Source organism: Fukomys damarensis, unplaced genomic scaffold (assembly GCF_012274545.1).
Source record: "Fukomys damarensis isolate Sample0158 unplaced genomic scaffold, DMR_v1.0_HiC HiC_scaffold_5, whole genome shotgun sequence".
In the NCBI taxonomy this organism is placed as follows: Eukaryota; Metazoa; Chordata; class Mammalia; order Rodentia; family Bathyergidae; genus Fukomys; species Fukomys damarensis.
In genome coordinates this window covers 44248836-44303510 of record NW_022900917.1, presented here as the reverse complement: position 1 = coordinate 44303510, position 54675 = coordinate 44248836, and the positions used below count along the sequence as shown (strand labels likewise).

The following is a 54675-nucleotide window of genomic DNA, read 5'->3' as shown; positions in this document are numbered from 1 at the left end:
CTGCAACAATGCATAAGATTCTAATAAGATTACTGACATTTAGAAATGGGAGGAAAGGAGCTAAAGGTGTAGGGAAGGTGTGATACGTAGGGGAAGAACAAAAAGGGAAAAGAAAAAAATGTGAGAGAATGAAAAGATGAAAATAAAGTGTTTGTAGATGGGGAGGGGAGGAGGGGGTGAAGGGAGGGCAGAGGTAAGGGGAAAAAAATGAGAATCAAGACTTGCCATGTAAAGGTACATGATCCCAACAATGAATGTAACTGTACTGTATCCCTAAATGTACCAATAAACTCAATAAAAAAAATTAAAAAATAAAAAATAAATAAATATTCACAAGGAGAACCACTGGGTCTTTGCCCTGTTCCTCTTCTATGCCCCCTTTGCCCAGATAATCTGCCACATCAATGTAATGACCACTGGCTGTGCTACATCAGCAGCTACTGAACAGTCACAGAAATTGCAGCCAACATTGGCCTGAGCTGCTGCCCCCACAGGAACTTGCTTCTCTAGGAAACTGATTCAGTTAAAGGTCTTCAATGTGGCTTCTCTCAAGCAGCCACAAGACAAAATGCCCTGGAAAGTGACAGATGCAAAGAAATGACTGACTGATTTGAAAGAAGCCTGTAAGAGAGAGTAAATTGGTACAATGTGGGTTCCCTTTTTGACCTAGTGGTTTCATTTCTAAAATACTATAGCATGCATGCAAATATATATGCAAGGATGTTTTCAGATACATTTTGTAATTTGAAATTTGGAAATGGAAAAAGTAAACATGTATTGTTAAAGGCATAGTTAAATGAATTATGACTCATCTATAAAGTGATGCATATTATTCCATGAATAAAAAGGATATGATCCATGTGACTCAGCTGGAAAAAAGTCGAAGTCATTACTGTGCCAAAAAGTAGGATGTGATGCAATATATACAGCATAATCATATTTATATAAACTATGGAGATACTGTACATGGTTGTATTTGCAACTTAAAGATCAGATGATATACATCAAATTGGTAACACTAATTCTGCGAAGTGGGATGGGGCTGGGACTCAGTAAGAATAGCCTTTCACTCTTTACTGTATGCAGTTCTCCTTTAATGGAATTTTAACAAGCAATATTTTACAATTTTAAGACTAGTGAATCTTGTATTTTTGAGGTTAGCCACTAGAGAAAAATAAGCAAACTACATATAGACACATAGTAAATGAAGCTTTAGGCATGGAGTTGTTTCATTTCAGCCTTTTCGGCAGAATAAGATATAATTTAATAAGTAATAGAATCATGAATATTGTATTTTACTTTGAGATTTGTATTACCCATTTGATCTTAAAATGTTTAACTTAGTAAATACACACTTGATTTTCAACATTATTGGCACAATCTTAGTTTTATTTTCTCTTCATTTTTTTCTTTTCCTTTCATACAGCATCTCACTATATACCACAGGCTGGCCTTGAACTCACTATGTAGCTCTGGCCTCAAACTAACAGTAATCCTGCCTCAGTCCCCCAAATGCTAGGATTACAGGTGTGTGTCATCTTGTCCAGCATTTTCCCTTCTGATTCATGAATTCTCTCACAGTCCTGCATACCTGCCTGATAGGTACTTCTACCTGGAAGCTCCAGTGAAATAAAAATAAAGCCAAATCTTTCATCTTCCAAAATATCATCAGTCTCCCAAGGATATTCCCATTAACCCAACCGGCTGGGCTTGAAACTGTCTCATGGAGCAGCCTGTCTGGCTTCCTCGATGAATTAATGGGAAAGTACTTCCTATTCTTCATCAGCAGTATCTTATATTACTTCCTTCCTTGCCTTTCCAAGGTGAAGAAGGCCTCACCTCAACATCACCCTCTATCCTTAGTATGTTATTTATAGTATTGTTCTGATATACACTTGTGTCCTACTACTCTCCATCCTCATGACCCATTATGACTCTCAATTGACTGTAAGTTCTTCAAATGAAGGATTCATGTTCTACTTATCTCAGCACCTAGCACTCTGCCTCAGGCACAGTGGGTGCCAAATTAAGATCTTTTCAGTGAACAAATAGGAAGAATTTGTCTTATTTCTAGCAGGTTCTCCTTTTTTTCCATCCCCACCTATTTTCTTCAATATTTCTCCCTTCTTGATAATTCAATAGCAACAGCAGCAGCACTGGTAATTTGTCACTTCTCAGATGAGAGCATAATCCTTTCAAATTCAGTCATGAATGGAATTTAAAGGGCCTTATTTTCATATATTCTCTGGTTTTCAAATAAAGCTTGAAAATTTCAAAGCTATGGAAACTGAAAAACTCCCAAGGACCCTAACTTCCATTGATATTCATTCAAGAGATGAGCATTTATGAATCACTGGAGGGCTAAAGACCAAGTCCCCTAATTATCAATCTTTAAATATTATTTCATGAGGGGAATGTGCAAGCATTAAGAATGGAATCATATAATTTACAAATCACTTTGAAATTGCTATGAATCCAGCTTATTAGAGGTTGTTATTATTCTATTACTCAGAGATCATTAGCACATCCTGCTAGCAGTATAGATCACATTATATCAAGTGACAAGAGGAGAACATGAAGTATCCCAGTTATAATTTCTTTCTTTTAAAAAGGGGGCTGTAATGACCTTTTCCTCAGAGTACGAAATATAGTTTATGAAGGCTGAAAATGTTACATTTCTCTACTAAATGACCTACTGTAGCAACCGGGAATGGGATTCTCTGAGGGACAGCTATTATGTGTTATATGTGCTTTAGGGTTCTGTGTGGAGTAGGCCAATGCTTTGCTGGACTTAACTGCCATTCTATCCTCTCCCCGCGCCCCACCCAGCCAGCTTCTTCTGATAGACTCTTTGCATGCCAAAAGACCTCAGCCCATGACATCAGGATTGGAAGCAAGTTGTCTGATTCCATAGCCGCCCCCCTTAACTCGCTACTGTTTTCCCAGGTAGAAGAGACAAAAGAAATCCATACATAATTCTAAAGCCTCATCTTAATCATTTCTGCCTCTGCTTATATTAAATATTTGTTAGAACTGTTAAGCATAAGCCACATTGTGCCATGCATCAGCTAAAAAAATCTGTCAAAAGAAAAAATTTTAAAAACTCTGAGATCTTTGCTACTCTTTGACAAAATTAGCCTCCAAGATATAGTGTTCTTCACTTTTAGAATCCTCAGATACACTTATTTATTATTCTTAATTCAATAATTAAGTCTTCATTCAACCCCCAATCTATAGTGTTTTCTTCCCTTCTGTTCACTGTATACTACCTATTGCTTTGTGCGGACTAAATGTAGGCATGCCAACGAATTATAATGTTTCCTCCCACTCTAAATGGCTGATTGAAAAGTCTATGTTTTTATTCAAATAATTTTAGACCTTTTGTGGAAAAATGCTAGCATGAAAAAGAAACAATAGGTAATTCATCTCATTTGGCCTTCCTTCAATATACTAATGGGGCATTTTAGAAACAAAACCTAAAAGGACAAGCAGAGCCTAGAAGTTTCCACAGTTTTCCCAAAATCACAAGCTCCTAGGACCTAGGTAAAGCACCAACACAGCCTCTCAAAATCTAATAGATGTCAATGAGAAAAAAACTTGTGTTTAAGATGAAATATATTGGCAAAACCCTCCAAATTACTTATCCCTTAATATATGTGTACTTCTTAGATTCTATATTTCTAATACTTCTACTAATAATGCAAGTAGGAAAATAATTACTAGAAATGCTAGTATCTTCTTGATATGTAACCAGGAAAATTCATACAAGTCACTTTGGATTTCAGTCTCCTCAATAACCAGGAGGAGCCCATAGCAGGCTCTATTCAGTATTGAGAAAGAATGAGTTCAGACCCACAGAGGTTCTTTGATGAGAAGCAGGTGAATGCTTCATGTCTCAGCATCAAATATTCACACTAGCAATAATGCAACAAGGTACAGAATATGGGTAACATTTTTTTTTCATTGAGTTTATTGGTACTTTTTAGAGATACAGTACAGTTACATTCATCATTGGGATCTTGAACCTTTATATGACAGGTCTTGGTTCTCATTTTTTCCCCATACCCCTTCTCTCTTCACCCCTCCTCCCTTCCCTATTTACAAATACTTTATTTCCATTTTTTTTTATTTTCCCTTATTTCCTTTCCCCTACCCTTCCTATTTCCCCTACACCTTTAGCCCTTTTCTTCCTATTATACATTGTCAATTATAACTTTAGGATCTTATTTACGATTATAGTTTTTCACACCAGAGAAACTATTTGGTATTTACACGTATGTGACTTATTTATTTCACTTAAGACTATAGCCTCAATATGCATCCATTTTCCTATGAATGACTCTAATTTCTCACTCTTTATGGCTGAGTAGTATTCCATTTTATAGAAAAACCACATCTTCTTCATCCAGTCTCCAACTGATGGGCAAATGGGCTGTTTTCAGGTTTTAGCTATTACAAACTGTGCTACTATAAACATAGATGTGCATATATCACCGTGGTATGATTCTTTTAATTCTTTTGGAAAGATACCCAACAGAGGAAGTTAACTCTCTTAAAAGAGTGGACCGTGTTTCAAGCTCTCATCTGCAGAAAGAGAATTCAGGCTAGATACAAGCTCTGTGCCTTGCACAGTTACTGAGAAGTTCAGCACTTAAAAGTAAGGGTTAGGAGTTGAGGGAGAGAATTTGAAAACAGAAAGATACGTTAAAAACCTGAGTGGATGGGCTGCTCTCCAGCTTCCTTCATCCACTGTGAAGCAAGAAAGGCCTTGAATGGGGGTAGAAATTATATATTGTCTGATAAATTGAAGATCTTGGGAAAAATTATTGCTAAGCATTTTTCTTATGGAGAATGATGTATTGTGATGCACTGCTTGGTGACACTGATACTACTTGAGAAATTCATCTTTAGGCAATTTCATTTGTATGTGAACACCACAGAGTGCACTTATACAAACCTACATAGTACAGATCAGTCACTTGACCTGGCCACTTTTTTTGTTTGTTTGTTTGTCCTTTGGCAGTACTGGAGATCGAAGTCGCCAGACAGGTGCAGTGCTACTGAGCTACATCCCTCAGCATCTTGGCCTTTTGATGTAATCAAGAAAGGTGGTAAATAAGATATATGAGGCTTTTTCCAGCATAACATAGTAGTACTTCAATAGTAAACTTCTTTTTTATAAGTAGAAGGGATATAGTCTAAAGTTATGATAATTATACAGCACAGTAAGTACATAAACTACTAACAGTCATTTTTTTACCATTATCAATTATTAAACACTATGAATAATTATAAATGCATTACCCAGCTAGCAGCACAGTAGGTATGCTTACACCAGCACAAACAAAGGGAATGCACTGTGCTAGAATATTATGATGGCTACAACATCAGTGGGCAATAGATTTTCAACTCTATTATATTCTTACAGGACCACTATCACAAACATGACGATGTGTGCCAATGTCACCCCACTGCCTCAAGCAGCTTATAGTATATGAATAAACCCCAGCCACAGACATATCTTTTCCCCCCATATATGACAGCAGTTTCTATCCCTCACCCAAGTTACACATTGATCTCTGCTTATCAGATATTTTTATAAAATATACTTGACAAAGTTTATCAAATGTATGTAATGATCTCTTTTTTAAAAAATTACTTTAATGCCTAAAGCTAACATAAATTTTTATCAGACATTACTTAAACAAATACAAAACAAGTATATGTGTCTTCTCTTCTAGCTATTTATTTTTTGCAATAAATTCACAACATAAGTAAAACAGAATAGCTAAGGAATCAAGCACTAAAATCAGAATATTTGGCTGGGTGTGGTGGTATGCACTTGTAATTCCAGTACTCAGAAGGTAAAGCAGGAGGATCACCATGAGTTCAAGGGCAGATACGTGTATTAAGAATGAGGAATTGTTTCTTCAGCAATATTACTGTACTTGCCAGAGAACTAATAAAAATTCAGATACAATATCAAAGGTAAAATCTCCAACACTACAGTTCTGCTTTTGCTTCATGCAGATGGGAACATATATAAAGTCATGTATTTGCTTCCAGATAAGGCCCTCTCATAGGCTTCTAGATAATTTAAAACAATTATATTGTGGTGATTAAAATCATGGATCTAGAGTCCAAAAGATAAAAACTGGAATATCAGTTCCAACAACCCAGTCATATTGGCCCACCACTCTGAGCTTTAGCTTTTCTACCAAATAAAGACATTAATAGCACATATCTTATGAGATTGTTCTGAAAATTAAATTTAAAATACCTGGTACTTTACTGAACTCTAAAGGCAAAATGTCAAATACAATGCCTAACAAAGATAAGATTCCCAAAGAAAAAATACTTTAAGCAACTACAGTGAAGAACAGAAGGCAATGAATTTTCTGTGGATTCATTTCATATAAAATTATTAACAACTGGGAAGAAGAATTAGGTGTGAAAAGAGTTACCTTGAAAAGAACTTGGAGTTACTGTGCTCAAATATGTAAAAGTTGTTACACAGATTAAAGAAGTAAGACTAACAAGCCAAAATTATAGGGAGATAGTTTTATTTATTGTTTAACTAAACCTAGGAAGAACTGTTCAGAGTTCAAAATCTAAGTTGTTGCCATAGGAACTGGTGCGTTTCCCAGCCGTAGGAAGTTCTCTAACAACCGTAAGAGCCTCCACGGCTCTTACACTATAAAGTCTCTCTGTAAATGTATTGATCGATTCAGCAGTTACTTCAATGTTGCAAAAGACTAAACACCAAAATTCTGCATCTCCAAGTCCCAAACCCTTCCTATGTTCCCTGACCGATTGTTGTTTGCTCTTACAAACTGATCTAGCCAAACACGAAACTCACTTGGGGAAAAACTGGGAGGATGTACCCAAAACAAGACCATCGCCTTCTTCAATGTGTGGTCCAAACAAAGCCCAGTTCCCTTTAACTAATCTCTGGGCCCAGTGGCACTTAAATATCAACTGGAAATTTATAATTTTTGCAGTTGTTAGCATAATGTACTTTCATTGACCCATAAAATAAAATAAAAATCTGTAAATAGAAGTTTGATGATAGCAGTTTTTAATTCAATAAAACTTTTTTTCCAGTGCTGGGAATTTAACCCAGGACCTCTCATATTTTTTAAACGTGAACTAAGCTACACCCCTAACCCCAAAGAAAATATTTTCTAATCCTTATTACCATTCAATCAAATGAGCTGCCTCTTGGGATAGTAATGGCCTTGTCAGTGAAAGTACTAGAATTGAGGATGGGTGGATATGGAAAGATCAAACTTGATTGCTGTGAAAGTCTCTTCCAACTACAAGAATCTATCCAAGTATTCCGAAGAATAGTAACTTCTCATCATATCAAGGCATAAAAATACCTGGATATAGAGCTAAATGGATCCAGGTTGAGATGATGTGCACCTTTCATGCTATAATCACTTTAACTTAGAAAATAAAACACAATTTAAATTTAATGTAATGTTGTTGCTATTTAGTGATCAAGTTATGGAATGTTTCACTGCTGTGAAGCAATATATTTACTTTCAATATATTACAAGAAAACATGTTTTCTAAGAATACACAAATAAATGGCAAATAAACAGAGAAAATTTTCTCATTTAAAAAAAAAAAACTTCAACGGGCTGGGGATTTAGCTCAGTGGCACCACACCTTCCTTGCAAGCGCAAGGAACTGAGTTCAATCCCTAGCACCGGGGTGGGGGGGGGACTTCAAGCAAAATCTCAGTGTACCAATTACATAAACATCCTCCAAAAATGTGTAACAAGGCTTATCATTAATACTTGTTTCCATTTCCAGATAGTGAAAAAAAATAATAAATCACTCAGTAGGGCATGAAATTTAATGCACAGAACATAGGTAGAAACAAAAATATATATAATAAAGAAGCTACCACCAAAGCATCCCAAAATGTACTCACAGTAAAACTACCTTTCTGATTGTCTTGCACAAAGAACAATGGTGTCCTTTTGAACAGTTTCGTTCTGTCAGTGTCACCAGGTGCTTACAGGAAGATGCATGTGCAGGCTTTTGACACACTTCCTTTACATTGTTAAGCATATACACCCCTTCTAGAGAGCATTCATTCCCTTCCTTTACAAAAAGCTTCATGATCTTAACCTCTGGCATTTTCTCTTAATAAACAGTAACTTGCACATAAGCTGAAAAGCATCATTCAATGCACTTGCTTTAGTCATGCAGTAATTTAGTTGCCATGGTAATCTTTGGTAAACTTAAAAAATACTTTGAATGGGTCATTTCAAAGGCTTGTTTTTAAAATTCTAGAACTTTTAAAAGTCCTGGAGGACAAAGAGAATAAAACTGCTTTCCTCTTCAATGTCTAACCACAGACATAGTGAATATAGCGCCGCTCTTCACAATGTGACATCCATTACATTTCTGACAATGATCACTTTATCATCTCCCACCACTAGATCCTTCTTAGAGATGATCCAAGTCTTCCCAACCGAGTGAAAGCACTAACTTGGGTCTCCATGGCAGTGAAGGAAATTAATTCATGAAATAAGCACTTTCCCATAATAGACCCCAAAGCTGTTCACAGTGAACACTGTCACTTTGACCTACCATCAGTAATAGAATGACAAAGTAAGCTCTGAAGCAATTTAACAAAGGAATAACCTACAGCTCAGGATTTGAACACATCTGGGCTACTATTCAAGGAAGCACTGTCCAACAGAGTACTCTCATAATTCGCAGGTCTACTTCACTCTGTCCCTCAACCACATCAAGGCTCAAAAAGTTTCAGAAAACACTGCCAGGCAGACTTTTAGGCTAAAAGTCACATTTGACAACTGACCTTTATTTCACATTATTATCTTATCATTAACCAAGGATAATACACACACATTTTTCAAGTATGACTTCATGTACCAAAGATGTTCTAAACACTTTTCATCTGAAGAAAAAGGAACTAAAATTATCCTTACTCAACTGTGAATATATGCTGGATTTTTAAAAAGAACTTAATTAATTAAAATCAATGGTTTTATTGGAGTTGAATAAGAAGTCACACACTATTTGTTTTCTTTTTTTCTAAAGGAGACTCTTGGCTACATCAGAATAGGATAATATGAACCAAAGCAATGTGTGGAGTGGTAGAAAGAGCACTTACCTGGAACATAAGAGGGTGCTTTGACCTTCAGCAGACCGTTTCATATCCCTTAGTCTGTTACCTCATTGCAATATAAGAGAACGAAATCTGAGGCTAGCTAATTTATAAATAGTATAAATTAATTTCTTACAGTTCTAGAGGCTGAGATTTGAAGATCAAGGCAGACTCAGTGTCTGGTAATGGCCTGGTCTCCAATTCCATAATAGTACCTTGTATCCTCCAGAAGAGAGGGTTGGTTGTTGTGGGGTCCTCACATGGTTGAAGGAGTAAAAGAACAAGAGAGGAGCTAACTCCCTCTGTAAAACTCTTTTACAAGAGCATCGAATTCTATTCATGAGGACAGAGGCTTTCATGATTCAATAACTTCCTAGTGCCACACCTCCTAATGTTGTTGCACTGAAGATTAAGTTTCAGCATGAATTTTGGAGAGAATACCATCATTTAAACCATAGCAGGTGGTAAAAACAGTAGGATTTAGTGATGGAGCATAGGAAAAACAAATTATCAAGAATAGTTACAAAGGTGATGGTCCATATAGAAAATACTGCAAGAGTCAGTTTAGGAGAAAGCTTACGGCTTAGTTTTGAACGGAGGGAGTAAGAGATGCTCCCATAATACCAAATGGCGATATCACGGCAATAAATGGATCTAGAGTTTAACAAAAGATCTGAGCTGGAGTTATAGTTAAAAATCCAGTGGTGTGTAGAATGCAACTGAAGTCCTTAGCATGAATCGAGTACAGAATTGGGAAAGAAAAATTAAACTCTTTGGATTCCAATATTTAAGCGCTGAGTAAAGAAGTACGCACTGCAAAGGAACTGAGAAGGGAGAAGCTACATAGTAAGAGGAAAACCAGGAAGTAGTGGTACAGAAGTTAAAGGAACAGCATTTTCTTAAATGGAGAGTTCAACACCTTATTAACTGACTGGAGGTCATTGGTGATCTTAAATTTTTCAGTGGGTTGATGACCTCAGAAGCAATATTAGAATGTTTCTTTTTTTCTTCCAGTTTTGAAAATTGCACAAATTTGCATGTACCAGTTTGCCCTACAATAATATTAGAAAAAGGAAAGTTGCAAAAAGAACATTTGAAAGGACATCTAATAATTTTAAAAAGGATTCTAAGAAAGGTTCTGTTTAAAGATCCAAACTAAAAAGCCCCAGTGGCAGTACCCGCTTTGTAGAGAATTTGTACTCCACAAGAGCATAGAATAAATCTTCATGATTTGCACTCTCAACAAATCTTAGGGCTTTATTATATCTTGTTTTCAAAGTCTGTACAGAAAACCACCCAATATACAAAAGTGCTTCACCTCAAAGAATTTTGGTTCTTAGTAATCATCACAGACATTTGTAGAGCAGAATCTATGACCAAGGGATTGTGCTAAGTGCTAAACCACAAGGTAAATGTCTGTAGGCCAGTCTGCACAATGGAGGGACTTGCGGGTAGAGAGTGCCTAGGTATAATATCTTATTTATTTTCTCTCAGTTCTTAACATTGGCCAAATAGGGAATGGTTGTTTGTTTGTTTGTTTGCCTTTAAGATTTAAGAGGCATCTTAAATAGGATAAAATTATCCTGGAAATAAACTTTCTTTTCCCAAGTCTTAGGCAACTATCCTTATTACTCTTTTATTCATTCATTGATTCATCAGCCTCCAGTCATTTATTTAACTATGTACTCAGGCTCTGGAAATGGTGCTAGGAATGCAGCAGGGAGCAACAAGGGCAATCTTTGCTCTTGTGAAATTTAACAGACAGGATGCTTCCCTATCCAGCACATATTGGACTGCACAAAGATCACAGGGCTTGACTGCTGGAGTAGGGCTATCAGTCTTCACAATTTGCGAAAGACTGACAGCCACCGTGGGAAATGTTTGGGAGAAGAGTGGGAAAGCCTCTGATGAGCCATGAGAGGGTCCAGGTAAGGAGTATTGAGGAATGTGATGAGACACTTTTTAGTTAAACAACTGATAAAATCATACCAGCAGCACTTCACTTCTAAAATAACAGATGCTGTGATTTGAAAGGGACCTCTAATGGCACTTGACCTCCTTTTCTTCTCAAATGCAGAGTTTCCCTCTACTGTAGCTGCTGCATTTATCCTGTTTTACAGGGCAGCTGGTTTCATTGTTAAACAGTCATGTTGTGTTTGGTCCCCACCTAACCCCTCTCCTTAGTTCTGGAATATTTATGTTCCTGATCCATTAACACAGCAGAGGCTATGTTACGACCACACACAATACACCCATTCCTGCCCCAATATTTTAAATAATGATTGTAATTCTTCAATGGTTTGTTTAAAAGGGCTTTATCAAACTGATATCTTGTTTTCCATTCTCCCTCCTTTGGCCTCAGGTCTTCTGGTTATGTGGTTCTAAAATACTACACTAGGGATACTTCTAGAGACTGAAGACCTACCCACATCCATATATCTGAGCTCTTTATCTGGGATTCTCCTTCCTGTTCCTGGAGCTTCTCCTTCCCCACAAAGGGCAATGCTTTACACACCTGTTAGAACACCCACCTGCTTGGCTTTAAGAATCGGGAGTCTTTAGTTCTAGTCTCCAGAGTGACACTTCCTAGCTATATTGGGCTTCAGCAGGTTTGTTGCTGCAGCATTGGAGTCCTCATCCATGAAAAGTGGATTACACCCATCTCACATTGAGGTCAAGATGATCACTGAGCACTATGCATGTCCTAAACTGATATCCCCAGGCTTCAGTCAGACTGTAGGCCCTGTATGTTCCAGCATGTTGTTCCACCAAATGAGCCTGGATTGCAGGGTCTGCCTCAAAAGCAGCTCTGACTATACAGCCCCCTTTGAGTACATGAAACCACCGTGACATCAGATGATGGCCCTTCAAAGCCATGAGTTACTTATTTTTTAGTAATACCACCTCTTAAATACTTTGTTTTTCAGTAATGGTACTTTCTCTTACAGCTAGGTTCAGGTTTGTTTGTTTGTTTGTTTGTTTGTTTTATTTTTGTGGTACCGGCGATCAAACTCAGGACCTTGCGCTTGCGAGGCAGGTGCAGTGCCACTGAGCTAAGTCCACGACCCTAGGTTCACTTTTCATCAGATTGCTCCTTCACTCTCCTTTACGAGTTTCCAGTTTAAAAGACCAAACTACAGGCTTCCTCCATGGGAAGTGAGAGGAGGAATGCTGGCAGAGACGGTAGCGCCCTGCGAAAGTTTCTGAGACACATGTGCTATGAGGAGGTACTGCTGCCTGAACAAACCTCATTAGCTTTCCAGCTGCCTCTGTGTATGTGTCTTTCTATTGACAGTGATTATGCAAATGTGATATTTGTTTTAATGAGCATGTCAGGTGTGTTTTGCTGTAATGCTACCTATGATTGACTATGGTATTAAAGCGACAACTTGATGACAATTGCATAGGAAAATCTCTGGAGCTGTAGAAATAAAGCTCTGGCAAACTTCTAACAGTGGCCCAACCCATGTTGGACAATATGAACCCAAATATTCTATAAAGCAATTCCTCTTATGTAAAGAAAATCCAGAAATTCATAATCCACATCTAATTACCATTTATGTCCAACTCCTTTGGAAGCACAAGTGTGGCGTGGGGCTTTAGCTGGTCATCCGTCTAATCTTAGAGAGGCAGTAGTTGTATGGGAAGATTCTCTGCAAAGTTAGGGTTGGGGAAAGAGTATGCTTCTTAAGATACAAAATGGCAAGTGTTCCTGCAGTCAGACCACATTATTCTCTGTGGACATGTGAAGTGGAGATAAAAGATAACACCTACTTCATGGGGTGTTGTAAGAGTTTAATAAATTTAACCTTTAAAGCACTAGCATAGCACATGAACCAATAAGTCATATATATATTTAGAGGCTAGGATTAACAAAAGCGTTTGCTTTCTGCTCACTTTCTTAGTTGATGGGGAGAATTCTTGACGATGTCAAACTTCTTATATCTTACAAAATCATTTTCCCTATGAATTAAAGTCATCTGTTTTCTGTGCCATCCTCAGACCAATGATAGTTTCAGGACTTGACCACCTAAGGTTGGGCATTAGTGTACTCTATCCTCTCCTTGGGTCCAAATCTATGCTGTACTAGGATTTATTATAAAGATAATTTATACATTTACACTGGCTGAAACTGAAATATCTGAAATTTCAGAACAGTTTGGCTCTAACGGTCATTTTTTTAAAATCCCAAAAATTTAATGACTAAAAGCCTCATGCTCCCTCATGAAAAATTTAGCCAGAGTTCCTAATGAAATAATGTGAACATAATTGTATACCATAAGATTACGTTTTCCAAACTAAACGAAGTTGCTTTAAAACATTTAGAAAACCTAAGCAATTCATTGACAGTCAAGAATTGGTTATCATTAAAAAAAAGAACTGGGTATCATTTCCAACCTCCAAGAATGGAGTTGAGCTAAATGAGCAGTGAAATGATATATGAAGTCAGAAACAGCCTGATGAGGCCTTCCAAAGCAGGCAGCACAGTAACACTTCAATCCTCACAGAAAAAAAGAAAAAAAAAACAATTCATCTTCTTATTCTACTATCTTTTTAATTTAAGAATAGCTTTTAACAAGCTTATTTTAGAAGCTGATTCATTATCATTTTAGGAAATGTAATGGCCTTAAACCTTCTCCATCCCATGTGTGATTACACCTAATTAAAGTTCACATCTTTCGCAGAAAGGTGTGACATCAGTTCTAATTTTACATACTAGTGTGATCAAGGACACAAAGCATCAGATTGCAAATGGGGAGAACCAGGTTATATTCTTGACTTGGTCACTACTTTTCTTGCTTTTCTTAAATGCCTTCATTTTTTCCATTCACGATATATGAGTATTAATGCCTAGCTTTTGTCAGATTTCATTAGAATAAATTGTATCATCAACATTCATCTAAAAACTATTGAGCCCATACTAGGTGCTAAGCATCATCTTATTTGCAACAAATAAAATAATTTAAAAGGTATGAATTATAATTTCACAAAGGCTATATTTGTTCAAAATATTTTTATTGATGTCCAATAACTGATATGACACTTTCAGGATACTAGAAGTCAACCAATAGGTCATCAAGTATTTGTTGAATATTTACAATGTACATGATATTTTACTAGATGCAACGACAAATAAAAATGTCCCTCACTAGGCAGGTGGTTTGCAAATGGGACAGGGACAACAGATGGAGAATTAAAAAAGTATTATGGACATGTACCAACTTCTCAAGATGAATGTAATCATTGTGTACTGCAAACACAAACTAATAAAATTTTTAAAAATGTTTAAATCCCTCACTAGACCCATGTACAAGAGTATAGAGATCATATTCATCATTGCACCCTATTTCTAAGTCTAGCATGGTGCCTAGTTCTTAGCAGTGTTCACTACATAATTATTAGAGAAACAAATATGAGTGTGTAAGGGGAAAAACTTGCTCTGAACAGTTTAGAATCTAATAGGAAATTTAAGGCATCTGGGTATTCGTGTATCAACTACAATAAATGATAATAAGTCATAAAAAGACAGGAAGGACAGTACAGAATTTATAGCTAGAACTCAAACAGATACTTATACATCAATGTTAATAGCAACACTATTATTCACAATAGTCAAACTGGGAATGACCCATGTGTCCATACAATGAACTATTATTCAGCCTTAAGAAGGAAGGGACTTCTGACACATGCTACAACATAGATGAATCTTTAGTTAAATAAGCCAGGCACAAAATGATATGTATTGTATGATTCCACTTATATGAAAGACCTAGAATAATCAAATTTAAAGAGACAGAAAGTAGAATGGTGGTTACAAGGCGGGGACCTTCAGGGGAGTGCAATATAGAGTTACTGATTAATGTGCAGTTTCTGTTTGGAATGATGAAAAGTCCTGGAAATGAGTAATAGTGCTGAGTTTTGTTATGTGTTACTTTTATAAGCCTTCTTTCCCTTTCTTTTGCATATCATTTCTTCTTTGTGTTTACTTTCTTTTTCTACAATTCCTGTATTTCTGTACATTGTGATGCATTGTTTACTGGAGGCTTTAGCTTTCTGCAAGCCTTCTGCCTTCTTTAGCCTTCTGCAAGCCACTCTGCTTTTCAGTTATGTTGATTTGAGGCTTTATTCTCTATCTCTGGCTTATGTGGCTGCTTTGTCAGCCTATGGTGCAACAGTCTACAGTAAATGCTGCCCACCCCATAGTTCTGTAGTTTTACAGTTAATTCCCAATAAGAATGAAGGCTCCAAGAAGACAAGGCTTCTAATTCATGGCTATACTGCTAAAATTTAGAATGATGTCTGATGTCTAATAACTACTTCATAGATATTTTATCAGCTTTACTTGGTAAATATTTTTAAAGCATCTAGTATGTTCCAGGTGCCTTCATGGGTACTAGGGAAAAATCAGTGAGCAAAATTGATAAAGATCACTTCCTGGTAGCACTTACATTCTAGAGTGGGAGAATAAAAATAAACAATAAATATAAAACCAACACATAAATTACTGAAAATTTATGTGATCAAGTATGCTAGCCAAAGAGAGATGCTACAGAAAATCAGAGCAAGGAAAAGGGGATTGAGAGGTCACTATAGAGAAAGGTGAGACAGACAGGGATTTAGCTCAGTGGCACCGCACCTGCCTTATAAGCACAAGGTCCTGAGTTTTATCCCCAGTACCACCAAAAAAAAAAAAGAAGGGGAAAAATGAGAATCAAGACTTGCCATGTAAAGGTACATGATCCCAACAATGAATGTAACTGTACCATATCCCTAAAATGTACCAATAAACTCAATAAAATTTAAAAAAAAAAAGAGAAAGAGAGAGAAAGGAAAGAAAGGGGGTCAAATTTTAATAAAAGAGTAATAATTTCCCTTACAGAAGACAAAAGATTTTGCTTAAACAAAAGCTTGAAGATGGCAAAGAAGGTAACCATTCAGAAATTCCAGGAAAAAATATTCCAGGCAGCTAAAACGAGGGCACAGTTAGTACAAATACCTTGTAGCTTCAAGGAACAATGAGGAAGACCATAGGCCTAGAGAAGTGTGAGCAGGCAGGAGGGAGGTATAAGAAATCAGAGAAGTCTTGAACCTTGTAGGTCAATTTCCATTCTTTGACTATGATTTTGAAATGATGAGGAGTCACCCCAGGGCTTGGAGCAGAAGATAGATAGGTTGTGGTTTGAATTCTAGAGCACTCTTGCTGCTATGTGAGAAATATATTTTAAAGAAATAAAAATGGAAGAAGAGAGACACCTTAGAACTTCAATAATTATATGGTTAAAAGCATGGACCAAGATGCAGTGAAGGATGGAGGGAAATTATCAGATTCCAGGAAAACAAAGGAATCTTTTAGCTAATTGGATGGGAGATACGAAAAAGGAATCAAGGACAACTCCAAGGGTTTTGGCTTGGGCATCTATAAGAATAGTGTTGCCATTAACTAAAACAGAGAAACCTGCAGGTGGGATAGGTTTGGGGGGAGACTTTAGTATGGCTATGTGAAATGCCAGGTGTCTATTAGACATTCCAGCAGAAGTGTCCAGCAGGCAGGTGGATATACATTGGAGCACGAACAGAAATTCTGTGTTGAGTATAGACTTTGGGAGGGAAAAAAGGTGGTATAAACTTGGAGTCATGAGCAGATAAATAAAGGCCCTGAACAATGTTTAAAATGTTTTCCTTTCTTCAGGAAATATTAATGTTTGTGAGTGAAGGGATATTTTCCAAAGAGTGTGAAAAAGATCATTTATCAAGGAAACATAAGAAAATCTCACCCTCTGATATTTTCCATTCTTTCATTTCAAATCAATGTGTCTTGAAATAGAGTCTGCACACTCCCTGAATTGGAAAAAGGTCAACTTTTTTAAAAAATATGATGTCACACACTATGGTGTGACACAATCGTGGGAGCCCTCACCAAAGCCAAGCAGATTCCAGAACATTGTTCTTGAATCTCTAAAACTAAATGAATCTCTCCTTTTTTATATATTACCCAGCTTCTGGTATTTTATAATAGCAAAGGAAATCTAACACACAAAGTACATCATTTTTTATCTCCTACTGGTTACCATTAAGCATGCCAGAAAATATTTCAAAAAGATTGGTATATCCTTTCAAACTTTTACTACACACACACACACTTTATTTAAAGGTCACTTCATCAGCTCTTATTTCCCCATAGAAGGCCCTGGTTTTTTCTTAAAATATTAAAGCAATTGATTGTCATTCTTTTGTTTGTTTGTTTTATACATGATGGATAGGCATACATGGCCAATGAGAAGCACTGGGACCAAGACAGGGGTATAATGGGAAGAGATTAAATACATGTGCCAAAGTTTATTACAATGCCTGGTACATTCTGCTAACTTTTCATAATATATGATGGCATTTTGTCTTTTCAGTGAGATTAACAGTCTCTACAATGCAGTCAATCCTCTTGTCTTTGTGTGGTACATGGTATTCTGTTGCATTAAACATTCGCCAAGTATTTGTTGCCTCATTACTGTTACAAGCCAGAAAAAGATTTTAAAAAGTCATGGAGGCTTGGTAGAAAAGCTGCCGCATGCACATTACATATATGACTGGCCTGGGAGCCATAAACAGGGAGAAAAAATATAATGTAACAAAATGTTCTCAACACTTATTTACTTAGGAGAAACTGAAGAAGTGTGATTTAGAAGGTATTGACAGTGTCTGCTGAATTGTCTGTTATTAAATATATTGTCAAGGGAACAAACTCTTTTGTGGCATATTATTAAAAAAAAACAAAAACAGTTTTGAGCCAAATACCAAGAGTAGAGAGGGGAAAGGATATTTTTAAAGCATTTATTAAAATGGCAGTGGCTGTTTTGTTTTTTTGTCTATATCTATTAGAAGACAAGGAAGGCAACACAAACTAATAGCCCCTAAATATTTCAAAGTATTTATACTACTTTAATTCAAGGATGCAATATTGACCCACCCAGTAATTCTTTTTACAACACCTATATAGAATTTACTGAATTTCCTCAAAGGATCTCTGTGTTAATAAAATCTTAGAAAAATAATTTCTCTACGGGAGTATTTCCAATAAGTCAATTATGATAACTCTAACCTGACTGAACATAGAACAGCTTCCCAACATACCTGTATACAGTTGAAATATTGATATGATACTTAAACAATGGGAGCAGGGCACGCAATAAGTCTCTCAGTTTCCAAGAACTCACAAAAAACAACAATAGATGAAGTGCAATATCATAACTATTATTATTAGGACAAACAAGGAGAGATGTGACTAAAGGTGACTGGTTTACCTCCCTCTTTATAGCCAATCTCTTCAAGCTCTTCCCAACCCAACAAGTCTATTACATCTGCTCTGCAGCCATCCCGCTCCATGGCCCAGGTTGCAACCCTCCTCCTTTGAACTAAAGCATCTTCTGTTTAGACTTCCTCCTTCCAGTCTTATTCCCCTTGACTGCCACTAGAGTAGCTTTCCACCAGTCTCACACTTAAATTTACTTCATCCCACCAATGGCTACAGCTGCGGAAGAGCAGGTACACTGCCTTTCTCACTTTTACCTCCCCATCGCCTGGCACAGTGTATACTGTATCAGAAACAGAGATCCCCACAGTTTCTGCAGCTCTCATAACAATGTGTATGCTCCGGTAATTTAGGAAGTTGTAGTGCAGACGGTAGACTACGTAACCTTCGATGGTTACTCCTATAATGGAAGTTGTTGAATAGAGTACAAGACATAACATGCAAACTACTTCACAATCTGGCCCCCATCTATGCATTGTAGCATCAATTTCCAGAGCCCTCCCAAATGAAAGAGCAGTTCTAAATTGTCTGTGCTTTAAACACATGTAGGACTCACAGCGACATTTCCACACATGCCGTATACTGTGCACTGATCATGGCCATCTATCCTTCTACCTTCTCTTTCCCTCCCTCCTCCCTTTCCCTCCAGTCCCTAATAATCCCTCTTCTACTTTCAGGTTAATTTGGTCTTTGGTTTTCACATATGAAGGAAAATATGCAACATTTGTCTGCGTCAGGGTTATTTTGCTTAACATGACATATAGTTGTATCCATTTTGTTGAAAATGACAGGATTTTATTTTTCTTAGTAGTTTAAGGAATCCCCCTAGCATATCCCATATTGGCTTTACTAACTTACATTCCTAACAACAATGTTTAGAATTTTGGGTTTTTTAAATAATAAAATAAAAATTTGTTTTTCTCTATATCCTTGCCAGCACGGTATTTTTGTTCGGTAACAGCCACTCTAACTGGAGTGAGATGGAATTTTCTTAGGTTTTTTGTTTGTTTGTTTGTTTGTACCTGGTATTGAACTCAGGACCTTGCTCTTGTAAGGCAGGCAGCGACACCACTGAACTAAGTCCCCGGCCCTTTTCTTGCAGTTTTGTCCTAGATTTCTCCAATGCCTAATGATATTGAGCATTTTTTCACATATTTAGTGGCCATTTGCATACTTTTGAGAAGCATCTATTCAGATCATTTGCCTATATTTTAATTGGATTACTTGGGGATTTTATTACAGTTTTTGAATTCTTGTGCTCTGTAGCATGTATTGAAATCAGGTATTGTAATGCCTCCAGTTTTGCTCATTTTGTGTAGGAATGCTTTGGTTATTCAGGACCTTTTATGTGTCCATATAAACTTTAGCATTGTTTTTTTCTAGTTCTATAAAGAATATCATTGGCAATTAGACAGGATTGAATCAAATCTGTAGATTACTTTGGGCATCATGGACATTTTAACAATATGAATTCTTCTAATTCAGGAACATGAAATGTCTTTCCACCATTTGTTTTGCTTAGTACTAGGAATTGAACAAAGGGCCTTTGACCTGAGCTACAGTCTAGCCTCCCCAGCTTTGGTACTGTGTATCAAACTCAGAGCCTCATGCCTGCCAGGCAGTTGCTGCAGTGCTGAGCTACATCCTTTGCCCCCCTCCCCACCTTTTTTAAAGTCAAGTTCTAACTAAATTCCTAAATTGCCCGGGCTGGGCTTGAACTTGTGATCCACTTGCCTCAGTTCCTCAGAATGCTGGTATTACAGATATGTACCGCCTTCCCAGCTTCTCTCCAACTTTTAACGTCTCCCATTTCTTTCAGTGTTTCGTAATTTTCACTATCGACATAATTCACATCCTTAGTTGGGTTTACTCCTAGCTACTTTAATTCTTTTGTAGCTATTGTGAATGATTTTCCTGATGTCTTCTTCAGTGAGTTCATTACTTGTGTATATATAGAAAATCTACTTATTTTTATTTGTTGATTTTGTATCCTGGTACTTTACTGAATTTCTTTTCCCATTCTGATAGTCTTTGGTAGAATCTTTAAGTCTTTCTATATCTGTTAACTCCACTTGACCTATAATGTAATTCAATGTTGATTTTTATGTTGATTTTTTGGATGACTGTTATGGGTTGTGTTTAGCTGTTCAAACAAAGTTTCATGAAGTCACAGGTGGAGCTTTTTCAGAGGTGGCTGGATCTAGATTTGTGACACTAGGATTGATTAATGGTACAACTCTAGGCTCAAGGGCACTAGGACTAAGGGTGTGAGTGCTACTTGCCCTAGGTAGCTGGGTAAACTATAAAGGACAGAAAGAGGCTTGTCTTCTCCCTTCCTTGCTTGTTTTGCTACCTTTTGCCCAGCATGAACTGTTTCTCCTCTGCAATGCCCATCTGTCATGCCACTCTGCCTTGAAGCCAACTGATTATGGACTGAAACCTCTACAAACTTTGAGCTTCATAAACCTTTCTTCCTTTAACTTTGGGCATCAGGCATTTTGTCTCAGCAATGAGAAAAGTAACACCATGATTTATTGGCGTGAAGGGGTTACTCAAGTTCCTATCATTTATTAGGCCCTATCTCCCTTTAGTGCTAGTAGTGTTTACTTTGTAAAACTAGATGTCCCTACCTACATTGCATATAGATTTATAATTTTATATCTTCTTGATGGATTGATTTCTTGATCTCTTTTTACTGTTTTGGTCATAAAGTCTATTTCATCAGATATAAGTATAGCTGCTCCTAACTTTTGCATTCCATTTGCTTGAATTCTTGTTTTCTGTCCTTTCAATTTCAGTCTGTGTATATATGTGTTAAAAGGAAAAGAGAGTTTCTTGCAGGCATTACATTGTTGAGTCTTGTTTTTGCCTAACTTCTTTTCTAGTGGGATTTATCCATTCATGAGCTTTCAAAGTGGTGGTTATTGTTCTTTCTCTTCCAGTTGTAAGAATCCCTTAAGCATCTTTTGTAATGCTGGACTAGTGGTCATGAATTTTTTTAGTTTATGCTTCTCTTGAAAGTTCTTTATTTCTACTTCAATTCTGACGGATAGCCTTGCTGGGTATAACATCAGTTGGCAATTACTTTCTTTTAGGACCTGAAAAATATCATTCCATGCTTTCTTGGCCTTTAACATTTCTTCTAAGAGGGCCGGGGATTTAGCTCAGGGACTACCATGCCTGCCTCACAAGCACAAGGTCCTGAGTTGAATCCCTGGTATCAAAAGAACAAAGCCTTTCTTCTACAAGAGCTACTGTTAGACTAATGGGTTTACCTTTAAATGAATGTTGGAGCATATCTCTTGCAGATTTTATTATTTCATTGAGCAATTTTTTAATGTTGTTAACCTTTCTTTCTTCTCCCTTGGGTATGCCAATTATGTGAATGTTTGTTTGATGGCATCCAAGAGAACTTGAATCCAACTGGTTTCTTATTTTTTCTGCTTCGATTCTGGCTGCATGTGATATTGAACATACCTATCTTCAAACTCCAAAGTTCTTTCTTTTACTCACTCATGTCTGTTGTTGAGGTTTTAAACTGATTTTTTCGAAATTGACTTGAGCTTTTCTGCCAGGGATTTAGCTCAGTGGTTCAGTGGCCTGCCTTGCAAGCGCAAGGACCCAAGTTCAATCCCCGGTACCAAAAAAAAAAAAAAGAAAAGAAATTGACTTGAGCTTTTCAATTCCAAAATTTCTGTTTGCCTCTTTTTCAATAGTTCCATGTTGAATGCAACATTCATATTCTGCAGAGTTTTAGTTAATTCACTCAGCTCTTTATTTGTGTCCTCTTTTACTTTACTGATCATTTTGAATAACACTTTGTTGAATTCTTTATCAAGGTTGCATCTACAACCTTTACAATCTGTTGCTATAAAGTTATGAACTTTAGGAGGTATTATATTACCTTTTTTCATATTTCTTGTGTTTCTGTGTTGAGATTTACACATCTGTTAGAATGGATATCTATTTAGTTTTTATATGATGGCTATCATGGTAAGTTTTCTCCTCTGTGTCTTGAAGGATCTTTGTTGAGTTTATTTACAACAGAATATTATAATGTAATCCCCCATAACTTCTTCACTGTGATTAGTGGGTTTCAGCATACTGTATACTGTGTCAGAAACTGAGATACTCACAGTTTCTGTAGCTATCACACGAATGCATTTGCTCTGGTAATTCAGGAAGTTGTAGTATAAATAGTATAGTATGTAAACTTCTATGGTTACTCTTATAATGGGAATTGTAGTCCCTAACATATAATGGAGTTTTCCACAGGCACTTGTAGAAAGTTCATCTGTTATTTGAAAGTGATTCTGATACTATTTGTTCTGCTTGCAACGGAGGGCCTAAAGCTCCAGTCTTCTAATTAGGCACTGATGCAGATTCTGGTATCTTACAGAGGGTGGGTACTAGGATTACAGCTCTTCCTCTGTGGTACTCCATTTAGTCTTGTCAACAATGAAGAACCTGGGCTGGGGATTTAGTTCAGTGGTTCTGCCGCCTGCCTCGCATGCACAAGAACCTGAGTTCAATCCCCGGTACCAAAAGAAAAAAAAATGAACAATCTGATGAGTATTGGAACAACAAATATGGAAGGTCCACATAAGAATGATGTCGGCAAAAGTTATGTTATTCTTCTCTCCTGCTACTATAGAAATGACTGCCAAGGAGTGAAGCCTCAGATACCCACTAGTTGGAAGATAAATCATCAAGTGACAGCTTTTGTTCCCCTATATTTTTTCCTCACTTAGTTTATTGGTACATCCTAGGTATACAGTACAGTTACATTCATCTTTGGGATCTTGCACCTTTACATGACAGGTCTTGGTTCTCATTTTTTCCCCTTGTCCCTGCCCTCCCTTCACCACTCCTCCCCTCCCCCTTTATAAACACTTCATTTCCATTTCTTCATTTTCTCCTATTTTTTCTTTTCCCTTATTATCTTTCCTCTACCCTTCTCACTTTCGCTACACCTTTAGACCTTTTCTTCCTATTTCTCATTGTACATTATGTCATTAGGATCTTATGTACTATTATAGTTTATTACACCAGAGAAACTATTCGGTATTTACCCATGTGTGACTTATTTATTTCACTGAGGACTATATCCTCAATATGTATCCATTTTCCTATGAATGAATCTAATTTCTCATTCTTTATGGCTGAGTAATATTCCGTTTTATAGAAAAACCACATCTTCTTTATCCAGTTTCCAACTGATGGGAAAATGGGCTGTTTCCAAGGTTTAACTATTACAAACTGTGCTGCTATAAACATAGATGCACATATATCTCTGTGATGTGATTCTTTTAATTCTTTTGGAAAGATACCCAGCAGAGGGATGGCTGGGTCAAATGGAACCTCTAGTCCCAGCTCTTTGAGGTATCTCCATATTGATTTCCATAGTGGGTGCACCAGTCTGCACTCCCACCAACAATGGAAAAGGGTGCCTTTCTCCCCACATCCCTGCCAACATTTGCTATTGTTGATTTCTTGATAGCAGCTATTCTTTGTGGGGTGAGGTGGAATCTCAGTGTTGTTTTCATCTGCATCTCTCGAATGGCCAGTGATGTGAAACACTTTTTCATATATTTACTTGCTGTTTTTACTTCTTTTTCTGAGAAATGTCTGTTCATTTCAGATGCCCATATTTGAATTTTGTCTTTATATTTGGGGGACTGATTGTTTTGAGTTCTTTATATATTCTAGATAATAGTCCTTTGTAGGAGGAGCAGCTGGTAAAAATTTTTTCCCACATTGTAGGTTGTCTCTTAGTTCTGTTGATGGTTTCTTTTGCAGTGCAGAAGTTTTTTGATGAGATGAGATCCCAGTTGTTGATTCTTTCTGCTAGTTCCCATGATACTGAGGATTTGTTCATAAAGTCTTTTCCTATGCCAACATCTTCCAGAGTTCTGCTTTACTTATCTTGCAGCAAGTTTAAAGTTTCTGTTTTAATATTTAGATCTTTAATCCACTTGGATTTTAATTTAGTGCATGGTGAAAGATAAGGGTCCAGTTTTCATCTTTGGCAGGTTGAGAGCCAGCTCTTCCAACAGCATTTATTAAAGAGGCTATATTTTCTCCACTGAGGATGGTCAGCTCCTTTGTCAAAGACGACATAGTTGAGTACATCTGGATTTGTTTTTGTGTCTTCCAATCCGTTCCACTGATCCTCAGATCTCTTTCTTTGCCAGTACAATGCTGTTTTTATCACAGTGGTTTTGTAGTATAGTTTCAAATTGGGAATTGTTATACCCGCTACCATGTCTCTGTTGCCTAGGATGGCTTTTGCTATTTTAGGTCTCTTATGGTTCCAAATGAATTTTTGGATCCTTTTTTCTAGTTCTGTGAAATATTGTTTTGGAATTTCAATTGGCATTGCATTGAATCTGCATAGCAGTTTTGGTAGTATGGCCATTTTCACTATGTTGATTCTTCCGAGGAGCAGGGGATATCTTTCCATTTTCTTATATCCTCTTCAATCTCTTTTTTCAGAGTGCTGTAGTTTTCAGTGTAGAGGTCTTTTGCTTCTTTTGTTAGGTTGACTCCTAGATACTTAATTTTTTTGGATGGTATTGTGAAAGGAATTGTTTCCCTAATTTCTCTCTCAGCAAGTCTGTTATTTATGTACAAGAAGGCTGTTGATTTTGGGGTGTTGACCTTGTATCCAGCTACTCTGCTAAAAGTGTCAATTAAGTCAAGAAGTCTTTTGGTGGAGGTTTTTGGGTCTTCAATGTAGAGTATCATATCATCAGAAAATAATGACTGTATAACTTCTTCCTTTCCTATCTTTATTGCTTTAATTTCTTTCTCTTGCCTAATTGCTATGGCTAGTGTTTCCAGAACTATATCAAAGAGGAGTGGTGATAGCGGGCATCCTTGCGTTGCTCCTGATTTTAACATGAAGGTTTTCAGTTTTTGGCCATTTAATATGATATTGGCTGTTGATTTTTCATAGATAGCCTTTATTAAGTGGAGATATAGACCATCTATTCCAATTTTTTACAGGGTTTTTATCATGAATGGGTGTTGAATTTTGTCATATGCTTTTCTGCATCTATCGAGAGGATCATGTGGTTTTTGTCCTTGACTTTGTTAATATAGTGTATTACATTTATTGACTTATGTATGTTGAACCATCCTTGCATCCCTGGAATAAATCCGACTTGGGCAGGATGTATGATCTTCTTGGTGATGCTCTGTATTCTGTTTGCTAGTATCTTATTAAGGATTTTTGCATCTATATTCATTAAGGAGATTGGCCTGTAGTTCTCTTTTTTGGTTGTATCTTTCCCTGGTTTGGGAACCAAAGTGATACTTGCTTCCAGGAATGAATTTGAAAGTATTGCTACCCTTTCAATTTCAATGCAAAGTTTGAAGAGTAAAAGCAGTAGTTCTTCTCTAAATGTCTTGCAAAATTCAGCCGTGAATCCGTCAGGACCTGGGCTTTTCTTTGTTGGTAAATTTTTAATTACATTTTCAATTTCACTGATTGCAATTGGGGTGTTTAAACTGTTTTCATCTTCTTTGTTCAACTTTGGTAATTCATAAGTATCTAAAAATCTGTCCATTTCTTCTGTGTTTTCCATTTTATTAGACTACAGGTTCTCAAAGTAGGTATTAATGATCTTCTGGATTTCTGTGGGATCTGTTGTAACTTCGCCTTTTTCATTCCTGATTGCATGGATCTGAGCCTTTTTTTTTTCCTTTTTTGATAAGGTTAGCTAAGGGTTTATCAATTTCATTTATTCTCTAAAAAAACCAACTCTTCAATTCATTTATTTTTTTGTATCATTTTTTTAGTTTCCATTGCATTGATTTCTGCTCTAATCTTTATAATTTCCTCTCTTGTTCGAGCTTTGGGTTTTTCTTGCTCTTGTTTTTCTAGTAGTCTAAGATTGTTTATTTGAGCTCGGTCTGTTTTCCTAGTGTGGGCATTCAGTGCTATGAATTTTTCACATAGAGCTGCTTTTATTGTGTTCCATAGATTTCTGTATGTTGTATTGGCATTTTCATTTATTTGTAAAAACTGTCTAATTTCTTCTTTCATTTCCTCTGTGATCCATTGATTGTTCAGGAGAGTGTTGTTGAATTTTCATGCTTTTGTGAAATTCCTAAGGTTTCTTATGCTACTGCTATCCAGCTTGATTGCACTATGATCTGATAATATACAGGGGATAACTTTGATTCTTTTGCATTTATTCAGACATGTTCTATGAGCTAGTATGTGGTATATCTTGGAGAATGACCCATGTGCAGCCAAAAAGAATGTATATCTGATTTTGTGGGTTGGAACACTCTATAGACATCTATGAAGTCCATGCGTTCAAAAGCTTGGTTCAGTTCTAGTATTTTGTTGTTGATTTTTTACCTAGATGATATGTCTATTTGTGATAGTGGGCTATTTAGATCCCCCACTACAATTGTATTAGTGCTTATTTGGTTTTTCATGTTACTTAATATTTCTTTTATATAGTTGGGGGCATTAATATCCGGTGCATATATGTTTATGATTGTCATCTCTTCCTCTTAAATTGTTCCCTGTACAAGGATATCATGGCCTTCTTTGTCTCTCTTAATCAGTTTTGGTTTGAAATTACAAAGTAGTAGGTATAATCTTGAAGGTCCGTGGATGCAGAAGTCACGATTCTGCTCAGCCTGGAGAATGCGGGGGAGACAGAGGTCTTGAACTCCTCGTGGTTCTTCTGGGCCAGTGTGGTGATCAGGCTGGTGCCAGCAGTGACCACGCCCAAGTGCTGGTCATTGAGCAGGTGCACCACACGCGACGTCCAGTCACTCATTGGGATGAGGTCGGGGACACCCTGTACAAGTGCAGCAGGCACAGGGCCACACTCTGCTTCACACTGTCCATGGTGTCTCCTGTGATGAGGATCTTGGGGACCTCCCCTGCGAAGGCCTCCGCCATCTCCCGGATGTGCACATTGGCGATGCAGTGCAGGGCAAGCCCATGAAGGTGGGGTTACGGCTGACCAGGTTGTTCTTGATGGTATTGTTGATCAGGCGGATGAGCTGTTGGGAGTTCACCAACACGGAGATGAAGAGGTAGCCAATCTGCTTCTCTGTGTATCAGTTGGAGCTCAGCAGGTTCACGGCCTCCGTGTGCCCAAAGTCGATGTCGTGACCCAGGAGGAAGATTAAGAGCAACTTGCACACGTACTTCTTTTTACTGTAGCCATCAAGAGCCTTGTCACCTTTGAATTTTGACCTAATATTTGCCAGTTCCTTGTTTATCCTCTTTATTTATGCTTCTTTACTTCTGCAGTTGCAGATGTCTGAGATGAAGACCGCCAGGCCCCGCATCCCGTCCCCCTTGGACACCGCCAGCATCTTCACACCCGGCCTTGGCTGCTGAAGGGAACAACACGGCCGGGCGGGCAGCCTCACACAGGACCGCCAATGCCAATGCCTTCGCCAACAGCCAAGAGCGCGGGCCCTGGCCACCGCTGCCTCGTCCGGAGCGCCGCTCTCTGGGGCCTGTTCCCCTATTTTTTTAAGTTTAATTGTCTTCAAAGGTTCAAGAAAGACCATATTGTAAGCGGAGCTGCTTACAATTCCTTATAGCTGAGCAAGGAATATAGCTCAATGGCAAAGCACCCACCCAGGATGCATGAGACTCTGGGTTTGATCTTCAGCACTACAATAAAATGACATAAGTAAAAATAAATATAAATAACCCTAATTAGCAACAACAACAGAAAAAAGGAAATATTTTAAAAGGCAATATTTTAATTAAATTTAATTTTTAATTAAAAATTGTAAATTTTCATTAAAAACAACAAGGACAAAAAAATTTCCTGTCAGCCAAGGTGCTCAGATAAGGATGCACTTATGCTAAGTAAAGGTTCTCTCTAGGTTTTAGACTGCATATTCCATGGACAGACTGATAGCCAGGGGTTTTTCACCCCTCGATTCTTTCAGTTGTCCTGTCTGTCATGTCTAGTAGGAGTGACTGGAGGATAAAGCTCATTGAAATTTCTCTCAGCTATATTGTATGCTGGAAAGAGATAGTGAGGATGCTGGGAGGACCAGGTATAGATTCTCTCCAGAGCTTTTTAGACTGGATGTCCTAGGGGCAAGGCAAAAGCCATGACACAAGAAGTCCCCCAAGGGCCGAGGGTAGTAGGCAGCAGAAATGCAAAGTTCTGTTCTGGGGTCAGGGTAGTAGGAACCACATGATCTGCCACTCTCATTCCTGGCTTCCACAATCCAGGTATCTGTACAAAACCAAACATGATTAATCACATCCCTGCCAACAGAGCACAGTTCTCCAATCCAACAATTTGAGAGGGGACTGCCTTCCTCTTCCCTCCAAGTAATAGCTCATGTTTCCTACAACGCAGAATCCTCAATATGCCTGAATTATTGTCACTCCCTCAAGTCAAGACTTGTCTCATAAAATGGGTACCCACTAATTGCGAGCAATGGACTGTCTAGGACATGGGAATATAAGGAGTTCCTAAACCACAGAGGATCCTCAGATAATAGGATCCTTCTCAAGATGGCTCCTAGCTATAGCTGCCTGAGAATTCACTGAGAGATAGAGTGAACTCCTTCTCTACAACTAGCCTACCATGCAGAGTACAGATATTTTATCTATCTAGGCTATATGTCTGTGAGGTATTGAGTTCTGCGCTAATGGAACTTGCTGGGACTCTCTTTTTCACCCAACCATGCCAAAGAGACATTCCTTCTTCCCTCAGTGTGGTGCCCACTGTTTCTGTTGCTATTCTGTTATCTCAAATCTCTGGGTTTCATGAGCTTTCTGTCTCTCTGCTGCTGTCTCTCTGCAGCATTCTCCCAAGGTTACTCAGCTCATCATGAAGTAAACATTCATTGTTTTAGTTCTATACCAAGGAGAAACAGGCAAGTGATGGGTACTTATATTCTGCCATGCCCTAATATAGTCATTCACATTTCTGAACTTTGATGAACCTGGGTGCTATTTAAAATGTTCCTCATCCAAATGAAAAGACAATACATCAAAAACTGGAATATAGCGAAGGCAGTCTGAAAGTTTATGGCTATGAGTGCCAACATAAAAAATCAGAGTAATCTTAAGTAAATAGTCTGATGATATATTTTAAGGCCTTAGAAAGGCAACAACCAAAACTGAACCAAAAAGAGGGAAATAATAAAATCATAGCTGAAATTAATGAAATATAGACTAATATAACAATTCAAAAGGTCAGTGAAACAGATTCTTCATGGAAGAGACTGATAAACCCTTAGTTAAACTAAGAAAAAGAGAAAAGACCCAAATTAATACAATTACAGATTTTAAAGTGGATGTTCTTGATATCAATGATGTCTACTGTAACATTCCCTTTAAAAAATCTCTAATTGTAGAGCCAGGGATGTAGTTCAGTGGTGCCATGCCTGCCTGGCAAGAACAAGGACCTGAGTTTGATCCCTAGTACTTAAAAAAAAAAAAAAACTCTAATTGTATTAATTACAATAGACATGATTGAAATAAAAGAATCATTAGGAACTATTCTGAAAACCTATATTCCAAGAAATTGGAGAATCTAGAAAAAATTGATAAATTTCTAGACACACATGATCTACCAACTTGATGATATTTAAAAACTAAACATATTAATAACAAACAATGAGATTGAAACAGCAATAAAAAGCACTCAGGAGGCTGAGGTAGGAGGATCACTGTGAGTTCGAGATCAACCTGGGCTACATAGTGAATTCCAGATCAGTCTCAATTACATAGTGAGACTCTGTCTCAAAAAAACACAAAAAAAACACAAAAAAAGAATAAAACTATAGACCAATATTCTTAATAAATATAAATGGAAAATTTTTAATGAAATATGTACAAACCAAATTCAATAGATTAAAAAGATACAGTATATGATCAAGTTGGCTACATCCAAAGGATACAAGAATGGTTCGACATACATAAATCAATAAATGTAACACACTATATAAACAGAATCAAACATAAAAATCATATGACCATCTCAATTGTTGTAGAAAAAGCCTGTGACAAAATTCAGCACCGCTTCTTGATAAAAATCCTGAAGAAACAAGGTATAAAAGGGTCATAATTTAACATGATAAAGGCTATCTATGACAGCTATAATCAATATCACAATGAATGAGAAAGAACTGAAAGTATTTTCTCTAAATTAAAAGAGATAAGGATGTTTTCTCATACCACTCTTATCCAGTATAGTGCTTAAAATCTTAGGCAGAGCAATTTAGCAAGAGAAATAAATAAAAGATATACAAAATGGAAAAGAAGGAGTCAAATTTCCTTACTTGCAGATTATATAATCCTATAATTAAAAGGCCATCTTAACTCCACCATAGGATCTGTTAAATTCAACAAAGTAGTAGGATATAAAATCAGCATTTAAAAATCAATAATTCTATATACCAATACTGAAGTAGCTGAGAAAGCAATCAGGAAAATAATTCCACTTAAAATACCTTCAAATAAATACCTAGGAATCAACCTAATCAGCAAGGTAAACGATCACTATGGTGAAAATTACAAAACACTGCCAGGGATTTAGCTCAGTGGTCCCACTGCCTGCCTCACAAGTACAAGGATCTGAGTTCGATCCCTGATACAAAAAAAAAAAAATACAGAACACTAAGAAGATAAATTGGAGAAGACACTAAAAGATGACGATATCTCCCTTGTTCATGGATTGGTGGAATTAATAATGTTAAAATGACCTTATAATCAAAAGTGTCCTATAGTGTCAAAAAATATAACATATCAAAATACCAATGACACACTTCACATATCTACAAAAAAATCCTGAAGAAGCCATAAAGAAGAATTAACTTATGTTACTTGCAGGAAAATAATAGGTCAATATTTAGCTTGTCTTATTCATACTATAACTATAGATCTCTTTTCTATGGAAAAGGATGAGAGTTAATTGGTCCTTAGAGTTCATCAACATTCAGCTTGTATTTAGTGCTATAATAAATGCTGATTTTATCACTAGAGCCAAGATGACATAGCTGTGGCTGTTAATTGATTTTCTTAAAATGCCAATATCTAGATTGTCCTGGGATCATTAACAATACTGTGGCCCATACTTGGAGAATTTGGAACTGGGCCAAACATGCTACAACCTCTCATCTCAAGTAAACAGAGGTAGTAGATCCTGGGGCAGAGGCAAAACCCACTAGTTAGCCATGCCCAGAGGACACCACTGAAAAGTAGATATTAACTAAGGAGGTCTCCATGCTAGAAACAAAACTCTCCACTGCAATAAATCCACAAGCCTCAACACAAATCAAACAAATAAATAAACAAAAATAGAAATATGAGAAGACAAGCCAACGAAATGCCTCCAAAACCACCCAACTTCCCAACACTAATCAACGGGGCATTGAAGAGGAGGAAAACAAAAGCCTTACACTGGGATTATTTGAAATGGTATCGGGGGGATAACAAAACAGTTCAGTAAGGCAATTGTCAAGCTCACAGATGTAAGTAGTACGATATGGGCAAATTGAACAATATCATCACAGACTCTAAAGCAGACATTAATAAAAAGATAGAAGAACTAAACAAAATGATGCAAGGAGAAAGGAAGGATTGAAAATCAACAACAGGACAATAAGGCAATGGCAAGAATGTCAAAACCTACCAGCAATAACTCTCAGTGTGAATGTCTAAAAATCAATGAAGAAATATCAGAATTGAACAAAATTTTCAAAGAAATGGTACTCAATCGCTATCTACAGTGTTCCACCCAACAACAGCAGAATGCATATTTTTTCAGTACCACATGAAACTTTCTCCAAAACAGACTACTTACTAGCCAATAAATCAGCCTTTAGGAAATGTAAAAGAATTGAAATTATACTGCACAATAAAGTTAGAAATCAATGACAAGCTTGGCATGGTGGCATATGCCTGTAATCCCAGCACTCAGGAAGTTGAAGCAGGAGGATCACCATAAGTTCAAGGCCAGCCTGAACCACATAGCAAGACCATGTTAAAAAAAAAAAAAAAAAAAAAAACAGAAGAAGAAGAGGAAGAAGAGGAGGAGAAGGAGGAGGGGGAGGAAGAAATCAATGACAAAAGAAAACAGAAATTATGTGACTTTGTGGAAATTACACTCAATAGCAATTATACTCTTATCTAAACAATGGATTACAGAAGAAATCAAAATATAAGCAAAACAGTCTAGAATTAAATGATAATGTCATCAAAATATACCAGAGGGCCTCTCAAGCACAAGGTCCCAAGTTTGATCCCTTGTACAAAAAAAAAAAAACCCCAGAACTTATGGCACACATGAAAGCAGTTCTAAGACAGAAGCTTATTACTATGAAATGGATAAAATGGAAATAAAGTTTTTGTAAATGGGGAGGGGGGCAGGTATAAAGAGAAAAAATGAGAACCAAGACCTATCATGTAACAGTACAAGATCCCAATGATGAATATAACTGTACTGTATACCTAAAATGTACCAATAAACTCAATGACAGAAAAAAATTAAAAAATGAAAGAAACTTATAACTATGAATGCCCATATCACAAAAACAGAGCAAGCTCCAAAAAATAATTACTTGAAGGTCCTAGAAAAACAAGAATCCAAACCCAAAGCTAGTATAAGAAGTAACTGCACACCAATATAATTAATGAATATAGATGCAAAAATCCTCAATAAAAGACTGGCAAAGAGAATTCAGTGAATCATCAGAAAGATCAAACATCATGACCAAGTAGGTTTCATCCCAGGGATACCTCAACATATGCAAGTCAATAAATGTAATACATCACATAAACAGAAACAAGGGAAAAACACACAGTCATTGCAATAGATGTAGAAAAAGCTTTTAACAAAACCCAACATCCTTTCATGATAATAACACTGAAGAAAATAGGTACAGAAGGACCTTATCTCAACCTGATAAAAAGCTATTTATGACAAACCTACTGCCAACATCACACTAAATGGGAAAAACTGAATGCTTTTCCTCTGAAATCAGGAACAAGACAAGGATGTCCTCTTATCACCACTTTTGTGTACCCAAAACATTAGAAAGAGCAAGAAAGGCAAGAAAAAAATGAAAGTGATATGTGTAAGAAAGGAAGTAGTCAAATTGTTTTTATTTGCAGATGACATTGGACCCAATGTCACTGTACCCAATTGCAGATGATCCTCTACATTGAAGATCCCCAAAAATATACCAAAAGACACTTAGAATTAATAATCAAATTCATTAATGCAGCAAGATAGAAATCAACCTACAAAAATCAATAGTTTTCCTGTACACTAGTAATGAACCTACTGAGAAAGAAATTAGGGTGAAAATACTACTCACAATAGCATCAAGAAGAATAAACCTAACTACAGAATTAACCTAACCACAGAAGTTAAAGACAACTATAATGAAAACTATGGTACTCTGAAGAAGAGGATATCAGAAAATGGAAAGATATCCTTTGTTCTGGATAGGCAGAACCAATATAGTCAAAATGGCCATACTTCCAAAATTGATATAAGATTTAACACAATCCTAATCCATTTGAATTCTGGGATACACATGAACACTGTAAGCACCCAAGATGACTCAGAACCATCTCAATTATTATCAATCTTGCCTCAAGACCCAGTGAGAGGCACCCAGGCTGGAGTGCACTTCCTTTAAAAATCTGAAAGCCTACCTATCTGTGTGCTTTGCTGTGGTTCTTATTTCCATATCACCCTGACACCATTTTTTCTGTTCATGCCGCATTACTATCAGCATAGACCTTCCCTGAGCACATTTTTCTTGTGAGTCTCAATACATATATCAGCTTTTCACTTATCATTGGATGTATGCTTTGTAAAAGAGCTTGGAATCTATCTGTTGGACACAACACATGGTAATACATGTACCAGCTCCACAGAAGGAATATAATCATTATGTACTATATATGTACATATGCAAAAAATAGAAAGGAGGATGATTCAGCGATGAATAGAGGGAAAGGAAGAGAAAGGAGATGAAAAAGAATTAATTTCCCACAAGGAAAGTAAACATTATGTATTACACTAATAAACTGAAATTTAAGAAGAGGGTAATGAGAAAAAAATAAAGTAGATTTTATCTATTTCTAGTGTATCACCTCCCAATTAATCTGGTAGTTCAGACTCATACACATTTGATGAATGAATAAATTAATGAACAAACTAACAATTCTCCCATAGTGGCTGCCTCTATTCCTACATTTTATTGGCAAGACTTCCTCACCAACACATTCTTTCAGTCTGTCTACTATAACTGACACTGCCAAATGGAACATTAAGAGTTACACATTTTTTCTTTGGTGTCAAGTGGCTTCCAAACTTCCTCAGGCCTATGGTATAAATGGTTATCCCACCTCTCTTCCACCAAAAGCAATGGACAGAATATGTCAGTCTTGGTGCCAGGTCAAACCCAACTTACCTTAGGCAAGCAAGAGAGGTCTGGGTCTAAGAAGGGATGGAATTACCCTGAAAATATCGTTGTATTCCCTCCCACACTGTTCCTTGTTAGAAAAGATCCTAACACACCTGCACATGGTGAGGTGGTGATTTCAGGCAAATAGACCCCTTCACCTCCTCAGAGCTAGCTTTGAAAAAAATATTTTTCTTTCTACTCAAATATATGATATGCTTTGATTTGTTCAGCAGCATCTACAGCCATACCTCCCTGAACATGCCCAATCTCGTCTGATTTAGTCAGCAGCAATCAGATGAACCTGAGTATATAAACCTAAGTGTCCAGTAATAACTTCTGTCAAGACTTATATCCCATCATATCTTAATATTAACTATAAGTAGCTATGAAATTGTAAACAAGATTTTGTTTCCATATTTGTTTCAGAAATGTAGTGGGCAGAAATTCTGGGATGATGGTATTGTGAGGAATAACCCCCATTTAATTCTGAGATCAGACCAAGGACTGGGAGTGCACCAAAAGTGAGACTTTATTTCTCAATCTTGCAAGAGCAAGTGCCAGCTTACCTGGCAAGCAGGCACACCTGGGATGGTTACAGCGAGCAATTTATCCCCTAGCATGAAAGTCCCTTCTTTCAGTTCCTCAGTGGTTTGAGTACTATAAGGGGTACAATCTTCCTAGATGCTACATAGGTTTTATTAGGATATACCCTTGCCCCATTCCCTCTGCAAACATTTTATCAGTTTAAACACAAATAATTAAGGCACAGATAGGCAAATGCCAGTACTTTTCCAATTAAATTTAGCACAGTAAAGCCATACTTTATTGACTACCCCTTCCTCCTCCATTTAGGGGACTTGCAGGTACATTATCTCAGTCACATCCCCAGGCAAGTAGGCAATTTTGTCTATTAGTAGCTTTCTAATCAAAATTATATACTTCACCTTGAAAATGGAATGGTTTAAGTTACACAACAAGGAAATACAAATAAAAGGAAAAAAATAGTGAAAAGAAATGTGGGTGGCAATTTCAACAAAACTAATATGCAAGTAGACATAAAGAAATTCAAGAAAGAACGAATAAAAGAAAACTTTTCTTTACTTCTCCAAGCTGAAAAGATATGACATTCAAATTTCAGGGGCACATGATGTGCAAAGCAAGATTGGTGAAAAATCTAGATACATTCTAGTGGAATCTATGTACTCCAATGATGAGGAAAAATTCATGTAAACTTCTCAAAAGGGATCAAGTTTCAGTTATTCACAGAGAAAACAGAATCAGAATTGTTATATTTTTCACTGATAGGATTAGAAGCCAGAAAAAAAAAAAAGAAACTACTAGTTAGAAACTTGAAAGAAGATGATTGTGATCGAAGAATTCTATGCCTAGCCAGAATATTATTTACATGGAAGCCAAAGTACCCTTTTATTGATGGGCCCCTTTCCCCTGCATTTGCCCCACTATTCCTATACCTGAATAAGCAATAAATATTTGGATATCTTGTAATTGTGGCTCCAGTGTGATATGTCTTGATGCGGATATATATCAAGGGAAATGACAACACAGTCAAAAAACGGCCAGGTTCAAACCATGAAAGAAGTAAAAAAGGAACATTTTCAAAATAAAAGTAACCAAAACTTATATCACCTATGCACTTTTTTCTGAAAAATTCATTCAAGACACAACACCTTAGTCAAAAGAAAATTAATAACAAACTCATTGTAGGATAAGATAAAGCATGCAAGAAATAATATGAACCTAGTAAAAACATGTATCTAACAGTATGGTGGCATAATATATAAATAATTTCAGAAAAAAGGGCACACTCATCAAGACCATGAACAGAAACCAAAAGAATATTGTCTTAAATGTGCTGAGGGAATTATCAATCTAAGCTTGCACATTCAGCTAAACAATTTTCCATTAACTAGGTTAAACCTTTTATTCTAAAATAAACAAAAACTGTAAGAGTTTACCTTCTACCGAGATTAATGAAGGAATTTTGTAAGAATGTACTCCAGGAAGAAAGAAAATGAACCTAAAATTTTCTGAAAAACAAAAACTGAGCAAAAATATTAATAAACATCTAACCAAATGGATAAACTGAAACATTCATAGGTAATTCTATCTAATTTGTAGTTTTAAAAAGATAAAACTGAAACACTAGCCAACAATGACAAATAATTTAATGGAAGATGATCAAAGTTCAGGATGTTCTACTGTTCAGTAGGGAGTGGTAAGGTATTGAGACTTTGTTAAATTAAATATAAATGTAAAAAATCCAGAGGAAACTCTGAAAAGAAAAATGGTGTTTGATTTCTAAACAATTGGAGGATAAACACAAAGAAACTATCATTACAGGGTATATGCACAAAGAGTTCGTGTCTCATTATGCCAAAGAATGGACTAGAGAATGCAGGAGGTAAGTTTATCAGAGGAAATCTCCTGAAAGCAAGATGGCATCTAAAAGTGGGTAGCCACAAGGACTCTTTGTCTAGGCACTTTTATACATGGAAATAACCACATCTCAGACCACTCTGAGCCAAGGTGAGGTCAACCTATTAAGCAGGATAGTTCAACAAAAGGTAGAAACTCAGGGCAGGTAGCAAGTGCACTTTCCCAAGCATCATTAATTGTAACTTAACTAAAATTACCAGTTCAGGCAGAAAATAGACATTCCCTTTGGGAAAGATGGGCAATGATTGTTCTAGCTTCTTCCTACTGGAGGGAGTTGGCATGATAGTTGGTAGTTGGGGACACTCTCCAGGGTGTCTATCTAAAGGCCCTCAATAGATGTCAGGTTTCCTTTTTCCTAGGACACAAACAGCCTTGAGTCTGAAAGAAACAAAGCTTATTAAGCAATTGAGTATACAAGGCCTAAATTACAGTCCCAAGAGGATAAGTACTCCAAAAGCCAATATTTTCCTCCACCAGTATAAGCTACTTATGTCTTCCCATAGGGAAGTCATCCAGGGAACATCAGGTCTTGATGTGGTACTGATCTGCTCGTGAAGATCTCAAAGGACTAGCGAGACATTGCTCAAAAAGTCAGGAAAGTACATACACCCAACACCAGAAACTTTCTGCATTTAATTAATGAGATCCTGTAGCTTGTTCCAGTCCTCACCTGGAAGAGCCCTGAGGTGCTGGATAAGTGAAGTAGCCCACAAATCCATCATGCACTAACTCAGCATATTCTTGGGCCCATACCAAAAAGGAATTTAACACTCCCTTCTCTGACTGGATAATCATGATCATGAAAATAACAAGAGGTAGCATGCCAAAGTTACTTATCTGGAGGTGTAGTTCTCTTTTGAACAAGAACTATTAATCTTCCATTGGCTTGCAGGAGAATTCACTTGGTAGATCATAAGGTTGAAAAGTTCCAGGATCCCAGGCCTTGAGTCAGAAGTGGAGTATCCAGGAATCAAAGCCAGCTACAGAGACAGACAAAGGAGTTAAGACATTAAAGTATATGGCATTTATTTGTTACTGTGGTACAGACTAGCCAATATTAATTAATATTTATCATTAAATGTGATTATAAAGGCAAGTTACAGAGCGGAATTCAAGAGAACTATCTTACAAATGTTTTTTAAACTATATGTGTGTTTTTTTATATATGAATGTAAATTTATCAAGAATCAACAATTTTTATCTCTTATAAGGGGAAATAGGACCTCAGGAAGAGAAGATAATAAAGGGATTCTGTGCTTTTATATTGATTGAATTTTTTAAAAGCCTACATTTGTGTATTATTTACATAATTAAATATTTTCTTAAGAAAAAATCAATTATTTCTGAAATATAATCTAGGGTTGCATTCAAATCTCCAACATTTTGCATGTATCAGTGCTTCTTTCTACTCTCCTCTCTTCCTCACATTAGAGGATAAAGGCTGCAAATGTTGAGGAGGATAGCTCTTCAACCTGGGAATCCCAACTGATGGCCTCTCCAATGGTGCTGTGTGGGAAACGCATTATTAGTGTTGTTACCTGACAGCAAGTTTATTGTTTGCATCAATCTTCTGACAGTGCCTGAAACTGGAAAATTAATTAGATTGAGAGTTAAAATGCAATTTCATTATGTTATGAACAAAATTATACCCCACCATCAGAGAGCATCCTAGTCTAAACTCCAGTATTCATTATTAAACAAGAGTTGAGATCTCTGATGATGGATGATTTGAACAACTAGACTAAATTGAAGAGAATGTAATTGTTTTCTAAAGCATTCATTTCTGGTGATGGTAATTCTTCCTGATTCTTTTAACACTTCATTCTAAAGTAATTTTCCATTAGGTTTTCTGCTGTGCCCTTTTATAGATTAAAAGGTCTGTGACATCATTTACTCCTCCTACAAAGGAAGATCTGTACAAAGTAAATGGACAAGTTGCTTCTATCTTCAAAAGGCATGTGCCTAAGTTTAATACTTTGCCTACACATAGATGTATTATGGGATTTGAAATTTTATATCAAATCATCTACAATCACTTTTACCTCAGGTTCTTCCTATAAGACGAAAAATAATTGATATTCTCTTTTAGGTCTGTTTCTATACATGGACTTCCATGGAGTTAAGCTAATAATCTTTTGACCATTTTAAATACATTTTTCGTGTGATCATTTGCATGAGATATTTTTAAATAGTTTGAACCATAAAAAAAACTGCAGTTCTATTGAGACTGATACTTCAAAATGTGAATGCCTGAAGATATCTCCAAAACAGTAAAAAATAAACCAATCAACTGTTAAAAGGATACAGCAAGTACATCTAATACTGTGTTCAATACTAGTAGTAAATATGATATCAAATACTTTCTATGAACCAGGCATTGTGTATATTACATTTAATTCTCCCAATAAGATGATGAAGATATTGTAATATTTCTTCATTTTACAGATTATAAAATTGAGGGTTGGGGATTTAGGCCACTGGTGTCACCACCTGCCTCACAAGCTCACAGTCCTGAGTTCAATACGCAGTATCAAAAAAAAAAAAAAAATGTAGCCAAGGACATTGAAGTCTATAGAAGTTAAATTCGTCAGTCTAGTAGGACTGCTATAACAAAGTCAACAAAGTGAGTGGCTTAAACAATAGAAATTTTCTTATGACTCTAGCGTCTAGAAGTCCAAAGTCAGCATAGTTAGCTCCTTGTGAGGATTCTACAGTAAGTCCCCAAGTTGAAAACTTTCACAGATGTACTGTATAAGATTCGCTTTGTCAGATTATGAACAAATCCAACTTACCAACATTGACCTAGAAAGGAACTTGTTTGTAAGGTAAGGACTTACTATATTTTAAAAGGCCTCTCTCCTAGGCTTGTATGTAAGCCTTCACATCATCTTCCCTCTGTCATGTGTGCATCTAAAGTTCCTCTTATAAAAACACCAGTCAAATTGGACTAGGGTCCACATTAATGACCTTACTTTAATGTAATTGATGCTATAAAGATGCTAAAGGAGCCAGGCATGGTGGTTCACACCTACGTAACTGAGACACACACGGGTAGCTGAAACAGAAGAAAGGCAAGTTTGAGGTCAGCCGAGGCAACTTAGCAGGACCTTGTCTCAAAATATAAAATAAAGTACAGTCTGGGATGGTAGAGTGCTTCAATCCCTACTACCCAACCCCCCAAAAAAGTATAGGCCTAGAGTCACATTCTGAAGTAATAAGGGTTGGGATGCCAGCGTGTAAATGTGAGGATGGTGAAAGACACAATGTACACCCATACTGGTGGCAGAACAAGAACTTGAGCTAAGGACTGTGACTTCAGAACCTAAACTCATAACCACTCTGCTGCTTTATGGTTCAACTCTTCATCATTCCCCTGCCTAAAAAATACTTATTTGATAAGTAAAGAGGAAGGCCTCTTTCATATTCATTCAATATGACGGATTCAAAACCATCCGTCAAATATTTCTGGCACCACCCTAAAATGTCCAAGGCACTACAGCTACTCCAGTGAACATGACAAAGTTCCTATTCTATAGTTCCTGGGCTCTAGGAAAGTGAGAAAGGACAGGCAATAATAAATGCTATGATAGTAGTGATAGTTGGCTTCTTTACGTGGTGAACTATTACAAAGGAACAGATTTCCAAAAGATTGCCATAAATCAGGGCTCTTATGCAGTGTCAGGCTTAATTAATAATTTCAAGTTTATAGGTAATGAAGACACTCACAAAATGACTGAGATATTCAGAGAAGTTCTTCAAGTTGTTCTTTCCCATGGGACAAGCACTCTCAACCCCAAAGAAATTCAAGTGAGATTTTTTAAATGACATTCCTAGATTACCCCACACAGTGGGAGGAAAGTTTACATTATTAAGACTTAAGAGGGGAACCAAGACCTGTCATGTAAAGGTACAGGATCCCAATAATGAATGTAACTATATTGTATACCTAAAATGTACCAATAAACTCAATGAGAAAAAAAAGACTTAAGAGAGGAGAGGTTTGTAAAATGAGGTATATTGCTGAAAAACATTTTTGTAATTCATTAAGTTTATTGGTACATTTTAGGTATACAATATTATGACATTCATCATTGGGAATTTGTACCTTTACATGACACATCTTGCTTCTTTTTTTCCCCCCTATCCTCCTGCCCTCCCTTCAAGCCCCTGCCCTCCCTTCAACCTATCGTTCAAAAACTTTAATGAATAACCAGGAAAGATAGTACCTTATTTAAAGAAATAAATAAAGGCACTGAAGAATGTATATCATACAAATGAACTGTAAAAGTCAACTAGGAAAAAAATGAACCTACATTTTTCAGATGAATAAGCTAAAAATGAATCTATATTTTTCAGATGAGACCTAGAACTGTTTCCATTCAAATCCAAAGTCTTTCCAGGGAAGGGAACCTAGGCCCCACCATAAGTCAGCTTCCCACGCTGAAAATTCACACTCTTATATAATAAGACAAGGGAAATAAATATTGGGAAATGCCAGGATCATTATTTATACATTCTAAATAATAAGTCCTATACGTGCCTTGGGGTAAATATATACACTGTTAGCCACTGATCTTTCACTTCACCACATTGCTCAGGGAGCTGGATGAGACTGCAGTGCACTCTGAGATACTGACAAGGATACAGTGACACCTACCTGCAACTAAGAGGTCCTTATCAAGCACAACACTAGAAAAATAAAAGCATAGGCTACAGAATTTACTAGACATGTATGTGGTCATAGTTTAAGTTTTTCTATCCATTATTTTGATTTTTCATAGATGTGTTCTTCAAAATAAAATGAGTGAATAGTCCTTAGAAACAATCTGTGGTTAAGAGAGGCCAAGAATTTATGTTTATTGGTGTTGCTCTCAGGATTTTACAAGGCAGTGTCCTCCAGAGTCTAGCCATAGTCTTAGAGCCCACAGCAAGTCTCACGCAAGTTGGTATCAAGGATCTGAACTAAAAAGGCCTAAAGGCCAGTGGTGGAAACTAGAAAGTCTATACCAGAGGGGTGAAGGATCTGTGCCACCAGGCTGAGAGATCTGCACTGGAGCCAGGAAATGGCACTCAAGGTGAAGACCAGAGCTCCCCTGAGAACAGTAGTCATCCCTCACGACGATAAGAACAACCAAGTTTTCTTAACAGGAAAACCAGACAAGGGAAGCTTCTCCAAGAAGCATACAATCTTCCCACTCCAGTTCTCTTTTTATGCCATTGGCAACAATCCTCAGGTGAATCGTCCAGACCCAGAACAACACTGACTCGATTCAGTTGGGGGTTCAAATTTGACTATTAGTTAATCCACCACAGTTTGGTATAATTATAACTCCTCTGTATATTCTTAATGTTGGGTACGTGGGAAATTTAGAAGAAAAATTGGTAGATATCTCATATGGAAAAGATTAATATATGTGCATACATGGTCAATGACTGCAAAGATAAACTGAAATGCATCTGCCTTCCTTAAGGGAAAATTATTCAGAACTTAATTGCATATTAAACAAATCTTCTCTAAAATGACCTACAAAAAATGTTTGTAATTTATTAAGAAAACATAAAAGTACTTCTTAATGGAATTTTACATTCACAAATTAAAATGTAATTAAAAATAATGATTCAATGAATGAAATAATTTGAATGCAAACACCTCTAAAATTCCCAAACTCCAGCTTTCCTTTTTACATAAACCTTTCATCCATGTATTGACCAATTCCATTCTCTTAGGACATGGTAATGATAACAAAAGCCATCAGGTAGTGGTGCTTAACTATCTTATAGGTGGTTAGATTGTGCAAATGCAGAAAATTCATTCATTTTTTTAAAAACAAGGTGCTATGATAGGTGATATGTATTTTTCTCTGTAAAAGGCATATACAGAGCAACACAATTTATAGAGAGCAATATTAAAACAGAAACATTAAACTTGCTGGAAGGTAAGTTAGGCAGAACTCTGGAAGACATTGGTATAGGAAAAGACTTTATGAACAAATCCTCAGTAGCACAGGAACTAGCAGATAGAATCAACAACTGGGATCTCATCTTACTAAAAAGCTTCTGTACTTCAAAAGAAACCATCAGCAGAACTAAGAGACAATCTACAATGTGGGAAAAAATTTTTACCAGCTGTTCCTTAGACAAAGGAATATTATCAAGGATGTATAAAGAACTCAAAACAATCAGCCCCCCCAAATATAAAGACCCGATTCGAAAATGGGCATCTGAAATGAACACACATTTCTCAGACAAAGAAGTAAAAGCAGCAAGTAAATATATGAGAAAATGTTCCACATCACTGATCATTCGAGAGATGCAGATGAAAACAACACTGAGATTCCACCTCACCCCACAAAGAATGGCTGCTATCAAGAAATCACAAAATAACAAATGTTGGCGGGGTTGTGGGGAAAAAGGAACCCTTCTCCATTGTTGGTGGGAGAGCAGACTGGTGCAACCACTATGGAAATCAATATGGAGATACCTCAAAGAGCTTGGACTGGAGGTTCAATTTGACCCAGTCATCCCTCTGCTGGGTATCTTTCCAAGAGAACTAAAAGAATCATATACTCCTAAGTGAAATAAATAAGTCACACATGTGTAAATACCAAATAGTTTCCCTGGTGTGAATAATCTGCAATAAAACATAAGATCCTAATAAGATTACTGTCATTTAGAAATGAGAAGAAAGGAGCTAAAGGTGTAGGGAAGGTGGGATGGGTAGGGGAAGGGTAACAAGGGAAAAGAAAAAAATGTGAGATAATGAAAAGATGAAAATAAAGTGTTTGTAGATGAGGAGGGGAGGAGGGGATGAAGGGAGGGCAGGGGTAAGGGGAAAAAATAAGAATCAAGACTTGTCATGTAGAGGTACAAGATCCCAACAATGAATGTAACTGTACTGTATCCCTAAAATGTACCAACAAACTCAATTAAAGCTGAAAAAAAAAAAACTCATGGCAGTTCTAAAAGACTAACAATTTTTACTATGCTAAGTTCTAAAGTTCTTCATTGGCAAATGTACAATGTTTGGTAGTTTATTCTCTTTCTACACTACACAAAATTTTAACACTACCTCTTCTTCATTTTAAAAATAAATAATAGATTTTAGTATAGATTTCTAACTAAAATGAAGCACTTGGATACAAAAATTGCCTATGATTAAGAAAATTTGAAAATTACAATTTTTCACTGAAGTACTTCCAAAATAAAATTAGAAATCAGTAAAGATGATCCATGGTTGAAATAAAGTGTTTCAAGAACACTTTTCTGTTATTTTATCAAATTAGTAGCACAATGAATTGCTTAGATAAAAAACACTCAAAAAAACTGTGTTCACTGTATAATTAAAGAACAAATGAATCACCTTTAATGATTTCCCCTGTCAAAAAGAGGTAACTGAGAAACATTTAGAAAAGTAAATGAAAGTTAATGTTGTTACATCCTGTGGGTCTGGGGTTACCAGCCCACTCTCGAATATTCCTGAGCTTATCTCTCTCTCCAGTGTAGAAAGATAAAGAGGAGTAAGAAGATGGTGTAATGCAAAAATAGTTTATTTTGAGAAGGAAGCAGTACAAAGCCACCCCAAGAAGTAGGGGCCTCAGAGCTGAGTAATCACTGAATATGGATGGGGCAGCAGTCTTGTTGTATGAGGTAGGAGTTTGGGGGTCCCTTCCTTCCAAAGGTTGCTGCACTTGACTGGGAGTCAACTTGTTGCGAGGAGTTTGGATTTTGTGGGCTAAAAGGAAAACGGGTAGGCATAGCTACCTGCAAAATGAGAAACCAGGATAGTGTGCTGCCTTTACAGAAGAAAACTAAAACCACAGGCTGCCTGCTTTACAAGTAAAACCACAAAACTTCCTGCTGCTCACAATCTCAGTACAGAGGCTATTTTTCTTCTACTTTTTAAATGGCCCAGGTCCCTATTCCAATCCTACCTAGGCATTCGATATTTCCCTACATTTCCCCCTTGTAATCAAGAATATGACTGCTTTGGCTACTTCCAGCTGAAAGCAGGGGTTGGCTGGGGTAATGGATGATGTTCAACAGGATGTCAATCTGGCTAATGGTCCACACAGAAGGAAGGAGGAACTAACATGGTCGGCTCCATCTGGAGGAACATTTACATTTTTACAGCTTTGATTCCAAAAATCTTATGGTCCTCTGAAGAGAACTTTGAGATCTTCCATGGACTCAGGTGTTGCCTCAGTTCTACCAAAGGGGAATCTCTCTGCATGTCTCCCTCCAGAAGCCATCTGCAATTTCACCTGGAAATGGTGAAGCTAGGCATTGTGTCCTGTCACCTTAACTAAAGTAGGAATGGAATTACCATGTAAGGGCCCTTCATGGGTCCTGTGTGTTTATGTCCTGTGTCTAAAGCTTTAACTACAGTACCGGAGTTTCTGGGCAGAAAAAAAGCTTACTAGGTGGAGTGGGTCTGGAGGGTTTTGGTTTTTTTGTGGGGTTCTTTTTGTTTGTTTGTTTGTTTGCCTCAAGGCTGACGGGATTTGCTGGAATTGGGCTAAGGATCTCATTTGCCTCCAGGCTCCCTCAGTTTCTTCATTGACTAGGATGCCATTCCTGAGAAAGGTCTCCCATTCAGGAATTCAAAGGGAAACAGCCTCTGAAACTTGGGTGTATTTATGACCCTTAAAGGGCAGCAGGTAGGAGCTGTTTCCAAGTGGTCTTGCATTCCTGTACCAGCTTAAGCAAGTGCCTTTTGAGTATCCTATTAGCCTGTTCTACCTGTCCTGATAACCGTGGTCACCAGGTGCAATGCAGATGGTAATCAATGCCAAAGGCCTTGAAGATACCTTGAGAAACCTCAAAGCAAAAGACATTTTCACTTTGGAAGCTACAAGGGACCCCAAATGACAAGAACTCTGGCCACCTCTCTTGCTTTTTCTGATGTGGTAAGGTAGGCCTCTACCCACCTCTGTGTGTGTCAACCAAACCGAGGAGAATATGAATAAAATCAATTTGCCCATCCTCTCCAGGATAAGCACCCTGGTACTATTCTCTGAGTGGTTAATCAGGCATTTTGTGGGTTTTTTAGTACATCTCACAGCCCTTGACTACTTGCTGTACTGTAGTTTGTAACATATTTCAGTGCAAGACCTTAATAACTGGGGTAAGAGTATTTTTTCTGAGTTGGCAAGTATCATGGATGCCCTTCATTACCTCATAGGCCAGGCAATCAGGTACAAAGAGGCATGCAGTAGGGGAAACCCCCCATCTGTCACAGCTAAGGGTTCATCCCTGATTCTGGGTTTGTAAGACTTCTTGATCAGAGTACGCAGATGAGCTAGAGGGGAACAGACTGGCTGACCACAGAAAAGGACATTCTAAGTGTCAGGAGGCAACCACCTTGCCCTTTTCTTGCCCACAGTAACAGGATCTTGTCCCCTTTGGTGTTCAAGTCAACATACAACTATTTCATGAAACAGGTGTACAGCCTCAATTAGTTGTAAGATCTCTGAAGCATATTTAATAGGAGACCCCCTTAAAGTCCACAAGCCCTGTTCCCTCCAAATAGCATGGGCACAGACAACATGAGAGACGTGGAGTCAGTATGTTTACTCTACAGCCTTGGCTAGGCTGAAAGCATGAGTAAGGGCAATTCTTTTTCCAGCGGTTCCTCTGGCAGATAAGATAGAATTGAGGCTTGTGTGCACCCCCTTTTCACTGGGGGCAGTCTTGTTTGAAATGCCCTGGCTTCTTACACTGGTAACTAGAGGATAATTCACCCTCTAATGTTCTTCCCTTGAAATGCCTCAAAGGACAGCCATTAGACTCTGATTCCTCTTTCCTCCTGTTGGAACTCTGTCTGGTTGTAAAAGACCTTTGTGGCCTCTTTGAGACAGTCATCCAGTGACAGCCAAATCCTTTCCTAGTCCCCTGCCAACATTAGGAGCTTATGGCAAATGTCAGGGGCTGATTGGGTCAGGAATTTATCTTTCATGAGGACCTCTTCCTCACAACTCTAAGGATCTATAAGAGTATGCTTTATAGGATCCTTAAGTCTTTGTAATAACACTGACAGAGGCATTTTTTCCTCTTAATAAATCTGGCTGAATGGCATAATTTATTCGTTTAACTCTAGCTGTCTCTGGTCCCTGTTTGATGCAATACAGGAAATGGAGTCAGGCCTCTTCCCCTCTTGCAGTCTGATAATCCCATGGGGGCCTGGAGAATGGGCATGCTGCTTCCCCCATGGGGGCATGTGGGAGGTATTTTCCATTCAGCACTATAAACACATTTCCCCTATGGGTTTCATAATGAGTTTCCAGCCGTCACTGCAGCTCCTAAGACCATGCCTTTTTCTCCTGAGTTTAAGGTGTTACTCAGGAGGAATATGACCTCTTCCCAGATAAGTTTCAACAGTGAGTTCAGTCTCAAAGTCCCTACTATCCATCCTGATCATCAGTAAAACTTTCCCAAGTCTCACCTGATCTCCCTTGGCCACAAATAGATAAAGGGGACCTGACCTAGTTTCCCTCTCAAATTGTTTTTAAGGGGTAATAATCCAGCTGTGGGGCTTATCGCAGAGTAAGCAGGAGCCAGGCCCTGGCAACTCCCTCCCTCGAGGGTGCCCCACTTGTGATTTTTGGCTCCTGGCCTCATATGAATCCTGGTGTCATAGCAGCCAAGGGGAGTCAATGGAACATTGAGATGACCACTCAGGGTGATCCCTAAGGACAAAAAACAGCTGCACATAGGTCACCTTGTTCCATTTACCCTCCTTCTTGCAAAACAGGTCTTACTGGAGAATGATATTATAGGGCAGGGGATTTAGCTCAGTGGCAATGCAACTGCCTCACAAGCACAAGGTACTGAGTTCAATCCCTGGTACAAAAAAAAAAAAAATGGTATTATAGCTTAGGTCCTCCCTTCTGGCCAACTCTCCTGGTCTCCCAGCAGATATCTAATCCAAACATCAGTATAAATAAAAAATAAAGTCTTTTGCTTTATAATATGGGAGTCTAATTTCTTCCAGTGTTTTAGAAGGCATTCCAAGGGTGAGCAAGATAGAACTGCTAAAGATCTGGGTCCTATCTGAGGAAAGACAAAGGGCAATGTAACAAAGCCTCCCAATATGGAGGATACCTCTCTCAGTAAGTATTGTTAAAGAGAGTATATTATGACCTAGACCTTTGCAGTTGGCGCATCCCACCACCATTAGGAATTTGTCCATACTATACCTGAACATGGACAGGGGCCACCCAAAAGGCCTAAAAGGTTTGCCAGTTCCCTAATGCTCACCCCAAGGAAGTTGTCTGCCTCACCTTTGAGGTGATGTTCAGGAAGTGCTTTAAGCCAAGAATTCACTCTTTCCTTCTGGGGGGACCAGGGCCAGTAGTATGGAGGACAAGGTCTGGGGCCCCAATAGGAGTAATGGAGATAGTCCTTATACTTTTGAACTTGCCAATTATGGAAGGCCAGGGAGGTGTATCTGACCACCAAAAAGGGCTTTTAAATTACCTGCAGTGCCGTAATTTGTAATGTGGGGACCTCAGCACCTTGGGGCCCTATAGTATCATCTATTGTATATCTTTTCCTATCTCTCCTGCACTATCTTTGAACAGAAAATCTCCATTTAGGTGGAACCTGGAGCTCGGGTGCAGTCTCCTATATATCTTTTTCCTTACCACTTCAGGTGGTAGGCAATGGACACTTTCCTTCTTACTCCTCACCTAGCAATATCTTTTCCTGGGATGGTGGTAAAATGCAAAGTGGCACGCGAAATGGTAATATTATATCTACTCAGTGTGAAAGATTTGTTCTACTGAATTCCAGAAGCAAAAACAGAAAAGACATTGCTCTGACCAGGGTGTCAGCCCCTGTAAGACCTCCTGGCACAAAAGGATTAATGAATTCTTTAATGCCTTTCAAGTGAAGAACTGAGCATTTCCCTGGGGATATAAGTATCAAATATAAGTCTCACTTGCATCTAATGCCAGGAGATGACTGGATCAGGGAATCATTTTGGCTGACAGATCTCCCCATCCCCAACCCAAACAGGGTCTTGCCACTAACAGAACCAAGGGGAGTCCCCTCTTGGCAATAAGCAGGTCAATTTAAGTCCTTCAAGAAGTACAGACCAGGCCTTGGTCTCTCAGCGATAGGCAGGTATGTATAAAGCCCAGTCCAGGTACAGACTACATTGCAAAAGAGAGTGTCAGTCCTCTTGGCATAGGCATATGAGTATAATCCCCTAACCTGGCTGCCTGAGGAGTAGCAAGCCAGGCTTTCATCTGCCAGGATCCCTTAGACAAATCGTCACTGGGCCATATGAGTTACTGACTTCTGTTCATTCCTTGCAGACCACCAGAAAGCCATATAAGGTGCTGAAGCCCTCAGTGGGATCTCCAGAAAGTGAGATGAAAAGAAAATGGAGTGTCCTGTGTTGACTCCCATTTAGGATGGATTATAATGACCATGTCTGCTGGTCTGTTTGTAATCCTGGATGAATCCCCAAAAATGTCACATCCTGTGGGTCTGGGGTCACCAGCCCACCCTCAAACTTTCCTGTGCTCTCTCTCTCCAATGCAGAAAGACAAAGAGGAGTCAGAAAATGGAAAAGGTAAAGTTTATTTGCAGAAGGAAGAAATATAAAGCCACTCGAAGGAATGGGGCCTCAGAGCTGGGTAACCACTGAATATGGGTCAGCGGTCCTGTTTTATGGGGTAGGAGTCTGGGGACCCTTCTTTTTGAGGGCAGCTGCACTTGATTGGGTTGTTGCTTATGGTGTGGCTTTTCTGAGCAAACAGGAAAATTTGGGTAGGCATGGCCATCTGAACAAGGAGGAACAGTAGACATTGTTGCCTGCATAGAGGCAAAAGCAAAACCAGACTGCTTCAGGGGTAAAACTACAAAACTACCTGCTGCTCACAGTCTCAGTACAGAGGCTATTTTATCCTAATTTTTAAAGGGCCATGGCTAGGGACCCATCTTTCCCTACAATTCAATATCCGAAGAATTAAGAAATTGCTTTTTTAAAAAGCAAATTTTACCGGGCATGGTGGCACATGCCTATAACCCCAGCACTCAGGAGGCTGAAGCAGAGGGATGACTGTGTAGTTCAAGGCCAGCCTAAACTACACAGTGAGAACCTGTCTCAAAAATAATAAACAGCAATAATAACCATAACTAAAGACAAATTAAAAAGCAACTTTTATTGACCAAAGTATCTATATATTGAAGAAAGATGAAAATTTTTCATGTCTTTTACCTTCTTATCGCTATTTGGGGAAAAAACTCCATACAAGTTCACTTGTTAATTAGAAATTTCCCAACAGCTGCTACAAAAATATAATTGCTGCTTTTTCTGCCTGCACCCCCCCCCACATGGGGAATGTTTTTAAAACTCTGGAGAAATAGCTAAGATGAAAAAGAAGAAAGGGGTTAGAAATAATTGGGAAACAAGCATGTTACGAGTCACACATGGCAACTTGCTTCAGTGACAGTGGAAAATAAAACTGAGCCAACAGCATTTTTTTTTTTTTTGCGTTTTATTCGTGTTCATTTATTGATTGCTGGGGATACAGCCGATGGAGAATACACGGCATGCATTTAGGAGAGAAATTAACCCGATCTGCACTGAAGCAACTCAATGTGCCTGCGATGAATTCATAAGGTAACACAGATCAGATCTAAAGACATGGCAGGGTGACTCACGCAGCCACCTGCAAATACATTTGGAACTTATGTATTCTTAATTACTTAAGAACCACCAGGAAAGAGGGAAGCTCAGTCTACCTCTTTATTTTAAACTAATGCTAATCTGTGAATCTTCTAAATATGCCTTCAACAGCATGATTTTAAAGGCAAAAGTGGTGTGACTGAAGAGGCCGGCAGGCTCTTGTCTCGAGAAGACGCAAGCCAGGAGCGAAGTCAGTGCGCTGGGGTGCCGCATACCTGTGCACTACACCTACCTTTCTGTAGATCTGTATCTCTCCGTTCACAAGGGGGATTTCGCAGGCGAGCCAAGACTCTGGTAAAATAATGTGACCCCCAGTAAGGCTGGTTACTTGAACAACTTTACACTTAAACTGGACTCTCACTCGACCTGGAAGAACCCAAGCCAAAAGCGGCCTAGAAATTCGAACAGCCCGCGTCCAATCCCGACAGTTTCCAGCCAGCTGCATCCTGGGAACCGAAGTCCCAAACAAGTCCTGAAATTTATAATACCGGCTACAACCGGGCTAGAATTTGAAGTTCCGCCTCCAACGCCATCAGCTCTCCAATATCGCCCTCTGCCGGCCTTTCCTTTGGTGGCCCGAGTCCAGAGCTACTTCCGGATGCCCCGGAAGTTAACTCTTCTCTTCCGGTTGAATGTCTGCGTCTCTGCACGTGGTTACATTGCCGGTATCCTGTCCGCTTCTTTCGGAAAAGTAACTTCAGCGGCTGCACTAAAGCGAGGGAGCTGAGCTGGAGCCATGGAGGGGCCCAGCGTGGAAGAACTACTGGCAAAGGCGGAGCAGGACGAGGCAGAGAAGCTACAGCGCATCACGGTGTATAAGGAGCTAGAGCTGGAGTTTGACCTGGGAAACCTGCTGGCTTCAGACCGGAATCCCCCAACAGCGCTACGGCAAGCGGGACCCGCTCCAGAGGCCGAGCTGCGGGCCCTGGCGCGTGATAACACGCAGCTGCTCATTAACCAGCTGTGGCAGCTGCCTACGGAGCGCGTGGAAGAAACGCTGGTCGCGCGTCTGCCGGAGCCCACCACCCACCTGCCGCGTGAGAAACCAGTGCCCAAACCGCGGCCGCTTACACGCTGGCAGCAGTTCGCGCGCCTCAAAGGCATCCATCCCAAGAAGAAGACCAATCTAGTGTGGGACGAGGTTAGCGGCCAGTGGCGGCGGCGCTGGGGCTACAAGCGCGCCCGGGACGACACCAAGGAATGGCTGATCGAAGTGCCCGATGGCGCCGACCCCCTGGAAGACCAATTTACCAAGCGGATTCAGGCCAAGAAGGAACGAGTGGCCAAGAACGAGCTGAACCGACTGCGTAACCTGGCCCGCGCGCACAAGACGCAGCTACCCAGCGCAGCCGGCCTGCACCCCACCGGACACCAAAGTAAGGAGGAGCTGGGCCGCGCCATGCAGGTGGCCAAGGTCTCCACCGCCTCTGTGGGGCGCTTCCAGGAGCGCCTCCCCAAGGAGAAGGCGCCCCGGGGCTCGGGTAAGAAGAGGAAGTTCCAGCCCCTTTTCGGGGACTTTGCAGCTGAGAAAAAGAACCAGTTGGAGCTACTTCGCATCATGAACAACAAGAAACCTAAGCTGGACGTGACGAGGGCCACCAATAAGCAGATGAGAGAGGAGGACCAAGAGGAGGCCGCCAAGAAGAGGAAAATGAGCCAGAAGGGCAGGAGAAAGGGGGGCTGGCAGGGTTCTGGGGGCAAGAGGAAAGGTGGCCCGCCCAGCCAGGGAGGAAAGAGAAAAGGAGGTTTGGGAGGCAAGATGCAATCCAGGCCACCTGGTTTGGGTAGCAAGAGGAAAGGAGGGCAGCACCAAGGAGGAAAGAGGAGGAAGTAATACTTTTCATCCTCGGCCTTGTTCTTGTAAAGGAAGAACGGTACTGTATATATAAAATGCTCAGGTCGGGGGGTGCAAATTGAGGTGACTACCTCCCTCATTGAGCTTGGTGTTGAAGGGACAAAATTGTGTTCTGCACAAATGGACTGTACAAATTGTTCCCACTGTTGTACAAATTAACCGAGAACTTAGCTGGGGATAAGGGTGTATTTGAGGACATAAGAATAAGGGAAATAATTTGGTTGAAACCAGGAATGTATTCTGTTCTTTTAAGAATCGTCATCTTTCCTTTTAATTTTGGATATGGAGTTGTTGGCCATATTTCAGAAAGTTAAGAGTATGTTGATTTACATATTCGTGCATTTTTATAACATTTGTATGATTATCAAAGCAAAGAGCAAGAGGAAAAACTATTTTCTAAGTGGATTTACAACTTACAAAGATATAAGAAATGTGTCTATTTAATGCTTCTGTTTGACTATTGGTAGAATGTACATGAAGCCAACGACCTGGGTATCTAGTACAAATTATTTTTGTTTCTTAAAAACAATGTAATTAAATTATAATGCTTTCACTGAGATCACTTTTATTAGAGAAACCTTAGCTTCTTCTGGTATTAAATATAAAATTAAAAGCCTAGTACAACTGATGTGTTATAAAAACAACTGCCAACACTGTACACACTGTCATAAGTGATAAATTTGGGCTACACTAAAAACAATGGTAACCTTTATTTTTCTAGACAGTATTTAATTATTTCTCAATATTTATAACCCATCTGTTTGGGGAAGAGAAAGAGATCCAGAAAATCTTTAATTGGAATATCACTATCTTTTGATTAATTTGTTAAATTGACCTATGTCTGTGTAATTAGATGAAGTGTTTATTATAGCTGTCTTGGGTCATCTTATGTATGAATCTCTTGATTTTAGGAATCTCATCTCTGTACAATAAAGTATGTCTAGGAAATGATTCATAGTAGATCGAGAATCTCAGGGACTTTTTCACTGCTATAGAGTGAAAGTCAGCCTGCTCTTTTTGGTCTGACAGTTGTTAGGAAATTAAAATTAAGTAGCTTTGTCCCCTTTTTAAAGTGCTGTCCCATGTGTACAGTATAAGGTCTTTTGGAAATTGTGAAAGAATAGTTCATATGTTATAACATTATTAATAATGTGAACATTAAACACTGCTAAGCCGTCGTATAGTATAGTAGTGTAATCATGGCAAGTTCTGACAATCCAGCAGCACCTGGAACAACTTTATAAAAAGCAAAACTTCACAGAACACAACTTTGAAATTCTGACATTTTGTGGTGGCCTGTTTTTAGGCTTTCTTGACTCAGCAACAGTGGACACAGTTACTGGCCCTGTTACAAAAACACACGAGGAGTATAGGACTTTTTTTTTTTTTTTTTTAAGATTCTGGTTTACCATTGAAAGTTTAAACATAGTCTCTTGATAATTTATTTTGAAAATACTTTCGGAAGGCAAAGAGTAATGAATTCAGCGAGGAGGAAGTGTGCCTCATTCCTCTCCCTTTTCCAAGTCCCCAAACTGTAAAGGGCAGCAGCTTTCATATACAAACATACAAGGCGGTGTCCAGGACCCTGAGGTGCAGTTAGCTCCTGTGGCCGTTTCAGATCTGGATGGTGGGACTTGGCAGCTGGGTGGTGGTGGCCCAGGTTCTGATTCCTCCTGGGGAAATGGTCTTAGCGTACTATACCACTGCTCCCTAAAGCTAGGCCAGGCGAGCTGGTGGCAGTCGCGGCCGCAGCCGAGGGGGGCGGGCGGAGTGCAGCGGCC

General features: G+C 38.3%; 1 protein-coding gene and 1 pseudogene across 1 annotated transcript; one reads left to right on the top strand and one right to left on the bottom strand.

Moving 5' to 3' along the window:
* Positions 1-27249: 27249 nt before the first annotated feature.
* On the bottom strand, positions 27250-27835 carry LOC104853514 (annotated as a pseudogene).
* A 23832-nt stretch (positions 27836-51667) lies between these two features.
* On the top strand, positions 51668-54160 carry Rrs1 (ribosome biogenesis regulator 1 homolog). Its single transcript, XM_010611450.3, has one exon. The coding sequence runs from the start codon at positions 51776-51778 to the stop codon at positions 52871-52873; it is 1098 nt and encodes a 365-aa protein (XP_010609752.1). The 5' UTR covers positions 51668-51775; the 3' UTR covers positions 52874-54160.
* Positions 54161-54675: the final 515 nt, after the last annotated feature.

Bases quoted from the DNA above. Each gene is read 5' to 3' on its own strand.
- Rrs1 (XM_010611450.3), top strand. From the start codon at position 51,776: ATGGAGGGGCCCAGCGTGGAAGAACTACTGGCAAAGGCGGAGCAGGAC.